This window comes from Arachis hypogaea, chromosome 3 (genome assembly GCF_003086295.3).
Source record: "Arachis hypogaea cultivar Tifrunner chromosome 3, arahy.Tifrunner.gnm2.J5K5, whole genome shotgun sequence".
Classification (NCBI taxonomy): Eukaryota; Viridiplantae; Streptophyta; class Magnoliopsida; order Fabales; family Fabaceae; genus Arachis; species Arachis hypogaea.
In genome coordinates, this window is record NC_092038.1 from 141,637,240 (window position 1) to 141,699,686 (window position 62,447).

The 62,447-nt window shown below is 33.3% G+C and overlaps 4 protein-coding genes and 1 non-coding gene across 11 annotated transcripts; 2 read left to right on the forward strand and 3 right to left on the reverse strand.

Moving 5' to 3' along the window:
• The first annotated feature begins 9,304 nt into the window (after positions 1–9,304).
• LOC112736107 (glutaredoxin-C9-like) lies at positions 9,305–9,655 on the forward strand. The gene has a single exon (XM_025785451.3). It carries the CDS (start codon positions 9,305–9,307, stop codon positions 9,653–9,655), a length of 351 nt encoding a protein of 116 aa, XP_025641236.2.
• An 11,935-nt stretch (positions 9,656–21,590) lies between these two features.
• LOC140183666 (uncharacterized) lies at positions 21,591–22,277 on the reverse strand. The gene has a single exon (XM_072232133.1). The coding sequence runs from the start codon at positions 22,275–22,277 to the stop codon at positions 21,591–21,593; it is 687 nt and encodes a 228-aa protein (XP_072088234.1).
• A 7,725-nt stretch (positions 22,278–30,002) lies between these two features.
• Positions 30,003–36,668, reverse strand: LOC112734780 (DEAD-box ATP-dependent RNA helicase 1). 7 transcript variants are annotated; one of them, XR_011880487.1, is made up of 10 exons: positions 36,301–36,624; positions 35,882–36,172; positions 35,294–35,795; positions 35,049–35,203; positions 34,637–34,814; positions 34,031–34,218; positions 33,191–33,395; positions 32,487–32,592; positions 31,910–32,057; positions 31,417–31,813 (listed from the first exon to the last, which is right to left on the reverse strand). XR_011880487.1 is itself a non-coding variant. In XM_025784234.3 (9 exons), the coding sequence occupies exons 2-9, from the start codon at positions 35,992–35,994 to the stop codon at positions 32,002–32,004; spliced, it is 1,503 nt and encodes a 500-aa protein (XP_025640019.1). In that variant the 5' UTR covers positions 35,995–36,172; positions 36,301–36,551; the 3' UTR covers positions 30,003–32,001. The 7 variants fall into 7 exon arrangements, 2 of the variants coding, with proteins under 2 accessions (XP_025640019.1, XP_025640018.1); XM_025784234.3 differs by having other exon boundaries at positions 30,003–32,057; positions 36,301–36,551; XR_003168435.3 differs by having other exon boundaries at positions 35,882–36,637.
• Positions 30,109–30,712, forward strand: LOC112734779 (uncharacterized). Its single transcript, XM_025784232.3, has one exon. It carries the CDS (start codon positions 30,109–30,111, stop codon positions 30,403–30,405), a length of 297 nt encoding a protein of 98 aa, XP_025640017.1. The 3' UTR covers positions 30,406–30,712.
• On the reverse strand, positions 30,717–30,797 carry TRNAL-AAG (transfer RNA leucine (anticodon AAG)). The gene has a single exon. It is a non-coding gene; the product is annotated as a tRNA-Leu (tRNA).
• Positions 36,669–62,447: the final 25,779 nt, after the last annotated feature.

Consider the following 62,447-nt stretch of genomic DNA (forward strand, 5'->3'; position numbering starts at 1 on the left):
GTACGCACTGCAGCTCTCTACCTTTCTGATAATGCTACTTTGTGGTGGAGGAGAAAGTGCGTAGATATGGAAAAGGGCACTTGCAACATAGCCACATGGGAAGATTTCAAAAGGGAATTGAAAAGACAATTCTTCCCTGAGAATGTGGTTTATGAAGCAAGGAAGAAGTTGAGGGAGTTGAAGCACAAGAGTACGATTAGCGACTACGTAAAGGAGTTTACTACTCTCACGCTTCAAATCCCCAACTTAGCATCAGAGGATGCATTGTTCTTCTTCATTGATGGACTTCAACCTTGGGCAAAGCAAGAACTACAAAGAAGGAATGTTAAGGATGTTGATGAGGCCATCGTGGTGGCCGAATCACTCACTGAGTATCATAGGGGAGACTCTAAACCTAAGTCTTCCTCCAAGCCTAGTTCTGCTAAAGGTGGGGGAGACAAGGGGAAGAGCTTCTCAACCAAGAAAGAAGGAAAATACTCTTCAAAGAAAGAGTACGAAGAAAAAAAGAAGGCTTTCGTGCCCAAAGGAGGATGCTTCGTGTGCAAGGGACCGCACCAAATGAAGGATTGTCCCAAGCTAGGGACTTTGGCATCTATTGCTGAGGAACGAGAAGCTCAAACTCAAGTAACTGAGTGTGTTGGATCTATCCAACACATAAATGCTGTGAAGACCAAAGAGGCAAGTACTGCAGAAAAGAAAGGCTTGATGTATGTCAAAGCCTTTATCAATGAAAAACCTGTCATGGCTATGATCGACACTGGTGCTACACACAACTTCATCACACCTGATGAAGCAAGGAGGCTTGGGTTGAAGATCACCGAAAAGAATGGTTGGTTCAAACCCGTGAATACCAAGGGTGAACCCCTTAAGGGAGTAGCAAAAGGGGTTGAGATGACTCTTGGTTCTTGGAAAGGCCTTGTGGATTTCTCAGTAGCACCCATGGACGATTTTAAAATAGTCATCGGGCTCGATTTACAAAGGAAGGCAAATATAATACCTATGCCATACTACGACGTAGTATGCGTCATGGAGAAAGGGTCTCCGTGCATGGTCCCTACAGTCTCTAAAGTTGGAGGACCACCGATACTCTCCGCTATGCAACTCAAGAAAGGGTTCAAGAAGGGAGAGATTACATATTTGGCCCTACTACAAGAGGAGTCAACACTTGAAAGAGAAGACGTTCCTCCCGAAATCAAGGAAGTCCTTGAAGAAAATAAGGATGTGATGCTTCCCGAGTTGCCAAAACAACTACCACCTAGGAGGAAGGTGGACCACAAGATTGAATTGGAGTTAGGAGCAAAGCCGCCCGCCTCAACACCGTATAGAATGGCACCGCCAGAACTCGAGGAGTTGAAGAAGCAACTCAAGGATTTGCTAGATGCTGGGTTCATCCGTCCATCGAAGGCACCTTATGGCGCACCAGTCTTATTCCAAAAGAAGCATGATGGTTCATTGAGGTTATGCATCGACTATCGAGCACTTAACAAGGTAACCATCAAGAACAAATACCCCATTCCTTTGATAGCCGATTTGTTTGACCAACTTGGTAGAGCCAAGTGGTTCTCAAAGCTAGATTTGAGGTCAGGATATCACCAAGTGAGAATCGCCGATGGCGATGAGCCTAAGACCACGTGTGTCACGAGGTATGGATCGTATGAGTGGTTGGTGATGCCTTTTGGCTTGACCAACGCTCCTGCGACCTTCTGTACCTTGATGAATGAGATCTTTCGACCTTACCTTGATCGGTTTGTAGTGGTCTACTTGGATGACATTGTTGTCTATAGCAATACTTTGGAGGAACATGTAGAACACTTACGAACCGTGTTCAAGATCTTGCGAGAGAATAACCTATATGTGAAGAAAGAAAAGTGTTCCTTTGCAAGGGACGAAGTCCACTTCTTGGGACACATCATTAAAGGTGGAACTCTCTGCATGGATCAAGGAAAGGTGAAGGCTATCAAAGAGTGGGAGCCGCCAAACAAGGTATCTGAATTGAGGTCATTCCTTGGGTTGGCTAATTACTATCGGAGGTTTATCAAGGGATACTCTGCTAAGGCTGCACCATTAACTGATCTTCTCAAGAAGAATCACTCTTGGGAATGGTCAAAGGAGTGTCAAAAGGCCTTTGATGAGTTGAAGGCTGCTATCACAGAAGGACCAGTACTAGCACTACCCGACTACTCAAAGGTATTTGAAGTCCACACTGATGCTTCTGACTACGCTATTGGAGGAGTTCTGATGCAAGAAGGACATCCTATTGCCTTTGAGAGTCGCAAGTTGAATGATACAGAGAGGCGATACACTGTCCAAGAGAAGGAGATGACTGCGGTGGTGCATTGTCTGAGAACTTGGCGTCACTACTTGCTTGGTTCACACTTCATCGTCAAGACAGACAATGTGGCTACAAGCTACTTCCAAACTCAAAAGAAGTTAAGCCCCAAACAAGCTAGGTGGCAAGACTTCTTGGCTGAGTTTGATTTCGAATTCGAATACAAGTCAGGCAAGACTAATGTGGTAGCAGATGCGTTGAGTCGCAAGGCTGAGTTGGCGGCCATTTCTATGGTGGAAGGAGATATTGTGCATACCATCAAGGAAGGGTTGCATCACGACCCATTAGCCAAGAAGTTGGTGGAGTTGGCTAGAGAAGGTAAGACCAAAAGATTTTGGTTAGAAAACGACCTTCTCTACACAAAAGGGAGAAGACTATACGTTCCTAAATGGGAAAATCTGAGAAGGAAGTTGGTAAGAGAATGCCACGACACCAAGTGGGCTGGTCACCAAGGTCAGCGAAGGACCTTAGCACTCATTGAATCTTCTTATTATTGGCCTCAAATGAGAGATGAAGTGGAGAGCTATGTGAAGACTTGTCTTGTGTGCCAACAAGATAAGATTGAAAACAAGACACCAAGTGGGTTGTTGGAACCTCTGCCGCCATCAGAGCGACCGTGGGAAAGTGTCTCTCTAGATTTCATCTCTGCCTTACCGAAGTCCGAGGAGTTTGGATCTATTCTCGTGGTAGTGGATCGATTTTCGAAATATGCTACCTTTATACCCACCCCTACTGACTGCACTGCAGAGGAAGCAGCACGACTATTCTTCAAGAATGTGGTGAAGTACTGGGGATTACCTAAGAGCATCATTAGTGATCGAGATCCACGCTTCACAGGACGACTATGGACAGAGCTGTTCAAACTCCTTGGGTCAGAGCTTCATTTTTCAACAAGCTTCCATCCTCAAACCGACGGGCAGACTGAGAGAGTGAATGCCTTACTCGAGTGTTACTTGAGGCATTTCGTAAGCGCTAATCAGAAAGATTGGACAAAACTCCTCGACATTGCTCAGTTTTCATACAATTTGCAAAGGAGTGAGTCTACAGGGAAGAGTCCATTCGAGATCGTGACTGGACAACAACCGCTTACACCTCACTCTCTTCCTTCCCCTTACTCAGGGAAGAGCCCTGGAGCTTATCATATGATTAAGTCTTGGGAAGAACAAGCAGATGTCACTCGTTCTTACCTCGACAAAGCTGCCAAGAGGATGAAGAAATGGGCAGATAAGAAGAGGAGGCATGCAAGCTATCAAGTGGGAGACAAGGTAATGATCAAACTTCTTCCACAACAATTCAAAGCCTTTCGCAAGGTTCATAAGGGTTTAATCCGCAAATACGAAGGACCATTTGAGATCATTGGACGTGTTGGGGAGGTTGCTTATAAAGTACAACTCCCTCCCTCTATGAAGATCCACCCGGTCTTCCATGTGAGTATGCTTAAACCATATCATGAGGACCAAGACGAACCGAGTAGAGGTAACTCGAGTCGTGCTCCGCCTGTGGTGATTAGATCTTTTGACAAAGAAATCGAAGAGACCCTAGCTAATCGCGTCGTGCGACGAAGAGGAGTACCACCAAGTATCCAATACTTGATCAAGTGGAAAGGGCTCCCGATAACTGAAGCTAGCTGGGAAACTCGCGAAGATCTGTGGCAATTCCAAGAACACCTAGAGCGCTATCATGAACAGAACGCGACGAGGACGTCTGCGCATTAGGTGGGGGAGAATGTCACGGAAAATTTTAGAAGGTTAGATTTAACAGTGTTTGTATAGTTTTCTGGAGTGTTTGAGAATACTCTAGATGGTTCCGGAACGTTCTAGAATGTCCTAGAAGGTCCCGGAATACCCTAGAAGGTTCTAGAAGACTCTGGAAGGTCATAGAGTATTCTAGAAGGGTGTAGATGTATATAGAAGTATAAAGAGTGGTATGGAATAATCTAGAAACATTTAGAAAGTTGTGGTAGGATAGATATTTTTAAAGAAGATTCTAGATGATTAATCTAGGCCATTGATTAGATTTAATCCTAACCATCCATTGAGGAGGTGGATGGCTATAAATAGGAGATGAGAGTTAGTGTGAGGGTGTGTGAATCATTTGTAACCACACTTGAGCAATAAAGTGTTCTTCCACCAAAGCTTCCTTTCTCTTGTGTTCTCTTGTATTCTTAGCTTTCTTGCTAAGTATTGAGGGTTAGGCTGACTTGGTCTTAGCTCAAGAGGTTGAGTAAGTCCGAGTGCCGGCACGGTAGCGTTGGAGTGTGTCCAAGGCCGTGACACTTAGCTTCTTCAAGAACATCATCCCCATTATATTGTTGCTCCAAAAAGGTAGTTATCACTGTCACAAGTGTATGTTTTGTTTAAATTAAGCCAAAGGAAACCATTTTTGAGACAATATATAAAGGTAAAAACAATCAAAGACTACTAGTGTTATGTAATTTTCACTGGTAAATTTCTAACCCAATTCATAACGGAAATACTATTTGGTTGGTTAACAATAAAGTTGGGAACAGTATATATATAATGATTACTCTCGTGCATATAGAGTTATCAGATTTGACTATAAGGATCAAAATTAAAATCTTTAAAGAAAAAAGAAATAAGTGATTGTATAATGGACCTAATTATTAGCAGCATGTGCATATTAGTGTTTTATAAGCATTGGTATTTTTCATACACAACGAGTTAGTGCTCATCTTTAGCTTGGGTTAGGTGGCGTTTGCATTTGCTCTGATATTGGCTTGTCATTTTCAGTTTTGAACGCAAAGTATACCTCATCCTAACTTTGACACAAAAGAGACTAAAACATAGAACAGTATGCATAGTGCATACACATTATACATTTCTTTCTCATTAAAATAAAAGTAAAATAGATCTCTATACCTGTTTTGTACATATACCGACAAACATACCCGACCCACTAAACTGTAGGCAAACTCTTTCTGGGATAAAGATAAAGATATAGAAATTGGTTGTTGTGTTGTGTAGCTCCACTTTAAATTTGTCTTTTACTTTTGTGCAAGCCTTTACTGCCCTACTACATTGCGCTCCTTCTTTGAGGAATACAATTTTAGATTTGATTTCTATCTAATTATCTATCTAGTCTATATAATAAGCTTCAATGATTGTAAAGTTGGCTGCCTTTTTTTATATAAAACTTATTGTTGTATTATTCTTGGTTATGAAAAAGTGGTATGTTTTAATTTAGTATGGAAATAATTTTAAATTGGAGGATCTTTGTGTTTTAAAAATTTTAAAAAATTAAAATGTACAAATCAAAGGATTAAATTTGTGTAAGTTCACAAATTAAATATTTGGTTTTGTATTTTAAAAATTTTAAAAAATTAAATTTTACATATGAGAGGATCAGATTTGTGTAAGTTCACAAATCGGAGAGTCGATTTTATATTTTAAAAAATTAAATTTTACAAATCGTAAAGTCAGATTTGTGATCTCTATATGAAAAAAATACACACCAAATTTCACACATTATTAAAAAAACATTACTATAAATTTAATATCAAAATTAAAAAACGTGTAAGGTTTGCCCTTTTCAAAATAAAATTAAAAAAATTCTAGGTGCCAATAATTTTTAATAATTTTAGTTATTATTTGTCAGTAAAAATATTAAATTATTTTTAAAAAATAAATTTTATTAATTTATGTATGTAAATTTTGAAAAATGTGGATGCAAGTTGTATTGATTTATAGCCAAGAAGCAATAGCTCAAATGACATAGTCTCCCCATACTCAATTAAGAGGTTGCGGGTTCGAGTCTCCATATCCTCAGTAAAAAAAAAGTTGTATTGATTTATATGTGCAAATTTTAATAAGTATAGGTATAAAGGAGTTATGTTATGTGTACACCAAAATCAGCCACTAAAGTCAACTATCAGTATAAAATACATGTTGGAATATAAATACATATTAAAAATAAATTAAACCAAACATGTATTTATACACAATACATTAGTGACTGATTTTAGTGTTTGATTTTAGTATACAAATAGTATTTTTGTAAATTATATATTTCTTTTGTACAAATATCGGGTACAAACTATTGCTGATTAAGTATTACTCCAAAATGATAATATTTATTAGTGATATAACATTATTGAAATAAAAAAAAAATTTAGAGTTAGCAATCTTTAATATTTTTTGCCATCATTTAATAAACATAAATGTTAAATTATCTTTAATAAATAAATTTTATTATTTTATATATACAAATTATAAAAAATATAAATACAAACTATATTATTTTATATATACAAAATTTTAATAAATATATGTATAAATTATATATTTTTTATATATAAAATATTTATAAATATAGATTCAAATTATATTATTGATCAAATACTAATTAAAATGAATAATATTTATTGACCAAACTAAAAATAACAATAATAATAAAATCATATGATATTTTGTAAGTCTTGTTTGACTGTGTGACGAAAGAACAACTTTTTTATATGTAATAACTAACAGTTTTCTCAAGTAAGAATGCTCAACACACAGTCACTAACTCACTATGAAAGAACAAATATTATTATACAGTTTCTTTATATATATCGGACCTTTTTCTTTGGTTTTCGTGCATTAACAAATTTATTAATATATTCTGTTAAATATATATATATAAATTATATATTTTTTATATATAAAATATCTATAAATATAAATACATATTATTACTGATTAAGTACTGACTAAAAATGATAATATTTATTGATCATATGTTAAAATAAAAATAATAGGATAAAGTATATTTTTTGTTCTTGAAATTTGACAAAAATTTCAAAAATACCCCTAAGTTTTATTTTGTTTCAATTTTGTCTTAAAAGTTTTCGATTTACATCAAATATACCTTTAACGGCTAATTTTTCAAAAAATTTAAGACCAATTCAACAATTTCATAAGAACAACCCTCAACATAAGCAAATCAAGCATAATTTTCATGCATTATTGTTAGATTGGTCTTAAATTTTTTAAAAATTTACCCGTCGAGGGTATATTTGATGCAAATTAAAAACTTTTGGAACAAAATTGAAATAAAATAAAACTTAAGAGTATTTTTAAAATTTTTACCAAATTTTAGGGACAAAAAGTATATTTTATCCAAAATAATAATAAAATTATATAATATTCTGTAAATTTTGTTTGACTCTGATCTGTGACGAAAGAATAACTTTTTATATGTAATGACTAACAATTTTTTCATATAAAAACGCTCAAACACTCTCTGTCACTGTAAAAGAATAAATATTATTATACAATTTTTTTAATAATATAGCGGACCTTTTTCGTTGGTCTCTATGCATTAACAAACTTTATTAATGCATAATGCCATAATCTTTGCTCTTTTGCTCACAAAAGTTCATTATCTTCGTTCTTTGTTTCCTTCTTTCTTTATTTGTTTTGGTGAACTTCTTTATTTTATTTTATTTGTTTGTTTCTCACGGTATCTTCCAACTCGATAGATTAAGGATTAATCTGGTGCAGAATTGAGTTTTATTTAAGAGTTTATCACTGACTAATGAGTTATTCCATGCACAAGACAAGATTCAAACTCCAACACTTATTTAAGCGAATTAGTAAACTAATTACTAGGCCAATCCAACTTTCTTTAGTGAACTTCTTTTTTATATTTTTTTTGGTAAAAGTGAACTTCTTTATTTTATTTGGACGGGTATAATCTTGGATCTTTTTCCTCTTCTTAACAAAACACTTATAGCCCAAACGAAGAGGCATACGAGCCCAAACCTACTTATATAGCCCACTACCTTAGTCCTAATAAATAGAATTTTTTTTTTTTTTTTCAGAACTAGAGTTTATATTTGTGGATTGGAAAAAGTCATGAAAGTAAAGCGTTACATATAGTAAAGGTGTCTATATTTTGGGGAAACAGTTGGCTAAAATTTTTCTGAGTAGTTCCGTTCCACCAAATACTCTCTATCGCTCTATTTATTTGTAACCCTATTTTCCAAGGCTGCCTAAAAATCACACAAGCCTCAAAACTATGAATTAATTTTTGTACATTCTGAAAATTACTCCTCCAAGCATATATAATATTCCAGTACGAGTCATGAAGTAGGTGAGAAGGACATATGGATTATTATTTTGTTAAGAAAAATGGAGGCAGAGACAGCAGAAGATCAGCATAATCGTCATGATGGTCATGGGCGTTCATCATTACCGAGATTTCCCAGTAGAATCCCTTCCATTGTTAGGGACACATCAGAAGAGAATATCCTAAAATACACAAGCTTGAAGGACGTTATGTGCAACTCACCGCCAACAAGGCATTATGCAACGTTGTTCTACGGAGGAAATGAAGCGTTATTTGATTCAAACATTGCCATTAGAAATGAGCTTGTGAAGCGTGCAGCCTCTGTTTATTTACACTCGGCAGCGATGCTGGCCACTAGAAACCACAACTGTTTCGAGGCTTTCTGGGAAAGGGTCAAGACCAAGGCTTCTTCGTTTTCATTCTGGATCATGACCTCCTGCATGTTTCCCGTTTTCGACTTCCTCAATCACATCATCATGACTAGCCTTCGTTCATTGCCATGATATATGTATATATAAGTTCATTTAATTTGCACTTCTTTAACGACAGATTTTAGCCCTATATGTATGTTGGTTAACAGAAATTTGAGTTTATGAATTAAAACATTGATTAATGCAGTAATAATGTATATATGTTTGATACGTGGTTCATAAGAAATAATAAAAGCTTGAATATGGGTAGCATGGTAATCAAGTCTGAAATTTGATGAGGTCATGATTCGGTTACGCAGTCTTGTACAAAAGACGCGTGACCCTCTTTATCTAACAAAATCAAATCAATCTCATTCCTTTATTCCATCTTCTCACATACATATATACAGCCCCTGAGCCCAGCCCCCTCACATTTCAATCTCAAAACCCTAGATTAAGCCCAGCAAGAATAAGTATGCAGGTAATGAAATCGGCAATGCAAGTGGAGGCTTCAGCTTCGGCTTCGGTGAAGGCCTTTGAGATGGTGCAACAGCTGGCATCCAGCAACGCCGTCGTGGTTTTCAGCTGCAGCGACTGCTGCATGTCCACGGTGGTGAAGCGCCTCCTCTTTAGCCTAGGAGTGGGCCCCACCATCGTGGAGCTGGACGAGCATGCCTCCGGTCAGGCCATGGAGGCCGCCCTCTACCAGCTCTCCGGCACGCTCCAGCCTGTCCCCGCCGTGTTCGTGGGCGGCAAGTTCCTTGGCGGTGTCCAGACTCTGATGGCGTCACACATCAATGGCAGCCTCATTCCTCTCCTCAAGGAAGCCGGAGCTCTCTGGCTTTAACTTTAATTATCACTGTATCAATGCAACCTAACTAGCTAGCTAGCTTCAGAGTGCGTATATCTAATATATCTGTGCTTATATGTAATTAGAGGGTTTTTCAATTTCAGGTTCCAACCCTATATATGAACACAGATGCATATCATCAATATTATTAATTAAATCAGTTCGTTTCTCTCGCCTAATTAAATGAGGATTACAAATACAAATAATAAAGACCCTTTATTCATTCTTGCATTGCTTCTTCTTCCATTGGTCTGTAGTCTCTTATCTTCTCAGGGAAAGGCTGCAGCGTGACCTCATGGCATGTGTCAAAACAATGTAGTGATGTACTATATATTATTCTAACTTGACCATTTGTGTGTCATTTTCCAATTAATAATATATAACTAATCACAAAAATTTACTAATTATTAGTTAAAACAAGTTAATTTTCAATTTTTTTTTTCCTAATCTAGAAACGAAAGGAAAATGTTGTGTATTTGCTTCATTCAAACTTAAAAGTTAAAATAAACAGCACAAGATTTGGTCACGCTAAAGGTAGTGCTTGAGCTGACAGGGACAGTCTTCCCAGAAATCTGAGGTAATGATTCGATTGGTCTTTATTATTGAGCAAATTTTGTTCTTTTGTTGTACGGAAGATGAAGGCATGGCATGAGCATGAGGCTACGTTGGTAGGGTTTTAGCTTTTGCAAGATCCCCCATCCTGGAATTCAGCACACAGACAGAGTAGTTACGTTCTTCAAGCCGACAACTCCACATCATATTCTCAAATCATCGCCGTAGTTATTTTTGGTAAGTTAACAACACTAGTAATATAGTAAATAAACTTGATGAATTATGTTAATCACTCTACACTCTTCAATAATCTCATGTTCGAATTTTACGTAAGAAAACAAACGAAATTTGTTAAAAAAACTTAAAAAGTAAAGAAATGTAAAGAGTAGTAAGATGCTACAAAGCAGGGTATAGTACTTATTTGATTTTTTGCAGAAAGCATTGGAGACAGAGTCTGGTGTGCAGTAGAGTTGGAGAAAATGATTACCGATTCTATATTGTGTTCCCTAATATTCCTTATCGGATCCTATTGTGAAATCATCACTAGTACAGTAGTAGTTATGATGGGAAGGCATGAGTCATGAGTGAGACTGAGAGATGTATGTGTAATTTGACCCAAAGGACATGATAACTGCATGTCTATGACTACGACCGTACCATCACCGTGCATCAATATCTTTATTTCACTCTAATCTCTTCTTTCCTCTCATTTTCCAAACTTATTATCTTTTAGTAATTATAAGGGAATAATAATCTAAAATTATTTTATTTTATTTAATAATATTTTTTATTACTTTTTTTACAGATTAATTAGCTACCTAATACATACACACACAAAAATAACTAACTATTTAACAGATAATAAAAAATTATTTAAAATAGTCTAAAACTATTTTATTTTATATTTTTAATTATTATAAATAAATAAATATTTTTAAATATAATAAATATATAATTATAAATATTACATATATATAAAATTATAAATTTAAAATAAAATAAAAAATAAAAAACTATCAGAATTTATTTATTTTTATTATTATTTTTAACTATCAATCAAATTCTTTTAATCTGGTAATCCAACAACATACTTTAGTCCATACTTTTAAATATTAATAACTAATTCATAATCAAAAAATAAATGATGATAACCCTAATATTTCTCATAAAATAATTTTAAATTATTATTTCCTTAATATATGGAAGGTTTAAATAGACATGACCAAATCAAACAAATTAAACATAGAGCCGAATTATAATTAGACCAGACAATTCTGATGAAAAAAGAAAAGCAAATGAAACCGCTTGCTATTTTTGTTGATGACGAAAATTGACCTTAACCTCTGGGTGTGCAAAGCACTAACACATTATATTATATTTTTCAGGCATTGATAGATCTATACAACAAAAAGTAAGATACAAAAGAAATTAATGCAGGGAAAAGAAAGAGCTTCCCCTTTGGCATAATCTGTTAATCTGTAGATCCCTCTTCAAAGATTGGTTCCAAGTTCCAACTACGGAAACCCTAAAGAGCATTTTTGAGGTGTTATGACCGCGTTGGATGCTTCTCACTTCCTTAACCATTTTCCTAAGCATTTTTTGCACTAATAATAAACATAAGAACCAAAGCCTTAGCTTTCCTTTATTCTCTTTATGTGATCAAAGAAACTCAACCTTATATCAAAATGAAAAGATGATAAATGAGTCGGATTTAAATAGACCGGATTAATCAGTTTAATAGTTCTATATATGAGATATTAACCAAAAATAAAATAAAATTATAAATTACTGCTAACTTAATTATTCAGACCACACTCAAAGTTTAATATACCAACCATGCATGGAAGTACAGATAAATCACTAAATATTTTTGTGACTAAATAAATTACTAAATGTTGAGACACGTGGATTACATTAATAAATATGCAGTTGTCATCGTGTATCGAAAATTTTTAGATTATTTAATATATTTGAGTAAAGATAATTCTACCTGAGTTTTTCCCTAATGATTTAGAATCCTAATTTCCAGCATGCCACTATATGCACACGGGTAGTTATTATACATTAGGCTAATTAAGGCCCTTAAATTTCTATTGAACATACATGCTGCCGCGGCTTACGCTGAGAATATTGGTAATAGGGGTGGTCAAAACACCGAATAACTTTTCTCTTTTTCATCGTCTTCGTCATCTTCTTCTTCATATGTTGTGTCCAATGTTATTTGGATTTGTATCTTGTGAATAGTTGAGAGCAAGAAAGGCGGGGCAAGTGCGCTAAAGGGTGATAAGGTGGAAGTTTTGTTGTTGAATGAAGATTTAGGGTTGTGAAAGGCATAACGATGATAGAATTGACCATACTTTAGAGTTTAGACATTAAAGAGAAGAACGATCTTCACACTACACACTTCACACCCTATCTATTAGGTGACATGGAATTATATATATATATATATATATATATATATATATTACAATTACTTGTATGCCGTACGTATATGTCAACAATCTCGGTACATTATCAATAGTATTTCTGTCAATATCTATCAATTCTTATTTATGACTGTGTTTAATGGAAATATCTTTGTGAATGTATCTAATAAAAATATCTTTTTTATGACTGTATCTAATAAAAATATTTTTATAGATGTATTTTCTAAATATATCTTCTTATATAAGTATTTAAAATATAATAATTAATTATTGTTGATAATAAATTGACAGATAATATATTAATACACTATACTTTTTCATATGTCAATTATCAAAATGTCCCCCCTTCTTCTCCATCTTCTTTTCATGATGACATTTATGCCAATTAAATAATTCACCGTGTGTATATGCAAAGGGTGCACAGGTCTAAAGTCTTCGAGTTTAAAAAGGGATTGCATTAAATGCAGGGACGGATTTAAAGGGGCAAGCATAGGCCGTGGCTCCCCAAATTTTTTAGAAAAAAATGTTAGTAATTTTAAGTGTATAAAATTATTATATATTGTATAATTTTATTTTTTATTAAAAAATATAGAAAATAATTATATATCTTATATAAATAATTGAATTATTAAATTCAAAAGTAAGTAATAATTCTTAATTGAGAAAATATTATTGCTAATTATTTTTTGATTAAATAAATTTTTAATGCTTTTAATATTTAATTTTTTTTCTCTTTTTAAATATATTTTTTAATTTTACACCTATTATCGTATAAAAATATTTTAATATTTATAATTACATCGATATCTAATTAGATGTTAATTTTTTTTTATATATTATAATACATGCATAAAAGTAAATTATTTTAAAATTTATCTTTTTATGATATTAAAATTATAACATATTAAATAAATTTATTAAAATAATTAATTTTATATATTTTATTTACAAATATATTTTAGATACATATAACAAAATTATTGAAATACTTTATTTATATTATTTTATAATATATTTTTTTATAATATAAAATATAAAAATATAATTTATTGTCATAATAATACTCAATAAACTAAACTAATTAAAAAATAGATAATATTTATATTTTATCAAATCTAAAATAAAAAAAATGATAAAAACTAAGATAACTTTTTATATAACAATCACTTATTAATATTTTTTAATTAAAATAAAATATATATTATTAAATATATAATATTATAATTAGTTATATAATATTTTAATTTTTGACTCCTCTTTTACAAATTTCCAAATTCGTCTCTGATTCAATGAATAATAATGTAGATGGTCTAATCTAATAATGATAATTGTATAATAAGTTAATAATAACAGATTCCAAAGTTAAACATGTGACTTTAAACTTACTAAAGAATTAAACAATTTATTAATTGTTATTTCAAGATTCTTCATTTGGATCTAATACTTATCACACCATGACAAAAATATAAAATTATACTAGAAATAAATTTCATCGTCAAATAAAAATGAAAGGGTATTTTAAGTGAAATTACGTTAGATGTATATAAAAAATTAATTATTTGTATAAAATAAATATTAAAATGTAAAATATGTAATAAAAATAAATTAAATAATATATATTTATATATAAATGGTAAAAAATCATATGCAGTTATTTTTATTTAAAAAAAATTTGATATGACAAATCAGTGATGGTGATAGCACTCAATTTTAGAAAGATTATTGAATCCCAAGCATGAATAAATTTAAAGATTTTGCTCAATCAGATATATTGGAGGATATGTTGAATGACATGGTCAGTGAATATGCAACAAAAGATAAATGAGATTTAGGTAAAATTGAGGAGGTTTTAGGAGAGGACTGGATCTCAGTTTTCTCATCCTTAAAAGTTCCAAAAGTAAATTTTGGGGATGATCAAGTAGTGTGGCTTCTTAATTCCAACAGTAAAATTAGCATTAAGTAAGCGTGTTCTATTTATTTGAACTACCCTGAAAATTTTAGGGTTGATTTATTTTTGAGAATTTGAAAAGTTGAAGTCCAGAAGAAGCGCACATTTCTTTGGCTAGTTGCTAATGAAGCCCTTTTGACAAATGAGGTTCAAGCTAGCAGGCAGATGACTCAAGAGGATATTTATCATATTTGTGGTTCTTGTTTAGAGCCTTTGCTGCATGTCCTTCGCAACTGCAGAGTCGCAAAGAATACGTGGAAGAGCATTGACGCTTCATTGAGTTCTGATACATTCTTTAGTCAACCACTCTTTTCCAGGTTGTTAAAGAATTTATCATCTTAATCCCATTACCAAGGCATTTCTTAGTTCTTGTTGTTTACTTGCATCCTATGTTCTCTTTGGTATCATTGCATCAAGCATATTTTTTAGAGGGACAATGCAGTAGATGAAAATAAGATCTATGATTTGGTTGTGCATTTAGCTAAAGAGTATAACTCAGTGCATGAGGAGATAGCTCAGGCAAAAAAAAAGTTAGGTGCTTTGCTAAAAACAAATCCATTGGATCCCTCCAAATCCTTCCTTCATTAAGCTCAATTTTGATAGCTCTGTTACAAAGGACGGTTAAATGGTTTGCTTGTTTTATTAAAAGACCATGAAAGTAAGTTTTTGGCTTGTCATAGTGTAAATTTAGGCAGCTGTACAATAACTTTAGCAGCACTCTATTATAACATGCAAATGCAGAGAGAAAATGAGTGATCTCATTGATTAATTCTGTTACAGATGGGATATATATTCATGTACATAACACAGGGGTCTAACTGCTTAATGAGGAAAGGGTACTCTAACTAACTAATCAATTATATTGCAGAGAAGCTAACTAACTAAGTTACATGAGTGACTGACTATTGGTTAGACTAGTGACTAATTAACTTAGATGGTCCATAATATCCCCCCTCAAGTTGGCAGATGAAGATTTATCATGCCAAACTTGGAAATGAGATTATTGAATTGAGTTGGGGCCACTGGCTTGGTGAACACATCGGCTAGTTGATGTTGCGTCCGAACATGAATGAGCTTAATAAACCCTACAACCACCTTTTCGCGCACAAAGTGGCAGTCCATTTCTATGTGCTTAGTTCTCTCATGAAAAGTGGGATTGGATGCTATGTGAATAGCAGATTGAGAGTCACAAAACAGCATAGAAGAGGGAATATCAACTTGAAAGTCAAACAAGAGGCCTTTCAACCATGTGAGTTCAACAGCAGTTGCTGCCATGGCCCGATACTCAAATTCTGCGGATGATTTGGAGACTGTGGTCTGCTTCTTCGATCACCATGCAATAAGAGAATCTCCAATGAACACACAGAACCCAGTGACACTTCGTCTAGTATCCAGGCAATCTGCCCAATCTACATCCACATAAGCCATTAGTCTCTTCTTGGAGTTTGCCAAAAAAAAGTAAGCCTTGCTCTACGGTGCCTCTGATGCACCGCAGCAAATGATGAAGGGCATGAAGATGTGCAGTGCGAAGTTGGGACAGAAATTGGCTAAGGGTGGAGACAGCGTAGGTGATGTCCAGGCGCGAGATGGTGAGGTACATCAATCTCCCTATAAGCCTTCTATAGCTCGCGGGATCCTTGAGCAACTCCCCATCTGAGCTACTAAGCCTTAGGCAAAGAGGTAGGCTTAGATTTAGCAAAATTGGTGTCTTCAAGGATGCTAAGGATGTACTTACATTGGCTAAGAACAATTCTCTCATCTGATCTTGCCAATTCCAAACCCAAAAAATACTTCAAATCACCAAGAATCTTCAATTTGAAGAGCGATTCCAATAACTTCTGCACCTTGTACAACATGTCCTTAGATGGATTGGCCAGGATAATATCGTCTACGTATACAAGGAGATAGACTGTTTGGTCGCCACTACCATAGGTGAAAAAGGAGTAATCATGCCTCGATTGTTTGAAGTGGTGGTTAAGCAAAGCTGAAGAGAATTTGCAAAACCATGGACGGGAAGCCTGCCTCAAACCATAAATGGACTTGTTTAACTTACATACAAGTGCAGAATTTTTGGAATTGTAGCCGAGAGGTAGTCCATATATACCTCTTCGAATAAATCCCCATTCAAGAAGGCATTGTTTACATCCATTTGAAGCAAAGACCATTTGTTTATGGCTGCCAACAACAGAAGCAATCGAACAGCGGTGAGTTTTGCCACGGGTGAAAATGTGTCCTTGAAGTCTATACCAACTTGTTGGGTGTATCCTTTTGCAACGAGTTTGGCTTTATATCTGTCCACAGAACTATCTGCTTTACATTTGACTTTGTAGACCCATCTGCATCCAATGGTGTGTTTGCCAGCAGGCAGGGGCACCAAAGACCAAGTATTTGTGTCTTCCATGGCCTAGAGCTAGGGGTGGCAGTGGGGCGGGTAGGGGCGGGTTTTTACCCTACCCGACCCCGCCCCGCCGTCCCGTCACTCAAGTACTACCCGCCCCGCCACAACCCGCGGGTAGTAAATTGCAGTACCCGAACCCGCCCCTGCGGGTACCCGCCCCACCCCTACCCGCCCCTATAAAAATTAAATATTTTAATTTTTACATATTCATATCTAAATTAAGACAAAAACTTAAAATTCATAGATAAATTAAAATACAAACATAAAAATTCATACAATGTCATTAGCTCAAATAACTTGAAATAAAAAAAAAGTGTTAGATCACTACAAATTTAACACCATAATAAAGAAATTATAATATTAGATATAAAAAAATCTTTAACCCTTATTCTTGATCACTTTCAACATCTTCATCATCATTAAAAGTTTGCAAATCAAGATTTAAACCTGAAAATCAAAAGATATAACAATTAACAAATTAAAATCATATCTTAATAAAGATCAGAATGCATAAATGAAAAATCAGAATACATAACAAGTTCTGCCACTTATTTTATGCAGATATTGGATGCTATTAAATCAACTGTTGGCTACTGATGAGGTTAATCACAATCTTTCAACCATCTATGTGATCTTGAATTCACGTGATCATCATAATGATCATGTTTGGGACAAAATGAATTTGTATAATGCATTGCAGACTATGAAAATCTGGAGATTAAGTTAATCATAGCTTCTCCAAATGTAAAACATTTTTAAAAAATAATAATAATAAGAAATAATGAATGAAACTTGAAAATCAATAACCATACATTCATATATTAGGCCCATCCTTGTAGTTCTATATATAATAGGATTGTAACACATGAAATATTTAGATGAGAATATGAGAATACATGCTAAGCCAATTGAATTAAATTAGATAACCATAAACAAACTTTTTCTATTTGTATATGTCTATAGCTTATTCCCTGTTTCTTGATTTCATCATAATTCAGAACACTGCTGCACATTATGGATTCCCCACAGAAACTGAAATTGCTTGATTGGAAACTGAAAACACAAGACATTGGGGGCGGAAAAACATCAAGCTAAGTTCAGATCTGAAGTGAAGTGAAGTTCATTTCATATACCAGATATAGTAAATAAGCAGAATGAAAACATTTGTCCTCTTCAAGTACAAAGTTGACTTTAAAATAGAACTAAAACTCTAGAAGATTAAATATTGAACTAACTTGTCAATTTCGGAGGAATTTAGAGAAAGTGAGAGAGATGGTAGGTAGTGTGAAACCTGTTCAGGAGCAGGGAATTTTAGAGTGGAGTCAAAAGGCTTCTCATCTTGAGAAACCTTAAAAGACATCAAGTGTGGAACAGCATAGACTTTGCTTGAGAAAAGCCACTGAGCAGTAGAGCCCTTGGTGAAGCCTACAATACAAATTAGAGACTCAATTTCCCACTCAACACTCAGATCATAGAGTTTCACAACTTGGAATCTATTAATTACCCTATGTCTACCTACTTGTTTATTAGAAATACCTAATCAACAAATTGGCATTACTAATTTTTGTAATAATAAAAAAATTCAGAACACTTCCGCACATTACTAATTCTGCTAATTTCAAATGCCCAATTCTCTCCATAATTAGAACACCTTGGGCATATTCCCTTTCATAAACCAAATCACTCTAATCTTGAGGGGTCCATTCAGTACTCAATGACAATTACAAAATCAGATTAAAATCAAAATTCAAAATGCATAAAAATGATAAATCAAAACTAAACATGCACTTCTTATCAGTCAAAAATATTGTTATCAAAACTAAATATGCACTTCTCATCAATCAAAACAACTTTAATTTTTCAAATCTAGTAGAGCATGCCTGTGGGATGGCAAATCTGCAAACACAGAGGGGCTCAAAGACTTACCGGTGGTTAGAGACAGAGAAAAAGGGCTTCGGTGACAGGCTCACATGCAACAGCGACGGACAAGCTCACAGCGACAGCGACCAAGCGATGAATCTGTGGAAGAACAAGAGAAGAACTTAGATCTCACAACGATGGAGAGATAGAGAGCACGAGAGAGAGAGAGAGAGAGAGAGAGAGAGGGGAACTTACGGAGCTGTGCGAGCTGAGCAGCGAGGGCGAGGAGTTGCGCGACTGAGCAGCGAGGGCGAGGAGTTGTGCGGCTGAGCAGCGACGGGCCGACGGCAGGCGGGAGGTGAGCAGCGACAGTAAGGAGCAGTGGGACTAAGTGGTGACGCCAAGGAATTGCAACGACGGCAAGGAGCTGCGAAGCGACGGCGCAATGGCGGAGAGGAGATGAGAGGCTGAGCTGAAGAGCAAAGGGACTTGGGGTCTCAGGTCTGATCTCTGATGGTTGGTGGATTGGAGGCAAACCCTAATATATATATATATATATTAAGTACTCCGGGATGGGTAGGGGCGGGTTTACCCTGACCCCGACCCCGCCCCGCCCCGCTACACTACCCGCCCCGATCAAAACCCGCCCCGCCCTCGGGTCAGGTTTAAACCCGCCCCGAGCGGGTCGGGTACCCGCGGGTTCGGGTACTCTTGCCACCCCTACCTGGAGCTCTTCATCCATTGCTCTTCGCCATTCTAGAAACTTGACTGCTTGATGGAAGAAGGCAGGTTCAGGGATTGCAGCAACATTGGCAATGAAAGCACAGTGAGGTTGAGAGAGATGTTTAAAATTCATGTGGTAAACATTGTGGCATTGATAATCCTTGAGGTACGGAGGTGGTCTTGATGGTCTAGATGTTCGGCGAGGCTCAGTGGTGGGAATCGCCTGAGATGAAGCTGAGACTTGTTGAAGTTGTGGCTCTACATTGGTGGCAGGTGAAGAGGAACTAGGTGTCACATCGGGAAGGAAAAGAGGCATGACCACATCAGGAAAGATATCAACAATGGTGCTGGAAGTCTTAGAGGATTGTTGAAATGAAAACTCAGACTCCACAAAGGTAACGTCCCTCGAGATAAAAATCTTCTTAGCGATTGGATCATAGAGCTTATATCCCTTGTAGCCAGAAGGATATCCAATGAAAACTGAGCGCACTGCACGTGGAGAGAATTTGTGTTATTTGGAAATGAGGGTGGAAGCATGAGCTAGACAACCAAAGACCCGTAAAGAATGGTAGTCTGACTGTTCGGAGAATAACTTCTCATATAGTGAGCTATATTGAAGGGCTGGACTTGGCAATCTATTGATTAGAAATGTGGCAGTCAGAACACATTCGCCCCAAAATTCAATTGGAGCATTGGATTGGAAGAATAGAGATTGAGCCACATTGAGCAAATGATGGTGTTTTCGTTCAACTACGAAGTTCTGCTCAGGCCTTTCGACACATAAGAATTGATGCACTATCCCTTTCGAATTGAGGTATTCGGTGAGGGAAAGTTCACCTGTATTGTCCGATCGCATTTGCTTCACCCTGGTCTTAAATTGAGTCTCAACCATATTGAAGAAATTGATAAGAGTATTAGCAGCATCAGATTTATGTTTCAACAAGAAGGTCCATGTGAATCTAGAGTGATCATCCACAACAGTAAGAAAAAATCTCATATTATTATATGTAGAGACACGATAAGGCCCCCAAATATCACAATGAACCAAATCAAAAATGGAAGAACAAAAGGTATTATTTGATTGAAAGGATAAACGCCTAAGTTTGGCTAATGGACACACATCACAATTGGAGTGATTGAATTTTAAGGGTGTTGAAGACAAAATAGAATTCAACCTATTGAAGACTTTTTCAGACGTATGACCTAATCTTGCATGTCAAGTAGAGCTACTAACAGAAAAAACTAAATGACAATTATCAACATCAAGAGAGGGAGCATGCATTAAGGGTGGTGATTGTAGAACAAACAGATCATCAACTTCATCACCTCTGCCAATCACTTGCTTGGAGTTCTTCTTCTATATCACAAATGATAGGTCAGAAAGATGGACACTACAATTTGACAATTTTAGAAGGGAACTAACCGAAATCAAATTGACTCTAAAGGATGGAATGAATATGACATTAACAAGTGTTAAAGAGGGTTGAGGACAACATTACTAATGGCTAATGCACGGATTTTGGTATGATCAGATAAAGCAACAAAGTGGTTAGATAATGATTTTGGCTCAATTAGAGAATTAAAGGAGTTGGTGATGTGGGTGGTAGCACCTGAATCAACAATCCAGACAATTGGAATTGCCTTTTGGTTCATGTAACAAGAAGAGAACACTTCACCTGCACATATCTCAGGTTCAATGTCTTGAACAGCTTGCTATGGTTGAAGAAGAGCCATCAATTGGTTGTATTGAGCTGCCATGAGAGAGAAGGGAGAGGTGACTGATGAATCTTGCACTTCTTGAGCATGATTCACTTGAGCCACATGATGCACCTAAGGCTTGGGAGTCTTGTTTTGCAGATAGCCTGGTGGATAGCCATGAAGGCGATAACACTTGTCTTCAGTGTGTCCCATGAGTCCACATTGAGAGCAAGTTAGACGATCTTTCTTACCCTTTGGCTTCGAATTTTGATGCAGAGAGAACTTCGGAGACTACTTGACTGCGAATACCATGTGCTGGCTAGGTTAAGGAGAAGTAAGTGCACATTGTTTCTCTTCTTGCAAGACCAGAGAGAAAACTTTGTCAATTGAAGGAAGGGGATCTGATAACAAGATTTGGCTTCTAACATTTGCCAAATTTTTATTGAGCCCCATGAGGAACAGCATGACATATTCTTGATCGAGGTAGGTTTGAATCGATTTAACACCACCGCAGGAGCACGAGACCAGAGGCTTGAAGGTATTGAGTTCTTCCCAAAGGATCTTCAACTTTGTGAAATATTGTGAAACAGAGAGAGAGCCTTGGGTCAGTGACATGAGAGATCGTTTCAGCTCAAAGATACGAGGTGCATTGCTTTGAGAGAAACGAGTCTCCAGGTCCTGCCAAAGGAGAGCAGTTGAACCCGCGTAGATCACGCTCGTGACAATGTCCTTGGAGATCGAGTTTAACAACCACGTCGTGACGATGTCGTTGGTGCATTCTGCAAGCACGAGATGAACAGTTGGATCTGGTTTCTGCAAAAAACCATCAATGAAGCCAATCTTGCGTTTGCCACTCAATGCAAGATGCATCGATCTGCACCACGAACCATAATTGTCTTTTTGGAGCGGCTGAGAAATCGGCAAAGACCGTGCCGGAGAGGTCAAGTTGCCTTGGGAGGGATTCGATTCAAAGATTGTGGACATCTTGATTGGAATCGGTGAAGCAAACATCTTGAAAAAGAAAGGAAGGAGAAGAAAAAAGAGGCAAGAAAATCAAAAAATTTTTCCGAAAAATCACCAGGAGAAGAAAAGTGTAGCAGAATCGTGAAGAGAATTCACTTCTGATACCATGTTATAACATGCAAATGCAGAGAGAAAATGAGTGATCTCATTGATTAATTCTGTTACAGATGGGATATATATTCATGTACATAACATATAAGGGTCTAACTGCTTAATGAGGGAAGGGTACTCTAACTAACTAATCAATTATATTGAAGAAAAGCTAACTAACTAAGTTACATGAGTGACTGACTATTGGTTAGACTAGTGACTAATTAACTTAGATGGTCCATAATACACTCTAAGCTATTCTGTTAGGGTTAGAGTTAACTCTAAACCTTGGATACATGAATGTTTGCATGTAGGTAGATTCTAAAGTAGTAGTAAGTCTCTGTCTTTAAGGAACCATCGAGTTGCACTCTACAAGAGCATTAGTTTTAGCTATTAAATATCGTTACAGTAGACTAAACAATTGAAACATTACTCATAAATTCTGAAAAATGAATGCTTATGCAGATAGATTGACATGGCAAGAGCATGCGTTTCAGTTGGGATGTCATTTTTTTCTCTATTCCCTCATGTATTTCTTTAAATTTTCATATAGATTTTATTGAAACTGCTTTTTTTAAGATAATATCTATCTAGTTTTTTTTAGAACTTTATGTCTCTATATCTATAAAAAAAAGTTAAAAATTATTAAATAATTTAATAAATTTAGCTAAATAAAAATAACTACACGTAGTTTTTATTTTTTATTATCATACATGAGGAAGAAGTGAAAGTAGCTAGAAAGCAATACAGCACTTATCATTATAATATAAGCATGACATGGTTGAGCGCCATCGATGACCACACCATGCATGTTTGAAGAAATAAAAAAGAACAAAAATACATAAATAAATAAAGATAGCCAGGTCCATGGCGGCATACACTTGCTTTACAGCATAAATGCTGAGTTTGGCATTATTCCTTTTTGTTCCTCTTTTATTAGTCGTTATTCATTATTTTCCACTACTGGCTGAATGCAACCGCTTCTATTTCTCTATTAATTGGTTTTAGGGCCTAATGAAGAAAATTACTTAAAGAAAAGAAAACATGAGTAGTCTTATTCCTCTCTTGTATGTATTATACGTACCCTCCCTAATACGGCATAAGTGATGTTTATATTATGGGGCTCATTTATTAATGATAGGTGAAGGGGGTCATCAAGTGCTAGCTTGCTACATGGCATATGGTGCAAATTGTTCAATTTTGTCTTCCATATATGGAATATGCTACTTACACTCTTTCTTAGAAGCTGCATGCATGCATGTGCTGTTGTTTCTTCTTTTAATATATAGACATGTGATCTAATATGATGTTGACAATGATGATAGATGATACAACATAACAAATTCAGCAATAAGATCTCATTCATAATAGAACCTCATAGCATTCAAGTGGTATGAACCACCATTGTTGAAAGTATTAGGAAATAGCTTGATCATCAGAATGGATTTGAAAGAAAATTCGACCGCCTAGCTAATAAGGAGTCAGAGCATTATCTTAATAATAGAATCGGTAGAGTCATTAGTGAGTGAGTGAGAGGAGCAAACAATATCAGGTGTTCATGGGTCCGATATCTGCGGTATTTATCCGAATCTGATTTGAGAATTGTGGATATCGATTTGATCCGTAAGGTTATAGGATCGGTTCCGATTCACAAGGTTATCGGATTGCGAATTTTATGTTTGTATTCGCATATTCGGGGATCTCCAAAAATAAATAAATAAATAAATAAATATTTTTTTATATTTTATTTCAATTGATATATTATATATATTGTATGATTTTATTTTTATTATTTAAGAAAAGTATGTTTAATAATATTTTAAGAGTAAACATGTTTAAAAGAGTAAAAAAATAATATTTTATTAATATTTTTAAATAAAAATAATTTTTTTAAATATTTATATATTTTGTGGATATATCCGATTAGATCTGATTCGATCTGCAAATGTACGAATCGGATCGGATCCAAACTTAAAAATCGTAAATATTGGATCTGATCCGATAATTTTAGTACAGATTGAATGAAAATTTTGACCATACTCGTCGCGTTCACTGCAAAACAATATAGAAGCTAAATTAGAAAATGAATCACCAAGTTTGTTGTTTTTTGGGGGCACGCACTAATTTTGACTAATTCAACTTCATTCCATGCCCTCTTATAACAAACAACGACTTGTAAAAGAATATTTTTCCATGGCAAAATCCTAACTGATTAAGGAAATAAATAAACCCATCGCCCCAGAGGCTCAGATTAGCTATTTTCTTTGATAATGGCTGATGACAAGCAAAATGGTTCATAGTCCAAACAAGGGTAATATTATGTTAGGTAAGTTTTTCATATTGTTTTGTTTGGCTAACTAAAAGATAATTTTTTATATTTTTTATATCTCAAAGTTATAATAAAAATATTACATACATACAAAAAATTTATTATTAAATTAGTTATTATATATTTATTTATAAATACTTATATTATTTAACTTATTTTTAATATATATTTTATATTTTAATATATATTTTATATAAGTGATTGATTTTTTTATTTATATCTAATATAATTAAACTTATAAATAAAAATATTATCCATACAATAAATAAATTATTATATATTTATATATAAATATATATTATTTAATTTATTTTTAATATATATTTTATATTTTAATATGTATTTATACTAACTAATTTTAATATTCAACTAATATGGTTAACTTATAATATATAAACGACTGTGGAATTTTTCTCTTTACCGTAAATTTTCTGCTATATATAGTTTAATTCTGTTACCTTGTTAATTAGTATTTATAGGAATGAATAATTCATAATATGTATTCAAAAAAAATTATTAATCAATTATTTATATAGAATATATATTAAAAATATATAAAATATTTACTTATACATAAATATAAAATAATTAATTTAATAATTATTTTATATATATATTACATTTTTATTTAGAATTACTGGAAATTAACACATTTAGTAAAAAAAGAAATTACTGGAAATTAACACATTTAGTTAAAAAGAAATAAGAAATTAACTAGTATTTACTCAAATATAAAGTAATAAAAAAAATGTCGACACTCTAAAATTTGTGTTAAATAAACTAAAGACAAATTAATGATAAAACAAATGCCAAAATTTTATATATAAAAAATAGAGTAAAGTGTTAAATAAATCTTTAATGATTTACATTTTATATATATAGACTTTCTATTCTAATAGGGACTAATTTAAAGGTATTGTGTTCACACTAATTATTTTAGAGAACTTCTTTGTTTTTAGGAACTAATATGTTTAAAGTGTATACTATAAAAAAAATGTTGAATATCGTTGAATTTAATGTCGGAGGTTAGCGGCGAATTTTCTGGCAGATTTGGCAATAAATTCGTCGTGTAAAAAAGTTATCGTCAAATTCGATTTCAAAATATAATTGGAGAAAAGAAAAGAAAAATTGGCACGATCATTAGCGTCAGATTTAGAGAAAAAAATCCGATAGTAAGGTAATTAAATGAAACACGCCGTTTTTGTCACAAGCTATGCGTTATCGGCGGATTTTTCTGACGGTAAGCCCGCCGATAAAATTGACCCTAAATTCAAATTTGTGAAGTCTTCCCTTCCATTTCTGTAACATCATTAACCTCACTTTTCTCCCTTTTCTCTCTCGCTGTCAGTCCCCATCACCACTATTCGCTGCCGTTTTGCCATCATTGACTGCTTCCCACGATGACTCCAGCCATCATCGCTGTTGAGTAGCGTCCACCTGGAGCTTGTTTTTGCCATGGAGGAGCTTGTTTCTTTCTTGCTGTCGCTTGCCTCCATCAATTGTGATATTACCCTTCTTTTTTTATCTAGTTGTGTCTTTTTCCTTCCCTACATTTCTCTGTTTTTTATTTTTATCATGTTAATTAGATTTTTTTTTTTTTGAAGAAAGAAGCTCAACACATCAAGTGGAGCGAACAATAACAAACGAACCAAATAAATCATAAACTAAACTATGCAACTCCAAGTAAGACTACTGTTTATCCCATTGTCATCTCCGGCATTGCCATCAACAACAAAAAGAATCTCCACCTAACCGCTCTTTATAGTTCATGAAGGACATATGGATGACCTCAACAACCCCTTTTCCTTTGTTCTGAAAAATTTTTCTATTCCTTTTTAGCTAGATGTTCCAGATAATCGCACAAAAGCCCATCAACCACCTCTTACGCTCTTCTTTGCTAGCTAATATCTCAGTCCAACTTATAAAATGTTCTTTCAGCGTCCCCTTATCATGTTAATTAGTTATTTGGTTTCTTTAGATTTTATTAAGAATCAATTTGTAAATTGATAATAAAATTAAGATAGGTCTTTTACTTAAAGATACAGATAATTAAATTGTTTATAGATGTGTAGCTCTGTGACTATTTTATAAAAATGACTAAAACTTTTTGAAAATTTTATTTTTTGAAATACCAAGTTCAAAAAAATAAAAATTAAAGACCGAAACTGTAAAGAACTTAATCCAAGTTACTGTAGTAAAAAATATATGATTTTTGTTACACTATTCTAGTATTCTCTAACTTCCTCAAAAATATTTAATCACTAGAGAATGCAACAACTAAAGGGCGGTTAACTCAATTTCAAGATCAACAACTTTTCAAAACTCAGTTGTTGTGATCATAAATATTTCAATGTTGATGTTTATTATCAGAATCAGTGATTTTTTATTACATTGATTTATTGATACCGAAAAACTCTATCTTAAATTTTTAATACTATTATAAAAAAGATTTGTAATTGATTGTTCTTAAAGAATTCATCAATTAGCACTAAATAGGTAAAATCAAGATTATTAATATTTACCTAATTGATAAAATAAAAATATTTATTCCCTTGTTCCTTAATGCATGTGGTTGACTCTTTTTTTTATTCATGGCATAAATAGTTAAAAATTTTGTACTAAACTATTCTTTGTTTATTTTATTTTTTCTGCAGAATGATCATCAAATGTATCTGATCTAGCTCATCAAAAGATCAGTCTAATTAGCAAATTTCAGGTGTGTTGGTCAATTCATAAGCACTTATGCTGTCTTTATTATTAAATATTTCATTTATAGAATCATCTTGTATGAAAGCTTCTTTGTATACATGACTTGCAATTAAATAAACAGTTAATATCATAAAATGGAATCATAACCCATAGTGTGAAATTAGTATTAAGCTTCTTTAACTTATCTATTGATAGATGTATGCTTTATACTTCGATTTAAAATAATCCAACATGTTGAGTACTTGTATTACTTTCTATGGATTAGTATTTTCCTCATACTTGTTTTGTGGCTTGATTTTGTTGTCTTTGTATTGTGCTCTCTATTGTTGTTCGATTTAAATTTCTCATTGTGATCTAATATCAATATCACTTTTAGTTTATGCAATTAAATTTGGTATCAGAAACACCAAATTGCATATGATTGAGTTTCATTACGGAATTAACTTATGTCTCTTATAGTTTATTTTACTTTAGTTCTGGTTTATTATTTTAATCTATGTTTATAATTTTAATTTAGATTGATTTTTCAGAATGTAAGTAACATCTTTAGTTTAATAGTCACTTATGCACTCTCTCATTGTTACAGCTCATTAAAAAATTTTGAAGAACAGATAAAAGAATCTTTTGAAGAAGAAAAATTACAAAATCCTTAGTAGAGGAGCTTGAGACTGAAGATGAAAGGTCAACAGATTTGTTCTCATTTGTTCATGCTCAAATAAGATTTCTGTTATTTTTTACTTGTATATTGATATTTGAACTTGTTTATGAATTTTTAACAAAAAATTATAGACAACTTATTAAAAGAAATTATAAAACTTTAAATTTTGATAGTTTAAAAATTACTAAATTTAAATATCTAAAATTATATATTAAATTTTTATACAAATTAAAAAAAAAGAGTTCAAGTTTAATGTCGGATTTAATGTTGATTATATTTGTCGGTAACTATCAATTTAATTATTAATAATAAATAATATATTATCGTCAAATTTATCGAAAAAAATTCGACGATAACAAAGTCCAAAATTTTGTCAATTAAAAATTTAAAATTTGCTGATAATTAGCAACGGATAAAAAAATTTGCCAATAAATAATTACCAACAAAATTTATACTATTAGATTTATTCCGCCACTAAATTTAATGATAAACAAGTTACCAACAAATCTTTTTAATAAATTTACTAATAAATCTAACGATATATTCGATAACTTTTTTATAGTGGTAAATCTTTAAGATTTATTTGTCACTTTACTACCTGACTTAAAAAATTAGTGGCATCAGACAATAATTAATGAAAATAAGACACCATGTTCACGTGAAGATCTCTCTAGCTACCAATACCACGAATGAAGAATGATGAAGAAGGAAGACAAATTAGCATGTTGGCCTATTTCTACAACCTTATCCAAAATAAACATATTGCTACAACTTCATATATAATTCATCCCCTCATACCTCGTTTATGGTCCACACCTGTTCATCATCATTCTCATCCTTTTCTTGGTATTATTCTTTCCAAGTTGTTGGAAGAAGGCATTTAAAAAAAAAAAAAAGAAATTACAATCCTCGTCATATACAGTATGTACATTAAACTAAAAATATTTACAAGTGTACGAAGATGGTGGATGTATAACTTTTATTTATTAAAAAAAAAAGGTATATAACTAAAATAAGAATAATATAAAACGAAATGTTTTGTGCAAAGGAAATTATATATATATTAGAAAATTTGAAGAGCTAGTATGAATGAACCACAATATGTGTTGCATACGACAGTTCAGGGGCCAATGCCCTCGAAGATGGGGAATGAGAATTGAATAAAAATAAAAAGGAAGCTGTGGACGGTAGCTATGATGGCGATGGTAGTGATTTAGATATATCTTGCTTTATCCTTGCATCTTCATGCATGAATAAAAATTAGTGACATAATAATGAAAAGGTTATTATTATTTACATTAGACCTATAACTTTATAAAATTTTGTTGACTATTCATAGGTGAAAATTGAGTTAGTAGAGATTCTAAATAAAGACGTATAGTTAAACATTTCTGATGGAGAATGGTCGGGTCAGTTCAACCTCAAAAGATTAATGCAGTGCCAAACCTCACCGCCAATTAACATTAATGAATGGTACACTTGGCACCAATTTGCAGCGTTAATTAGTTCATGATTCAAACATGCATAAGCATAACAAAAAAATCCAAGCAACGACCACCATAACTTAAACAATTGTACGGTTAAAATTCCTCCACTCCTTTTAGCCGCCAATAAATGTGAAAGAAAATGTTCATGTGAGGAAACGTGTCAATGCATTAAAAGCACCCAAAAAAGTACAAATTTGGAAGCTAGTGCATGCACAACAAAAACCATATCTTCTACGGATACGTGCAAGTGCAAGGGTTATCTACAGTATGAAAAAGTCTCCAGATAGCAACACAACACCAGCATTAAATATCAAAAGCTGTAGCCGGCACTAGAAAATAAAAACTTGAATTAACCATTTATGACTATGACCCTTCACTCCTTTCAAGCCTAGTGTAAAATTAACCCTTATAAATTGAACCTATGCCCACTTCTTCATTCCATCCTCAACCAAACAGAACTACTTCATCATTACTGCTTTCATTTCTTCTTTCTTTAATTTTCTTCTTCACAAAACAGTTTCAATTAAGTACTTGAAAAATATAATAATGGCGAATTCTAGGCTTGCAAGGTTGTTCATGGAGGTTGCACCACCACAGTATGTTACTGTGATGAGGCACAGAACAAGAAAGATGTTGGACACAATCACCGAAGAGGAGAGGGAAACTAGTAGCTCTAGTGATTCTTCATCTGCCGCTTCTTCCCCTAAAGGCTCTTCACCATTATCACCGTCATCACCTTCTTCTTCATCATCACCTGCTGCTGCAGCAATTGCGAGTGCTAACAACAATGGAAAGTATTTCCTGAAGGAAGTTCACAGATCCCTCTCAATTTTGAATCACTGATGATGGTGGCTGTTGGTTATCATTCATAATGACGAGTCACTGCAACAAATTGATGAAGCTGCTGCTAGTTATTTTTATTCTCTTGTGTTATGTTGTGTTGTGGTCCTGTTTAATTAGGTAGTTGAGTTGAGTTGTTAAAATGAAACTGTATCCTGTTCAATGGTTTATTTGGATGAACAAGAGATGCCGTGTGTGTAGAGAGCTTGCTGTTTCTGCGCTTATTGTTATTGTTTGCCACGCTGTACAGGATCTTAACTCATCATCATCTATATGTTTCTTGGCAATGAAGTTATAACAGTTTCAAAAATTAATGTTGAGAGTGGGATTTGAACCCACGCCCTTTCGGACCAGAACCTTAATCTGGCGCCTTAGACCAACTCGGCCATCTCAACTTATCGATGTATATTTCCAACACGTATATATTATTGTTTGAATTTTTAAATCTCAAACCCCAACCAATTGAAAATAGTGGCAACAAAATGCGAGACTCAACTTAGCTGGACAAAGGATGTGAAGTTGTTAGACGAGGTTGGAACACAATTAAAAGTTCTACTTGTTTGAATACTTTTTCTTATAAAAAAAAGTTGTTCGGGAAAATAACAAACTACAAATATAAAAATGGTGGGCTAGTATAATTTGATTGAGCAGATTTTTCCCCTCTTTTTTAATGTTGTGTTGGTTGGTCAATTTGTATTGAAGCAAACTACCAGCTGAAACATCAAAATTACTTGATAAAAATAACAAACGAGCACACTTCTGTTCATATAAAATAACTTTAATCCAGTCGCAGTTTATAAAATTGTTTAAAAATCTTATATACATACAAAAAATTAATTATATTTATATATTTAACTTATTTGTAGTATATATTTTATATTTTAATAACTGAATTTTTTTATGTAGACGTAGCAATTATTAATTGTTTAGCTATAAGTGTGAAAATCAGGCATTTGTTTATAACGTCAGACATTTTACACCCCTAATCAAACTGCTTTGGGAATGCTAAGAGGCTTTTCAGAAGTATACGATAAATTCTCACTTTCTTAAGAACTTCAAATATTTTCCTCGTCAGAGAAATGAATGTTTCAACTAGAAAAAATAAAAATAATATTACAAATCTATTCATTAATATTTGCAATTCTCATTGTCACGGAACTTCTGCATGATCTCATCCATTTGCCCCGTCCGTGAAGGAAGCATCCCGTTAGAAAAACTTCAAGGAATGCACAAAATCCACCACTACCGAGGGATCGCAAGAGCTCTGTTCATGCCCTCATAATATGCTTCAGACTGTTGTTATTCATTGAATGACTTCTTTCTCAGTCAAATCGAATCCTTTGCAGGATGATTCAGTCAGTGGGATTCGGATTCTCTAAAGTTGTATTGTTACTTTAGAGAAAAAAGTACTCTATTAATCACCATTAAATTAAGATAGTAAGGCTCACAAATAATAAATGTTACAAATTCAAAGGTGATTAAAGCATCACTTTACCGCTTTACTAACATTGTCACTTTAGAGGATTTTTTCCCGGTCTCTTTGATAAGCTATTCCTATGAATGATCATTTTTCAATGTATATGCTCCATCCACAAGATTCTAATCATTTGCCTTCTTTCGTGCCTTCGAAATCTTCTCCTTGAATTTTTTCAATGCTGCCAAAAAATTGGAACATCTAATGTAAACTCCAAAACAGCAAAAAAGTCAACAAAGGAAGCTTTGAATTCAAATTAGGTCCATGCACAATAGAAAGTAAATCTTATTTAAGACATTTTCTGAAGCAGATGAATATGATACTTCGATTCAACATGCTTATTAATGGGTGGGAAATTAATTAATTAATTAATTTAAATGCGGAAAATCAGTACACCTTAGTTGAAGAGATATAGCATGGAAGCAATGATCCATAAAAGGCATTTTTTTTTTCACTATAAGATTATGAAGATTAAGCAAAATCTTCTTGATGAAGCATGTAATAAAGTGGCCTATTAAACTGATGTTTGAGTCTTATTCTCTGTTTCCAACTAGGTTGGTTGAGAAACTTGTCCGTTGATATACACGAAAATTGGAATTAGCACATGTACCTGATTCATAGGTAGGGTGAAGTGCTTCAATCAAACTGGATTGAATGATGTGCTCGGGACAAGAACTAGCCTCAGCCTTTTGCATCAACTTCTTAAATTGTCGTACCTGAGAGGTATAAGATTTGAGAAGTGTTCAAGAATTATTCAGTTCCTAATGTCGCTAAGAAGAAATTAACAAAACAATACATTCTTGAGTAAACTACCAAATATGTCCCCGAATTCTTTATTTGCTGAAAAAATATCCTGATAAGATAACGACAAAAATACCCTCAAAATATTTAAAAAAATGCCGAAAGTACCAAGACATGAAGAAAGGTTGTCTCCGTTAACGAAAACTAATGAAGTGGCAAACGACAATGCTTATGTGGCTGTCTCCTACACTATTCATGGTCTCGTTACGGAGATGGTCTTTCTTCGTGTCTGGGTACTTGTAGTGCATTTTAAACTATGAGGGTATTTTTTGACAACGTATAAATTATTCGGGGACATCTTTTGTGATTTATTCTATATTCTTAATCTCCACCGGTAAATAATATAGCAGTGAACAAAATGGGAGAGAGAGCAACAACATAATAACGGTGATCAACTAACATTCAGAAATAAAGTGTGTACGTTACTTTTCTAATTTATTAAACACAAATACACTTTGATCTAGTCGCTAAAAATGACCATGTGATCATTAGTGAGAGAGGGTGACCTCAAACCTCATCATTGGACATCAATGTGAAACAGCGCCCAGTATGGCCAGCTCGAGCAGTCCTACCAGCCCGATGAACATAGGTCTTCACGTATTTGGGCATGTCATAGTTAATGACATTTCTTACCCCTTCCACATCCATTCCACGAGTCATTGCATCAGAAGATACAAGCACTTGAAACTCGCCTTTCCGAAAATTATTCAGGGTCTTACTGCAGGAAAGCAGGTTTTTTGGGTCAAGGATCAACTGATTCCAAATCTATAGTTCTTAGGCAAAAGGACATGAACAGATTGATATCTGTAAATAATTTCAAAACTATATATTCCAAAAACATAATATGACATGCTAAGAAACATAGAAGCAGAGTGCACCAACACTTAATGGTGAATCCATACACACCGCATCAGATTATAGTGTAAATCTACATATCTACATAATTAGTCTATATTTATCATGACCAATAGTGCTCCTCATTTAACAATTATAACCAGATTTGTTGATTACTTAATGGATTTTCTCTCATTGACCAATTTGTAGAGTACAACCATCAAGTTGATGGAATGCCTAGGGAGAAGGAAACTAAACTTTCTTAAACATGGTTGCTTGTCGTGCGACTTTGGCTAAGTGTAGGAGCTTTGCTTTAGGTGAATGAGATACCTTGAAAATTCCAAATTTCTTTCCTTGTTAAGATTTCAGTGGCAATAATACAACAAAAAAATTGGATTCAACACAGAGGAGAGTGGTGTCTTCTTTTGAAGCAAGTTTTGTATAATTGAAAGATCAAAGGAAGCATTCATCATACATGACTCTATATTTTCTTTGTTCAGTGAGAATGTAACAAAATACCTTCTTACACGTTGATGTTGAAGACCAGAGTACTCCTTGATATCAATTTGCAGATCTCCGAAACAATTAAGCAATTTGCAGAGACGATGTGTAGATTCCACAGATTTTGTAAAAATTATGCATTTTTCTCCTTCTAGTGATTTTAAAAGGGCAACCAAGTACAAGGGTTTGACCTTTCTTTCACAGATCTGCACAAAAATAAATAAATAGAATTACAAGGGAACTTCTAGTTGTCAGGTATCACTTGTCAACTTAAAAATTTACTAAAGTGAAAAGCCATTTGAACAAACAATAGAAATACTTTCATCCACCAACCAATCTCAGAACCTTGCAATCTTATCTGTGTGTGAGTGCTGTAACTAGCTATGCTTTGGATTCCAACAGAATAACACATCCAGGTTATTCAAAGCAAAAGATAATAACATATAGAAAAAAGGGAAAAGCTAAAAGTTGGGGGTTGGTACTAAAACAGGGATTGGAGGAAAGGTTGAGAGCAACACTACTAATAATGGTTCATGTCAGCAGAAAGTATCTTAGCTTTAAGTAATCTTTTCATACAACTCCGGCGTAATTTAAAAGAGACAAAATCACCATGCAGGTTCATACCAATTTGAAGGATTGCAGATTTTCTGGGAGTCGATAACGCATTGGCCCAGCTCTCAGGAATAAAGGGTGATGCAACTCAAGCTGAACAAGCCTGCCTGGGTCCTGAGTTATTGTCGCAGACAGGACAATCTTTGCCAGCCTAGGGTAGGGCTTATCCTTGAAACCCCTCTCAACTCCACTACAAAAAACATAATAGTAATGATAATAACAATTTAAATGTACACTTTTACAATAAACATTCATTTTTTGTATTAAATTTAAATAAAAAGGGGGAAAAAAGGTATGCAAAATGGATCCTTCCGATTTTCAAACATATAATCCAATTTGAAAAACCTAAGTCCTAACACAACCAAAAGTCTAAATCTAGTCATTAAAACCTCAAAAGCCAAGATAAAAGGTACTTTGAACTCACCATCTTCTTCTGGTTGTTAACACACCCATGGAACAAGGTAAAAACGAATCACTGGGTTCAAAAGTGTTATCCTCATTCAACTGCACCGATTCAAGCACAGCAGGTAGCCATGACTGGTAGGCCTCACGGAGTAGCCGGTCCGTTTCATCAACCACCTGAAACCATTTGATTTGTAAACAATTAACACACACTACGTTCAACATTATATTTGTGAGATTTGAGATATAGTGCAATCTACTACTTACAAGATATTGAAGATGCTCAAGAGTGAAGCCTTTGGTGGTATTGATATGATCCATCAATCTTCCGGGGGTTGCCACCAATATATCTACCTTACTCCTCAATCGTCTCCGAACACGAAATGCAACCTCTTCCGGATCGTAAGAAATCCCGAACTCACATTCCGGCGAGTACACCAGTTCTGAAATCTCGTCCGCAACGGAAGACTGACCGGCAGCGAGTCCCACGCGCAGGCCGAGGGGCGAGGCAATGGCGTCGAAGACACGCTTGACCTGGAAGGCGAGGTCGCGTGTAGGGACAACGACCAATGCGCGTAGGCACGTGACGACGCGTGTGGAGAGCAACTGTACGATGGGGAGCGCGTAGGCCAAGGTCTTGCCACTGCCAGTGGGGGAGTTAACGCAGAGGTCTCGGTGGAATTTCCCGGGCCCAACGGTTTCTTGCCATACCGCAACTTGCACCGGGAACAGGTTGGAAATCCCCATGTTTTCCAGTGATAATTTCAACCTAAAAAACAAAATTACAAAACATAATCATTATATTTTTTGAAAAAGAAAATGAAAAGGAATATGGATAGAATGAGTGAGAGTTACTTAGGGTGGAGGGAAGGGAGGGTATGGAGAGGAATCTGTTGGAAGAGAGTAAGGTCTAGAGGGTCTCGCATCCATGGCAGCACCGGAATGCTGCGTTTCTTTTGTTCCTCCATTTTCTTCTTCTTAAACCCTTCGTTTGACTCAAGATGCTGCAGCTCGCAGGGTTTAACTGAACAACAATGAGGATTCCACGATAGTGTTTGGAGAGTCACAGACAATAAGAACTTGGGCCCTCAGCCCTTTTATCATTCTGGACTTCCTCAATTTTAATTTGAATATGTCTAAGTGGGCCTTCAACATGAAGATAAAAACTAGTTAATCTCTTTTTGGAAGTAGAAACAAAACAGAATATAATGTTTGGATCGAAGAGGAGTAGAGGATGTTGACCCAAAAAAAAAAAAAAGAGAGGAGTAGAGGACCTATCCAAACTGAGTCGATGACGGCGACTGGAGGACACCGCAGGAAGTGACGCGACGATTACTGGAAGGCGAAGGCGACGGGGAGGAGAAGAGATCCAGAGAACTTCGCGCAGCTGGGAGAGTGAGAACAGAACTCACGGCGGCTGGCTGGATGAGAAAGATGGAACTCGCGGCTGGGATGGGAGAGGCGGAGGAGAGACAGAGATTTTGGAGTATTTAAAAAACGGTTCAGTTCGGAAACCAACTAGAGTGAAGTCAATTCTAACCAATTAGTTAAAAAATAGGCTTAGTTACAAAACAAAATAAAAAATAATTGTTTGTGATAAGGATCATTACGCAGATATTCATTTTTAAAAGAGAATGAATTTAATAAAGTCGAAAATGTTATACGCATATAAATAGGGTTAATACTTAAATTAGTTTTAAAAAGATCACGTAATTTTTATTTTCGTCTTCTAATAATTTTTTTAATCAAATTAGTCCCTGAAAAATAAAATGTGAGTTAAATTAGTTTTTTTATCATTTAGATAATGATGTGTCACGTGAAGTGCCATGTGACATGATGGCGTGACATGCTACGTGGCAAGTCAGTGACACTCACTTGACATGTAAAAAAAATTTTTATAGTCAAAATAGTCTTTGAAAGTTCGGACGTAAGTCATTTTCATCCCTCAAATTTTAAAAATTAGTCAAACTAGTCCTTATATAATTTTTTTATAATATTAAATTTTCAATATCTTTTGATACTACTAATTTTAATATTATCTTTTAAACTTTAATAAACAAAATTCTCTTTACATAAAATAATAAAAATAATTAAATTTTTATAAAATTATTTTGTCATTTGTATTTTAAAAATTTACATTTTCAAATTGTAATTTTTTATGTGAATTTTTTTTATTTAAATGAGTTTATCAAATTATTGTTGATTATATATTTAAAAATTTAATATTTTAAATTTTATTAAATAATATAGTAATTATTTTAAATTTTTTAAAATTATAATTTTTATTATTGTTTAATTTATATAGTAAAACTCAATAATTGAAAAACTGATTTATGGAATCACTTTTTTAATATTTTGTAAAGTTTAGAATTGAAGCAAAATTTGTGAATCTTCTTGAATTTTGACTCTAAGTATCACTATCATTACATCCTATATGTAAATAATATCGTAATGAAAAAAAAAAGATGTAGTAAAAAAATAGTGGTATAACTTTGTTTAGGTTAACATACATAAATTTTGATTTTGAGCATATAACTTTGTTTAGGTTAATAAATACATACATTTCAATTTTGAGTGTATATATATATATTCCAACAAAATGTAATAATGTAAGAAAAATGTTTTAGAATAGAAAAGAATAAGAGAGATTTTGAGAAGAATTAAAGGAGAGAGATAATTTTATTGAAAAAAATTTGAAGAAGAAAAGATACAATTACTAATGTTTTGTTTGTCAATTACATTTCTATTAAAATTAGTAGCATCAAAAAATATTTCAAATTTAATATTATGAAGAAAAAATAAAAAAAATTATATAAGGACTAGTTTGACTAATTTTTAAAATTTGAGGTATAAAAATGACTTACGCGTCTGGACTTTCAAGGATTATTTTGACTATAAAAAACTTTTTTACATGTCAAGTGACACGTGACGTACTACGTATCACTGACCTACCACGTGTCGTGTCACGTCATTATCTAACTGACGGAAAGACTAAATTAACTTACATTTTATCTTTTAGGGACTAATTTGATTAAAAAAATCATTCAAGGACGAAAATGAAGATCGCGTGATCTTTCAGGGACGAATTTGAATATTAACCACATATAAACAGGAGGTTAAGTCTTAGACAAGAACACACATAACAATAACATATAAAATTTTCTCTCTTTCTATATCTCTCTATAGGTCTTAAGTTGCAATATATATAATACTAGGAAATATATGAGTTACTTCTATTATTATATTAAGATAATTATATTAGTGAATATTAATACTAGAGTCTTTTATTTACACTTTTTTATTTTATATTTATTATATCTTCCTTATTTCTTTATTTTACAACACGTTATCAGCACGATACTCTGATCAAATTTAATGCTCTTGATATATTTGAAAACAACTAGTATCATGGATACTAGATGCTGAAATCCATCTTGATTTAATAGATCTTTAAGATACCATTAAAGTTGAAAATAATGCATTCCAAAATCAGGGGGGAGCTAGATGAAATATTAGAGGGGGGTCAAAAATATTTACATAATAAAATAATACTAAAATAAAATTTTAAAGGGGATAAACTGAAATTTACATATAATTTACATGTAAAAAATTAAAATTAGGGGGTCATTGCCCCCCTTTACCACTATGTGGCTCCGCCCCTGCCCAGAATTAAAGGATAAAGCCAAAGTCATGATCTTCTTTCGTCGTCATCTTGACGAAGGATTGAAAAATGAATATCTCACACTCAAAGATCCTGCAGATATGTGAAAAAACCTTGAAGAAAGGTATAATCATCAAAAGACAGTGATACTTCATCAAACCCAATATGAGTGGATGCACTTACGTCTACAGGATTTTAAATTCATAATGAATACAATTCAGCGAATGAAATTATGTGGGGAAAAGATAACTGATAATGACATGTTAGAGAAAACTTTCTCGACTTTCCATGCCTCGAATGTGCTCCTGCAGCAGCATTATCGAGAAAAAGAATTTTTAAAAAAAATTGAGCTAATTTCTTGGCTTCTTATTATTGAACGCAACAATGAGTTTCTTTTAAAAAATCATGAAGTGCGCCCAACTGGCGCCGCCCCATTTCTTGAAGCAAATGCGGCAAATTATTGCCTCAAAATAGGTAAATGGCAAGGTTTTGGAAAAAAAATTATGGAAGGAAGAAAAATTATAAGAAAGGATCTCATCAGAAGTGGGATAAAGAAAGAAACAATGGAAAAAATAAATCAACAGAGGATAAATGTTTCCGTTGTGGTGGAAAGGGACATTGGTCACATACCTGTCGTACCCCGAGGCACCTAGTTAATCTTTATCAAGCATCCTTGAAAAAGGATGACAAAGAAAATAAGACGAATTTTGTTTCGAATGATATTGGTGAAAATTACACCACTCATTATGAAGTATCTGATTTCTTTGAGGATTCTGAAAGAAATATTGGTCATTTAATCAATGATGAATAGTTTAATACGTGGGTTTGTTAAGTTACTCATGTAAATAAATAATGTAAAAAATTATCTGTTAAGTTTTATTTTCTATGCATTTGAATTTTAAGTATGATGTATATAAATAACGTTTAATAAAATATTTATGTTTATGAATTTCAAAATTGCTAATGTGCCAAGTTCTAAAATAATAATAATAAAACTTAGTATATAATACTATGTACAGTATTTTTTAAAAAAACAATCATGAAATTTACTGCACATATACTTCTACTCATTAAATTTTTTATTATTATTATTATTATTATTATTATTATTATTATTATTATTATTATTATTATTATTATTATTTATTTTTTAAAAAAATGACAAAGACATACAGTGAAGATGTTTGCCTTGCGAATAATGTAAGTTCGTATACCATTCTCAAAAGTAATATATATTTTACACATCTTGTACCAAAAGAATAATATGTTAATACTATTATTGGCTCAAGGCAATGTGATAGAATGTTTCGGAAGAACTATAATTTTGTTTCTTGGAAGAACAAAATTCATAATAAACAATGCACTATTGTCTACCAAGTCTCTAAGAAGCTTGTTAAGTTTTAAAGATATTCGCCGAAATGGATATCATATTGAAACAATAAATGAGGGAAATCATGAGTACTTATGTATCACAACTCATGATTTAAATAAAAAGGTATATTAGAAAAGTTACATTCATTTTCATCTGGGTTATATTACACTAAAATTAGTGCAATTGAATCACATGCCATTGTAAATTCGAAGTTTACTAGTCCAAATGAATTTATAATTTGGCATGACCGTTTAGGTCATCCTAGAACAACCATGATGCGGAGAATTATCGAAAACTCCCATGGACATTCACTAAAGAACCAGAAGATTCTTAAATCTAGTGAATTTTGTTGTACTGCATGTTCTCAAGAACAGCTGATTTTAAGGCTATCACCAGTAAATATTGGATTTGAGTCCCCTGAATTCCTAAAAAGGATTCAAGGCGATATATGTGGACCTATTCATCCACCATATGGATCATTTAGATATTTTATGGTCATAATAGACGCATCTTCGAGATGGTCACATGTGTGCTTATTGTCTTCTTGTAGCCTGGCGTTTGCGAGATTACTTGCTCAAATTATTTGATTAAAAGCACAGTTTCCAGAAAATTCAATTAAAGCAATTCATCTTGATAATGCTGGTGAATTTACTTCACAAGCCTTTGATGCTTATTGTATGGCTAACGGAATAAGTGTTGAACATCCAGTAGCTCATATTCACACATAAAATGGTTAGCAGAATCACTTATTAAACGCCTCTAATTAATTGCTAGACCCTTACTTATGAGAACAAATCTCCCAACCTCGGCTTAGGGCATGCTATTTTACATGCCGTAGCACTTATTCGTTTGAGGCCAGCAAGTTACCATCAGTTCTCTCCTATGCAATTAGCTTTTGGCCAGCAGCCAAATATTTTCCATTTAAGAGTATTCGAGTGTGTGATATATGTTCCCATTGCACCACCTTCTCGCATCAAAATGGGACTCCAATATATGTTGGATATGATTCTCCCTCTATAGTGAGGTATCTTGAGATACAAACAAGAGATGTATTTAAAATCCGATTTGCAGATTGTCATTTTGATGAATCAAAATTTCTAACATTAGGGGGAGAAAATAAGCTTCCTGAAAAGGAACTTAATTAGAATGCATCATCCTTGATGCATTTAGATCCTCGATCAGGTCAATGGGAACTAAAAGTTCACAAGATTATACATTTACAAAAAATAGTAAATGAATTGCCTGATGCATTTTCTAATACAAAGAGGATAACCAAATCTTATATACGAGTTGAAAATGCCCCAATTTGAATTGATGTCCCAATTGGACAAGTGGCCACTGAAACAAATTCACGCCAGAAGCGTGGTAGACCTGTTAGTTTCAAAGACAAAAAACCTCGCAAAAGAAAATAGGTAAATATTATTCTTGTTGAAAAATATAAAGACATGGTAAAGATACCTAAACTTGTCTAATATAGTTTTGACGCCAGAAGACGTTCAGGTACCTGAAAATTGTGAAAATGACAAGATCTCGATAAATTATGTCTTTACAGGAGAAAAATGGGACCGAAATAAGACAATTATCAATGAAATATTTGAATATAATGTGGCATTAAATATCATGCATGAAAGTAAGGATCTTGAGCCAAGAACAGTCGAAGAATGTCGACAAAGAAGTGATTGGCCAAAATGGGATGAAGCTATGAAGGCTGAGTTAGACCCACTTGCAAAACGTGAAATCTTTGGACCTGTAGTCTGTACACCAAAAGATGTAAAACCTGTTGGATACAGATGGGTATTTGTGAGAAAACGAAATGAGAAAAATGAAGTTGTACGCTACAAAGCTCGACTTGTGGCACAAGGTTTTTCACAAAGGCATGGTATAGATTATGAAGATACATATTCTCCTGTAGTGGAAGCAATAACATTGCGTTATTTGGTCAGTGTATCCGCATATCATAAACTACATATATATTTAATGGATGTGGTAACAGCCTACTTATACGAATCATTAGATCGTGATATCTATATGAAAGTTCCTAAATGACTAAAGATATCTAAACCATCCAATGAATATTCGCAGGGGTTATACTCTGTCAAATTGCAAAGATCTTTATATAGCCTAAAGCAATCTGGACGAATGTGGTATAATCGTCTTACTGAGTATCTAACCCAGAATGGATTCAAGAATGATGGTATCTTCCCATATGTTTTCATAAAGAAATCTGCATCTGGATTCATTATAATTGCTGTGTACGTTGATGATTTAAATATCATTGGAACCCGTGAAGAGATTCCAACAATTATAAAAGCTCTAAAAGAAGAATTTGAGATAAAAGATCTTGGAAAGACTAAATTTTGTCTTGGTCTGCAGATCGAGTATACAAAAAATTGGATCTTTATTCATCAAACAACATACACAGAAAAGATCTTGAAAAAATTTATATAGATAAGTCACATCTCTTAAGTACCCTAATGATTGTAAGGTCTTTGGATGTGGAAAAGGATCAATTCCGTTCTAAAGAAGAAAATGCAGATATCCTTGATCCTGAAGTACCATATTTTAGTGCCATTGGAGCGCTAATGTATCTTGCTAATAATACACGACCTGATATATCATTTGCTGTGAACTTACTAGCAAGGTATAGTTCCTCTCCAACCAGAAGACATTGGAATGGAATTAAACAAATCTCTTGATATCTTCATAGAATGGTTGATATGAGATTGTTTTATCCATATGGATCCAGGTCACAATTAGTTGGCTATGAAAATGCAGGATACTTGTCTGCTCCACACAAAGGGAGATCTCAAACAGAATACATGTTCACATATGGTGGTATAACAATATCATGGAGGTCTACGAAACAAACGATTGCAGCAACATCCTCTAATAATGCTGAAATACTAGCAATACATGAAACTAGTCGCGAGTTTTTTGGCTAAAGAGTTTGATCCAATATATTCTGTCATCATGTGGACTAATTGATCATAAAATAGTTTCAACTGTCCTGTTAGAAGATAATATAGCATGCATTACTCAACTTAAAGGTGGATACATCAAAGGTGATAGAACAAAGTAAATTTTTCCCAAATTCTTCTTCACTCATGACCTTCAAAATTAAGGAACAATTGATATCCAATAGATCCACTCAAGCGATAATCTGGCAGATTTTTTTATAAAGTTACTTCCAAAATCATCCTTTGAAAGATTGGTACATCAGATTGAGATGCGCCAATTTCGAGGTATTAAATAACGGTAACAAGAGGGGGAGGCTGTACTCTTTTTTCCTTGATCAGGTTTTTTTCCATTGGGTTTTTCTTGACAAGGGTTTTAATTTGGCAATCCCATTGCAAAGGATTTTGTACTCTTTTTCTTTCACTAAAATTTTTTCCCATTAGATTTTTCTTTAGTAAGGTTTTAACGAGGCAGAATTCTAAATAGACATCCAAAGGGGAGTGTTATGAGAAGAATCATTACGTGGATGTCGTCTATTCTCAAGAGAGAATGAATTTAATAAAGTTAAAAATATTACCTTCTGTATGCATATAAATAGGAGGCTAAGTCTCATGCAAAAACACACACTACAATAACATATAAAATTTCCTCTCTTTCTATATCTCTCTATGGGTCTTAAGTTACAATATATATAATACTAGTAAACATACGAGTTACTTCTATTATTATATTGAGATAATTATATTGATGAATATTAATACTAGAGTCTTCTATTTACACTTCATTATTTTATATTTATTATATCTTTCTTATTTATTTATTTTATAACATAATTCTCTATTATCCGAGTTTTTTAAATTTAAAAATAAAAAATAAAAAAGAGTTGGCTTAATTGACTTATACTATAGTTAATTCTCTATACTTTTTTTTTATCTTTTAAAATTGATTTTGGTTAACGAGTTAAAAATTGATTTTTACTATTTTGGTTTATGAATCAAAATCTAATTAAATATGATTGAAATTTTTTACATTGATTTAAAAAATTAGTTAATTAAAATTAGGGGTGAACGCGAATTGGATCGGATTGGATATAGCCAAAATTTTGATCCGATCTGTACTAAAATTATCGGATCGGATCCAATATCCACAGTTTTTAAACTTCGATCTGATCCGCACATTTGTGGATCGGATATCGGATATATCCACAAAACACAAAAATATTTTTAAAAGCTTATTTTATTAAAAAATATTAATAATATTCATTTTTTCTAGTCTTTTAAATATGTTTACTCTTATAATAATATTAAACATATTTTTCTTAAATAATAAATTAAAATAATACAACATATATGATAATTATTAGTTGAAATAAAATATAAAAAGAATATTTACTTATTTATTTCTTTATTTTTGCAGATACGCGAATATGCGGACACCTACACAAAATTCGCAATCTGATCCTATTAGTGTGCGGATCAGATATATATCCGCAATTTTCAGATTGAATTCGAATAAATCCCACTTTTATGCGCATCGGTTCCGATCCATGAACACCCCTAATTAAGATCTGGTGGTTAAGGGTTTTTATTTTTCACCTTGTTTGATAGCTAAGGAGGAGAAAAAAATTTATTTAAAATGAATATAATTACTTAATTAGTGAGAAAATTCCTGTTCAATTTGCAAAGAATTTAGAGGTAAAGGTGGGGTTACACCATACAAGAGAGATATTCTAATATGAGAATTAGTTAGAGTCGCAAAAGTATTTTCCATTACTGTGATGTAGAATATATATACAAGGTGCTCAATCATCAGCCACAAGTTACAATCTAACTAACTAACTCAAGTTAACTAACTACTCTCTAACTCTCTTAACTAATGTAATTATTTAACTTACTAATACTAAATACAGTTACTACAAGTAACTAAAAGATTAAATTCTGGCTACACCCCCTTAAATTAGGAGTGTGAAAATTGATCAATCCAACTTGATCTCACATAATGAAAATGAATTTGGAAATAAGGGCTTGGCCATAATATCAGTCACTTGGTTAGCTGATGAAACAGGCGGTACCTTTAAGGATTTATTTTGCACTCTTTCTAGCACGGTGTGGCAGTCAATCTCGATGTGTTTCGCCTGTTCATGAAACACGGAGTTGGCCGTAATGTGGAGAGCATACTGGTTGTCACAATATAGGGTCATTGGTTTGCTCAAGGGTGCCTGAAAGTCACGCAAAATAAAAGACAGCCAAACACCTTCGTACGTCGCAAGCGCCATGGCTTGATACTCTACCTCAGCAGATGAGCGCGCTACTATTTGTTGTTTCTTGAATCTCCACGAAATCAAGGACTTGCCTAAAAAGTAGCAAAAACCAGAAAATGGATCGATGAGTATCTGGACAAGCTTCCCAATTCGAGTCTGAAAAAACTATCAGGTTGAGGTCTGCAGAGGTAGGAAAGAGAAACCCCTTTGCTGCTGCACCTTTGAGGTACCTCAACACATATAGCACAACCTTAAAATGAGTGTCTGTGGCACAGTCTAAGTATTGGCTAAGCTTACTGATAGCGAAGCAAATATCTGGATGTGTGTTTGTCAAGTAAATCAATCAGCCAATTAATCTTCTGTAGCTAGAGACATCTCCCAAATGAGTACCTGAGGTTTTTTAGAGCTTTACCGTGTAATCCATATGCGTAGAGACCGGATTCACATCAGTCAATACAAACTTAGCTAACAAATCCAATGTATACTTACGTTGGTACATGGCAATAGCTCTGTGACTGCATGCTATTTCGAGTCCAAGAAAAAACTTCAAGTCACCCAAGTCCTTAATCTTGAATTTTTCATCAAGCATCTTCTTCACTCTTTGAATTTCATGCAAATCATTGCCCCCTAGCACTAAGTCATCCACGTAAACCAAGATACAAGTAAAAGAGTCACTAGCTCTCTTAGTGAACAAGCATCTATCAGCCTTAGATTGAGAGAAACTAGATTGGAGAAGAACACAACATAACTTCTAGTGCCATTGGCGACTAGCTTGCTTCAGTCCATAAAGGGAGCGCTGCAACTTGCACACAAAACCAGCAGGAACTCGAAAGCCTAAAGGAGGTTTCATGTAAACTTCCTCAGACAAATTACCATTGAGAAATGCAGTGTTGACATTCAGCTGGTGCAACAACCAATTTTGAGATGTAGCAATGGTCAATAAGACTCTTAATGTGGTGAGTTTGATCACGGGACTGGACGTGTCGAAGTAATCAAAGCAAGTTGTCTGAGTGAAGCCCTTTGCCACCAATCGGGCTTTTTGTCTTTTCAATCTCACCATTGGATTTGAATTCGATTTTAAAAATCTATTTACAACCGATTGCCTTCTTTCCTTGAGGAAGAGAGGTCAATGTCCATGTCTTATTATCTTCAAGAGCTTTCAGTTCATCACTTACTGCTTGCCTCCAACAACTTTCAGTGATTGCCTCCTTATAACTTCTAGGTTCAGTGTTTTATGTGATCGCAACTGAAAGAGCCATGTGGCTTGAAGTTAAGGAATCCAAAACACACATAATTGGAAAGGATATTTTTTATTGATGATGGTTAAGCACTGTTGATCTTATGTCTTGAATTGCATACTTTGAAAGGTATCGAGATAGGATGGTCGAGATCTTTGTCTTGTTGATCTTCTTAATTTAGGTTGTGTAGTTGGCAAGGCTGAATTGGCTGCAGAATGGGTTGATGCATGTTGTGTGGTTGTGTGCAGTGGTGATGGTTGATGCAAATGTGAGCAATGTGTGGTCAAACTCGAATCAAAATTTAGTGAGGAAAAAAGGTTGTTGTGTGATGAATGATCAGGATACAAATCATGAGTGTTACTTAATTGAGAAAGTGCAGCAGGCAAAGCCATATTGTCCAAAACATTTGTATGAGTATTAGCAGAACCATTGGAAGTAATGTCATGATCAAATATGTATGGACATGAGTTAGAGGGCGAGGTTAGAGTTTCGTTGAAAAATATAAGCCCTATAGAATTTTTGAAAGGGAAGTTGTGCTCATAAAACACCACATTTCTAGAAATGAAAATTTCTCTACTCTTAGTATCTAATAAAATGTATCCTTTAGTTCCTTGTTTAAAGCCTAAGAAGACATATTTTCAAGCTCAAGGGTCAAGCTTCTTCCTATGAGTCACTAAAGTAGATGTATAAACCAGACTGCCAAAGATTTTAAAATTGTTAATTTCAGGCAATTTTTGATAAAGCATTTCATAAAGGCTAGAGGCTTTCACTTTGATGTGAGGTACCCGATTTAGAATATGAGTGTCATGGGCTACAGCAAAATGCCGAAAACAAGTAGGTATATTAGAATTAAAGATGAGAGCTCTTGCCATGTTTAAGATTTCTTGATGTCTTTTCTCCACCACTCCATTCTGCTGTGGTGTTTTCACACAGCTAGTTTGGTATAAAATCCCTTTCTGATTGTAAAAAGAAGGCATCAAGAATTCTTTACCATTATCTGAGCAAATGCTCTTAGTTGTTTTATGATGTTGCGTTTCAATCAATTGAACAAAATCCTCTATTAATTTCCTAACTTCAGTTTTGTGTTGCATGAAAAATAACCATGTGAATTTGCTTTTGTCCTCAATAATTGTTAGAAAATACCTATGTCCAGAGATAAAAGGCATAGCAATTGGGCCTAAATATCCATATGTATAAGATCGAACAAATTCAGAGATTCAGTAGTGCTATCATTAAATGGCAATCATTTTTGTTTAGCATAATGACATGGAAAATAAGGTACATTGGTGGTGTGATATGTAATGAATGGATATGATTTTTGCATTTGTTTTATCTTATTACATGAGATATGTCCTAATCTATGATGCCATAAAATTGCATCTAATGAATGAGTAATGCTGTTTGTGTGTGCTTGATGCATGAGTTGTGATGCATCAACCTCTATTGCAGCTGGAAGACTTGTTTGTATGGCTGCTACCCTCGTTGTATACAATCCTCTTTTTTTATCAGCAGCTCCAATCATCTTCGAGGTAAGTAACTCCTGAATCTCACAATCATATACATTGAATGAAAAAGAATAAGAAAGTGCTTTAATTGCTTTAAAAACAGAAATTAGATTGTATTTAAAAGATGGAACATAGAGTAAATCAGTCAAGTAAAAGATTGCTGAAAAGAAAACCGTCCCACTTATTATTGTGACAGTTTGAGAACCATTTGGCATGATTATTTGAACAGGCTTGATGTGTTTTATAGATTGAAAAAAATTGAGTGAGAATGATACATGACCACTAGCTCATGTATCCAAAATCCAGTCATGACTAGTTAAAAAATGGCTGGAAATTGATAAGAGATAGAAGGTACTTGCAGATAGTACATGTATAGATGCCAATTTTTCATTACTCAGAGGGTCACTACATTGTTGTTGAATTAAGGCAATAAGTGCTTCCTTCTGCTTGTTTGAAAAATAAGCCATCGAGACTTATCTTTTCTTCCTTTTGAATCAAAGGTTCAATGCTACATTCATCATTACTCGCAGCTGTAATGGAGTTAATTGAGTTCAATGAATCACTGTTTATCTAGAATTGATTTCTTTGCATATGTGGTGGGAAGCCATGTTTGCGATAACATGTGTCAACCAAGTGCCAACTCTTTCCACAATGGGAGCACAACTTAGAAGTTCCTCTACTATTTTCTCTGCCTCTACCACCACGTCCCCTACCTCTATCTTTATGGTAATTGCTTCCTCCTTAATAAGTCCCAAAGGCATTCGCATTAGCTACACTGTTACTAAGTGCATTTGCATTCATAGCTTCAATAGCTTTTATCATCAATCTGGATCCTGGGTCTATCAAGTGCATCATTTGCCTTTCTTGTTGGAGTAGTGAAGAAAACACTATGCTAACATCTAGTAAGGGTTTTACAAGCATGATTTGTGAACGAACATTTGCATATTAATCATTTAATCTTCTAAGGAAGCGTATTATATGAGACTGTTCTCTATGCTCTCTAATCATATCAAGATTCTGACCACATTTACATTTAGTCAAGCAAGAACATAAAGGTATAGATCTAAATTCTTCTAAATCTTCCCAAACTCTTCAATTTCGTGTAATAGGAAGTGATCGTAAGCTCACTTTATTTCATAGCAAACATTTCTTCTTCAAGATTTGCAATTCAGAAGAGGTCTCACTGGTAGAAACGGTGCTTTAAATCCTTCCATAGTTCATGAGCATTGTCGCGCCAGAGCACAACACTTTGCAAAATCTCACAGCTGAGTGATCTACGTAAGCAAGACAAAACAAAATTGTTGCATCGATCCTAAGCTTCGAACAAAGGATTGTCCTCCTCTGGTTTCATTAGGGTTCCATCGATGAACTTGAGTTTGTTCTTCGATTTTGGAGAGATCTTCACTGATCTGGACCACGAATGATAGTTCGAATTGATTAATAGAAGATCTGTAAGCGAAATTCCAGGAGCTTCACTTGGATGAAGGTAGAATGGATCTTGCAATAGACTAACACCGGAGAAAGATTGAGCTTGCATCGCTTGCATTACGTTGAATTGCGCCATCATTCTTGCGAAATTTTGGAATTCAATTCCTGAGAAAGATTGAGTTTTTGAATTTATCCTTCTTTCTTGCATGTTTGTTTCCATTGATGAATAAACTCATGCAAACACTAATTTACACGAACCTCTCTGTGATCGAGTTCTTACACGGAGTGATTATACTCTTTTTTGCAACCTCCACACTCACCCCACTATGAGAAAATCTTTGTTCTAGTTGCAAAAAAATTAGAGATGAGAGTGGAATTACACTATACAAGAGAGAGATTCTAAAATAAAAATTAGCTAGAGTGACAAAAGTACTTTCTAATACAAGGTGCTCAATCATTAGCCACAAGTTATAATTTTAACTAACTAACTCAAATTAACTACCTATTCTCTAACTCTCTTAACTAATACACTTATTCTAACTTACTAATACTAAATACAGTAATTACAAGTAACTAAAAGACTCAAGTTTGGCTACGATAATGAGATCGAAGGTTCCTAAAGATATTAAAGTATTAGAAAGTAAGTTTTTTTAATATATATTGTGATAAATTTGTAGATTTTTAAAATTAAAGAAAAACAAGTAAATTCATTGTTGTAGTGGATTTTTAAATTGTGTCAAATATTACCATTTTTAAAAAACTTATAAATCTAATATTTTAAATTTTTAGATATTTATTTAATTTTTTAGACTTATAAATCTCACAAATTTTTTTGTGAGCATATAAATTTATTGTAAACAATTTTAAAGAACTTTTTGTCCTATTAATATTATCGTTATCTATGGATAAGTAGTCCACCGAAGTAGTCCGACCGCGGGTGATGATATTTCAACTTTCAATGGTATGGTTTAATAGAAGGAAAAGTATAGGTAATTAATAAGATTTTTGAATAATGTGTGAACAATGTGAATTAATAAGGTTAAAAGAATAAATTTAATTAGTAGCATTAAATTAGAATGTAGTGTATTTTTATTTGATTGATGGTTGTTCATGTTATTCAAAATTTTTATTGTTCTCTAGCACTCCCCTTAACAAAATCCAACAACATCTGAAGTGATAGTTCAACAAAAACAATAAGTAAATTCTTTTTGAGCAATTCTACAGTGAAAAGAAATTTGTGTTGAGAGAGTAAAAAGAATGTAAAATTTCTTTTAAAAAATTAACAAAAATAAAATGACATGTTTTTTTAAATAATATATACTTATTTATTAAAGAAAAATTTTTTAATTATTTTTTTCTTTATTATAATATACATTATTCTCTCTTTTTTTTTTAATTTTAAACTTGTTCATGTCCTCATTTAATAAGTAAAGCCATGTTCAATAAATAAAAAGGTCCACCAATAAAGGAACTTTTATAAACATATTTGACCTTCTTATAGAAGTTGGACACTTACAAAAGAGGTCAGTTCTACCTGTCCAAAAAAGATAGATCTTAACAAATTTTTAAGATAAAGAGAATAAATTATTCATCAACAAAAGTAAAACTACTCCAATAAAAATAGTTAATAATTCTACTATAAATATATTAAAAATTCTTAAGTATATTCACATTCTAATCTACAAAAAATTCTGTTTAAAATCTTTATTAATTTAAACATCATAGTCTCTTGCAGATATCATCTCTCACTTCTTCACAAAAAATTCAAACAGGTGATACCTCAATATTAATAAATTAGACGCTGTCACATAAAAAAAATCTAAATCTCAGGTTCAGACTCAAATCAACATTTTATGTAGCTCTCGCAACAAAACTTATGTCCTACATTTTTTCTCTAAAATACTAGAACATGAATTAAATTAAAGTATCATCATGCTGATCAATTAAATTAAAGGCAGTCATCATATCCGACGCACTCAAGCACATGCAGTTGAGTCAATGCATAACATAAATTTGTTGAATAATCTATCAATCGAAGTATAAAACCAGGTATCTAAAGTTAGTGATCTAAGAACGTTTTGTCTTTTGTGTTGTCTTATCTAGGCAAATAATTTTCATTTCGAGAGATGTTAGGGCGCCAGTAATTTTTGTGTTTTATAATCATCAATTAATTATTAATATTATTTTTAATAATGTAAAATTAAATTTAATAATATAAAATTATTCAATTTTCTTTTGATAATTAAATATTAGCTAACATTTTAAAAAATTACTGACCCTAAAACTTTCCCATTTTCCAATATTTTAACATTGGATCTAAAGGCCAGCAGTTATAAATTTATAATGCAACTCTAGAACATACTACATTAACAATATCCTAAGTCTTAAAATACTAATTTCAAGTGAGAACAAATATAATGTTTATGACATCCTTGCATTATTGGGACAAACAGCTCAACACGCACGGTTTTTTTTATTATTTTTAAAAAATATTATTTTATACTGTTTAATTTATAAATTTGATTTTAATGAATAAAATATAAAAAATTAAAAAATACTAAAAAATCATTAGAATTTATTATTATTTTTATCATCAATTAGTTATTAATATTTAATTAAAAATATGAATAAAATATATTATTGGATTACTAAACTAAATAAATTAGACTAAAAAAATTAAGTTAACGACTAAGTGATAGCTAAAAACAATAAATTCTGAGAATCTCCTAATATTTCTCATAAAAATTTTATAAGTTATTTAATATTTAGAATGTATAAAATAAATAAATTTATATTAAATAAAGTATGATTAAATTTTTTTTATTATGTTGTTAGAATGTGCAACAAAAATACAAAATTACGATAAAAATTTATAAAGTAGTTATTTATGAATAAATTTTTTTAAGATAAATTCGACGGTAATCATACCCTAAATTCGAACCGTAAACCCTCTTCCCTCTTATTTCGAATTGCTCTCTCTCTCTCTCTCTCTCTCTCTCTCTCTCTCTCTCTCTCTCTCTCTCTCTCTCTCTCTCTCTCTCTCTACCCTCTCGCCACCCACTCTTTCTACACCATCTCGTCTCTCCTTTCACTTTCTCTCCAGCAGCCCCCTCTGACGGCCCCTTCTCGTCGTCCGACGATCATTCTCCGTCTCTCTACCAAACTGCCACTTCTGCCGCTGTGCTGTTGTTGCTTCTACCACTATGCTGCTGAAGTGCCGCTGTTCCCTCCAGGTAGCACCCCCTTTCCAACTCTCATTATTCAAATTCTATTATTTTCTGTGTTGATTAGATTAGAATATAGGATGTTAGGTAGATTAGTTGTTGATTGCGTCCATTAGTTTGAAGTTGTGATTAATAATTTGTTGATTGTTGCTGATTTTTATGATTAAAATGTACATATTGCTGATTTTTATAAAAATGGCTCAAAGAGCTCTTAATAAAAGTTTGATTCAATTATTAAAATCAATACTTACTTTTGAAATAGTATATTTGAATTCTATGTTGGAATTCTTAAAATTTGATGTGTTGTGACTGTTTTTGAGTTTCAATGTATGATTGATTCTCCATAGAGTTTGTTTTGATTGTGGAGCTTATCTTAAAATTTAGGGGAGGTTATGTCAAAATTTTTTTGCAAATGATATAACTGTGGGAGGATTTGTGTTATTGGGAAAATAATATAAATGTACACATGATTTGTGTTGTATTTGCTATTTTATGTGATTTAAAATGTCTATGAATTTCATCTTTGCTATTACATTGTATTCGTGACTAGTGTTTAGTTATATGCTCTTTGCAGATATGACGAAAGGTAGAGGTGTCACGAATCGACCTCGTGGTCGTGGTAGAGGAAGAGGTTCTACTGGTACCTCTGGGACTTCTCAGTCGTCCCCTCTACTCCGACTACCTCTGTGACATCACAGGAAACGGGTGCACAGGATCAGCCGTTCATCATGGTTCCTAACCCCAAGTACGTGGCTCCTACTGCTGCGCCACCCCCGCAACCAGGAAGTCGTCTGTTTGCTTCATTAGAATGGACTCTTCCACCACCTCCATCCACTCAGCAACGCACTATCTCGGCGACACTGCCTCCAGCGACAAACACCACGGAGCCGGAATTCTCTCACGGATCCCCGCCAGATGCCTCTCCACCACCTCCCATCGTACGGATGACGATTTGGCCTGATGGGACTTCGCGTGACTACTATTTTAAGTCTTTTATATGCAAACCATTTTAGTTAGTCAGATTAATTTAGTTACACTCAATTTTCTAATTTTAGTGGATTTAGGTTGTTAAGATAGGTTTGATTTAGTTTAGTAAGTTTGAACTGCTTATTCTGTTTGATAATTCTTGATTGTTGATAGATGTTGCTGCTTAAGTCATATAATACCATATAGATGAAACTACTAACCTTAATTAATTGATAATTCTTGATTGTTGATGGATGTTGTTGTTTGATTCTTGATTATTATTTGTTGATTGTTGGTAGATGTTGTTGTTTACATGAATTGTTGATGGATGTAGTTTTTGGCGCATTCTAGTTATAGATGAAACTCTACCGAAATTTATAAAAAAATCTAAATATAATTGAAATTTATAGAAAACTTCAAATAACTTTTTAGTAAACTACTAATCCTAAGTTTTTCATTGATAGGTTTGCACCAAACAATAATGCATGTACACAGGAGTGTACTAATGTCATCAAGCTAATGTACGACCATCCATGGCCGAGCTACAAGAAGATCAGATCCCAGCTGAGACTAGAGAGTGATGGTTTCAGAAGTGGGCGGCAAGAACTTAACATATTCAAACTTTAGTGTTAGTTTATATCTTCTATTTTGTATAATTATGTATTTAATTTTGATTTACTCGTGCTAAATATTCTTTCTGTAGGAGAAATTTATATAGGACAAGACTCACGATTGATCAGGAAGATTTTCGACCATTCGATGGCTAGGCGGCTTCAACAGATGTTGGAGGATGTACGTGAGCACAGCAACCACCTCACCATTTGGCTCTGCCTGTACATTAAGAAGTTACTGTACGTCCATTGGGAGATTGATGAGGGATTCAAGCGTCGTCGTCTCACCAACAGAGCTAATAGGACATCGGCAAGGTCGTCGAAGTATACCGGCGACTTTCATGAAGACTAAGCCCAGGTTGGTAAGTAACCTGTTTCATTTTGTTATTAAGTTTGTTTAGTCTTAATATAATGTCATTATTACTTGACTTAACATGTGGTTTCAAAATATGTAGTCTAAGTCGTTGGATCGAGAGGTGACAATGGCAGAGACCTTCAAGTATACTCGTACGTTGAAGGAGAACAAGGAGAGATTTGCCGATCAGCGTGCCGCGGATCATTACGTGAGTAAACATCATATGATATACCAGTTTTAAATTAACTGCAACCCTAATCATAAATGTGTTATATAGGAGTCCTACAAATAGAGATTGGAAGCCGGAACCCAACAATCTCAGTGTACTGGAGACGACGGCAATAACTCTGCTGCATTAGTCGTCGATCCTGATCAGGTTTGGCGCGAGGCTGCATCTGATCCGTACAAGAATCGCGTGTATGGGTTCGGATCATTCTTCGCCGACAACCTCCGCACGTTCACATTGATACATTCATTTGCCTCTACCACCAATCGACCCATCGATCCTGAGAACGGCATGGATTTGAGGGAGTAGGTGCTGCTTCTCACCCGGAGCCTTCACCGACAGGCTCAGCAGTTGCGGGAGTCTGAGGAGAGGTATCAGGCGATCCTCTCATGCATGGCAGATACAAATGACCTCAGGGTGGAATGGAGGTGGGAGTTGGAGCAGCTTCAGCGGATAGAGCGACACATGGTGCCATACGAAGATCAGATGCGCGCTGGTGGCAGTAGTGCTAATGGAGGCGCACAGATATCATTGCCTAGGCCGCCGCCTTAGCAGCAGGACTAGTGGGATAATGACGACGACGACTTTTAGCGAATAGGATTTTTTTATACATTGATTGATTGTATTATATCCTCTGTTATTTGACTTTTCATTTTGTTTGTACACTTCATAATTTAACATATTTGTCTTCTATTATTTAGAATTTGACTACTAATTGTGTAAAAAATAAATTTAAATAAAAAATTTAGAATTTGACCACTAATTTCATCAAAAAAATATTTAAAAAATTGAAATTACCGTCGGATTCTCCGAAGAAAATATCCGATGGTAAAAATGCAGGAACAAAACAGTTTGGCGCCAAAGTTACCGTCGAAAAAAATCTGTCAGTAACTGACACCAGATATTCGTAGCTTGAAAAACAATTTCGTCGCTAAATTCGCCGCAAGTTACTAGCAGACAACAAAATCCGATGGTAAATTTATTACCAGCAGATTAATTTTGTTTTTTGGCTAATAAATATGACGGTATTCAGCATTTTTCTTGTAACAATTTTTCATAGTTTCAAATAAATAAAAGAAACCCCTACATTTCTATGGCTGGTTACGTTGAATGTACAAATAATAACAATAACATCCTAATTTTTATAGAGCAAAAATAATTAATCAAATCATATTAATTTCGATTACACTTAAAAGTGAATACTATTTAAAAATGAGTAATGCTAGAGACAAACTTTTTTCAACTAACATTAGTCGATTTTTTTAAACTATTATATTTATTTGAAATTCTAAATTCTAAATTCTAAATCATAAACCCTTAACTTCAAATCCTAAATTATAAACGATAAAGACATAGTTTTGAAAACTGAATCGGACCGGCCGATTCAATCGGGTTAACCGAAAATCGATCACTAGGCCGGTTCGATTAGTTTCATAAACCATCTGACAAAAAACTGGTCAAAGAACTAGTTGAACCGATGGTTAACCGGTGAACTATCATAACCGACCAATTTTTCAAAGGGTTTTTAGTTTAGGAACCCCCTCCAAATGGCGCCATTTTAGATTCCTAAAAAAAAATTTGAAAAACCCTTAAAATCATAAATACCCAGCACCGAAGCCCCATTCCTCTCTTCTCTAAAACTGAAGTGAAAATTGAAATTGAGAGAAAGGAAGTATGGAAATGATTGTAGTACATTGCGGCTAAGAAATCTGCAACTCTGGAAATGATTTTCAATTCGAGTGATAGTGTGTGTGGTCAGAAAGGAAGTATAGAGTGTGGAAGTAATCGTGGCCGTCAAAATGTTTGTTGTAAGTTTTTAAGTTTTATGGGATATTTTTTTGAATTTATTAAAAGTTCGCCGTGATATTGTTTGCATTGTTAAAACAAGGTTGCTAGTCATTCCCCAAGAGGAGCTGAATGGTGAATTTGCTATAGTGAATAACATGGAGGAGTGGTTGGTGAAGTTTTGCTACGATTCTGAAATTCCTACCCCTTGTTTCTTCAAGAAAGAGAGATATTTAAGAGAGCAAGGTCCTCTCTATGGGTTTACTGTGGTGGTTCTCGACGAACCGTATGAGGTCGAGTTAAGTGTGAAGGAGCAATTTTCTATGGTGAAAAAGGCTACTGGCAAGGATGCAGCGATGGAGATGCTTGGTCAAGTGCTTGATATCACCGGTAAGGAGATTAAGGACTACAACTACTCGAAAGTTAAGCTTCTTCATGATAGTAACAATGCACTTCGGGCTAAGGTTGGTCAATTAGAGGATGCTTATGAGAAGCTTATGGTTAGGTATGATGCAACATCTCAGTTTTTTTTTTTAATTATGCTTATTATTAAATTTATAATTATTTGAATTTTAAACTTCATAATAAAATATTAGAAGATAATGCACTTAAAAAACTAACATATCTAATTTAAAATTTGAAAATATGAAAATACTAATTTTAATGAATTTCTAACCGACAATAAACAACATTTTAAGATATAATCATAATTAATTCTATATTTATTAGATTTGAATAATCTTTAGTTACATGAAAAGATAAGAAAACTAGCTTTATTCTTTAAATTCAATGCAAAATCAAATTCAAATTAAATTAGGTAGATAAATCTGTTATAAGTTCATAGTAGAAAATCGCACTCTAACCAACCAGCCTGATATACCAATAGTATTTCATAAATATCTCGAGTTACAAGTATCTGATTGACTTTGTTCAAAGCTTATTTTAAAGTAACTCAATTATCTATAAATTTGTCTCTAATAGCTATTTCCAAATTCCAAACATACAAAACGTTATAGGGCTTGCAAAGTGACAATTCAGATTGAAGATTTCACCTAAACGCGAGTTAGATTCTCCTAACACAATGTGTACATATCTAAGAGCTATTTGAATCCTTTCTTTCTCATTCTATTCCATTTTTTTATACAAAACATTCTAGGGAACCTATTTTCTCTATCTTCTATTATCTCTATAAATTGTCATTCATATACCTTCTCCACTTTATTATAAAAAATAAAATATTATTTCTTCTCACTTTCTTACTCGCACTCTAAATATTTTACCAAACTATTCACAAATTTTACTCATATATTGTTCGAGAAGATATCTCCTCTGAATTATACAAATTACGGAATATGGAGATTTCCTTTCTATCCAATCAAATATTTATACCTACATCAAAACATATACAAAGTCTAGCCATGGAACAAGTCTCTCTTCGCTAACAAATCGTGTTTAATTATTTGCATTGAAATATATATAGGAACTTCACTAGAGGTAGGGTTTTGTACTACTTTTTTTATATGTCATATCTTAAATATTTTTTAATATAAATGTTAGCATTGCATGTCATTATATAATATCTCTCTATTTTATACACATTATGCATTATAATAACCATCTTATGTGCATTAAAGAATTGAAGGAATGATCCTTCGGTAAGGAAATGTAACCCCCAAAGACAAGATAATTAAAATGATCTTTCGGTAAGAAAAGGTGATCAAATCAAGATGATCCTTCGGTAAGAGAAGGCGATCGGCAAACTTTTGGGATAAGAACATGAGACTCCCATCAATTTTATATAATAATATCTTTTTGTTGCATACACATTAAGCATTATAATAACCATCTTACGTGCATTAAAGAACTGAGAGAATGATCCTTTGGTAAGGGAAGGTGACCCCAAAGACAAAATATTGAAATGATCCTTCAGTAAGGGAAGGTGATCGACAAACTTATGTATCTTTTTTTGGCATGACTCCCTTCTTGTATATGTCTAAATAACCTTGATTGTAAATTGAACCGAGTGTATGATCCTTCGGTAAGGGAAGGTGACCTCGAAAGACAAGATATCGATATGATTCTTCGGTAAAGGAAGGTGATCGCCAAAACTTTTGGGATAAGAACCTTTGGTAAGGGAAATGAACTCCCACCTTTTTATACCGGTTTGAGTTCAATACTTTCCAAAAAAACTACGAGAAAAAGTAATAAAAAGGACAAAGAAAAACGTGATTATGTTATTGTTCTCCTTTCGTTCAAAAATTCTTTCTGTTTGATTTATGATTATGTTTATTATCCTTATTTTATTCAAAGGTCCTTTTTTGTTTGATTTATCTATGCCAATGTTACTATTCTTCTCTCATTTATTTTGCATTGCTTTATGACCTACGAGAAAACTAAGTCAAGGTTCATGAGTTTGCATTTTATATGTTACTTTATAGGCATTACATTATGAGTCACATGTGTCATAATATAAGTAAATGAGAAGCATCTAAAAGTCACACCACTCTGACTAACAAAGACTTTTAAAAATAATAATTGAACAACATTGCATTGTCGTTGTTTTTATTTTAAAACTCGGAGTGATTGGGGATAGATACGATGACACCATATAGATAAACTATTGAGAAACTTTTGTTTCTCATCCCTTTCTCTGTACCATCTTCAGGAACAACACGGTGCAAAGCAATATGCTACTTGATTGAGTTAAAAAGACCGGTACACTATAAGATGGTTAGGAGCAGGAGATCAAGGACATAGATATAGAACGTTAAGTACTTATCCAAATTCATATTAAGGATGGAGGATAGGCGATTGTTTTAACTATAGTTATGCAAAGTGAGAGAACTAAAATTTTCTGTGTGTCTTATTTAATCTTTATTGAGTGAGTACAATTGTGGTTATAATGTTTGTTTTTATTTATTATATGATTGTTTGATATGGGTAAAATTTGTTATTGTTTTTGCCTTTATAATTTAGTACATGCATTTTCCGTCTTAATATCACTAGATCCACTTATATTTCCCAACTAGTAACGATTTTTGTGATCAAGGTTCTCACTATTTTCAAATGGTTTCAAAAATAAAAACTAGTTATCCACCATTTTTTTAATAAAATATTTTATATAAAAATTTTATTTTAAAATTTCATAAAATTTGAGTATCAACAACTAATATAATTCAAATAAGGTTTAAGGCTAGTCTGAAAATATTAGGGTGTTACATATAACACTGTAGTGAATGCTTACATTGAAGGTCAATGACCGTAATTTAAAGTTAGTTGAATAAATTATGTTGTAGTTCGTAGGATGAGTGTCACTTTAATTGTTTATTTTGGGTACATTTATTATGATTAGAGCGGTCAATCGAGGAACTGAGGAAGTTGTATGAAGTAGGTGTAAGATTTCATTATGTTATGTATGGATTGTTGACTAGTTAATAAAGTTGTTATTTTTGTGTTGATGTTGAATTAATTAATTAAAGCGGTTAAGGGATAGTGCACTGAAAAAGGCCTATTAGGGTCTAAATGAATTAGAGTTTGGTAGCATCATTGTATATGTGGTGGGAGGCAAACTCATTAAATGTATTTGTTGTTTTGTGTGAAATTTAAATCAGACCCTGTCTATTGTCGTTGTATCAGAGATTTCATTGTAAATTGAATTATTTGTTATACTGTTTTTGGATTCTAGCGATGAAAGCAATTTTAGCATAACATATGGATGTTATGTTTTATTAGTATGATAGCTTTATGTGAGACTTGAGAATTGATAGTGAAAAAATTAATGACATATGTCGTTATTCCGCGTCTCTGATTCATGACGAGGAACTCAGCTTTAAAATAAGGAGTCATTTAAGACTGGCTTCAATCCAACTTCATGTCATTAATGTTTACTAATTTGAGAACATTTAAAAGAGTATTAATAAAGGGTGGGATATCTCTATTTTGCATAGCTATGCAAACATTGATACGATTACATTGCAAAAGACGCTTAAAGACTATTAAATGATATTAGTCAGTGAATTGTAAGGATGTAGACTTAAATAAGACAATTAACAATAATGACTTGATACTGATAAAATTCTAAATGGATTTTCAACTGGTGGTTTTACCTATTAAGGATGGCCAGGTAAAGCACCAACAAAGTGATAGTCAATAAGAAAATAACAGCTGGATTGACAGATATGCGTGGAGGCTTATATCCCTATAATGGTAGAGGAGCTTTAGGTAGAAAAAGCCTGCTGTATTGGCGGTGATTTGTTGTGAGTAAGGGTTAGCATTTCGTTGTGAATAAGTGATGGAATTCCTATAAGTTGCGTTTGTTTACAAGCACGGGACGCTGAGACAGGGACACAGAAACACAAAATTCTATTTGGCAGATGAGACATAAATAAAGACATTGTATGCCAGCCTCAATTTAAATATTTAAAGTTTCAATTGCCTCTATTTAGTCCTCAAACATTGCGAACGTGACTCATATTAATCATTAGGACAATTTTCAACGTATATGCGTTAATAGAATGCTACCATGGCCAATCAGATGCCACGTTGTACTTTGTAAAACTACGTTATTTTAGTTTTGACACTAAAATAGTCCAACATCGTATTTATTGAAACTTTTCTTCCAAAGCAAATGATTTGACATTCTATTTGGACTATTTGAACACCAAAACAAAATTATTTCGTTTTACAAGTTTTAGTATGACATTTGACTATCTATATCAGTATTCATTAACGTCTGTATAGTAAACATGATTTCAAAGATTAATGGGTCACGTTTACAAAGATTAAGGATTAAATAGAAGTAATTGGAATTCTAAAACTTAAATTAAAACTCGTATATAACTATGCAAGTTTAGGGTTTAAGTCGAATGTTAACTCTATAAAGTTCATCTTCCTATAATCGGTTTAACTAAAACTGAATTAGAGAGTAGTACTACTTATGCTACTAAATCATTTTTACCAAGGATGATTTACATAGTGATATCCTCATATAGTAAATCAGCTTAATTTAAAACGATTTACTAAACTATAATACTAAATCGGTTTAAGTTGGTTGAATTTTATAAAGACATTCCTGCAACAAAAGTCAAAAAATAATTGAATAATATAACAATTGAATAATATTATAGATGAAATCATTTAATGCGGTAATTTACCCAATTAATAATATTATTCTTTATCAAACAATGTTAATACTCATATAAAAATACAAGTATTATTAACTAATTGTATATTTAAATTATTCCTAATTAACAAAACCAAAAATACATATTAATTTTAAAAAAGTATTAATATAATATTAAAAAAATATTTACTAATTTATATGCATAATCAGATTGTATCAGAAGTTCAATTCAAAATTTAAAGATAAATAGAATTCCAACCCAATTAATAGTACCTATAAGTAGGGATGTTTGCGGTGCGATTTGGATCGATTTTGAGTAAAAAATTCATCTAATCTGAACACTAATTTTACTTGCGGTGCGGTTTGGATTGGATGCTTTTTTTAAAAAAAAATTCGATCCGAAAATCGGATTGGATTGAATTGGATTTGCGATTTTGTAAATTAAAAAAATTAAATACATATAACAAGTTTTAACATCAAATTTTAAATAATCAACAATGACATAACAAATCTCAATAATATCTTAAAAAACTAACGATAACATAATAATGAAAATAGAATTCTAGGTTAGTTAAAATAAATAAATAAATAAATAACATTATGAACATAAAATATTTATTAAATAATAATAATATATAAATACTATAAAAATGTATAACAAATTAAACATGTTATAAGTATAATTATAAATATAATAATAAAATAATAATATT

Bases quoted from the DNA above. Each gene is read 5' to 3' on its own strand.
- LOC112736107 (XM_025785451.3), top strand. From the start codon at position 9,305: ATGCAAGTGGAGGCTTCAGCTTCGGCTTCGGTGAAGGCCTTTGAGATG.
- LOC112734780 (XM_025784233.3), bottom strand. From the start codon at position 35,994: ATGGAGGAACAAAAGAAACGCAGCATTCCGGTGCTGCCATGGATGCGA. The intron at 35,796-35,881 runs GTAACTCTCACT...TTTGTTTTTTAG, and splicing joins CTCCCTTCCCTCCACCCTAA to GTTGAAATTATCACTGGAAA. The intron at 32,058-32,486 runs GTACATGTGCTA...ATTTTTTGGCAG, and splicing joins TCACCCTACCTATGAATCAG to CATTGAAAAAATTCAAGGAG.
- LOC140183666 (XM_072232133.1), bottom strand. From the start codon at position 22,277: ATGTTTGCTTCACCGATTCCAATCAAGATGTCCACAATCTTTGAATCG.
- LOC112734779 (XM_025784232.3), top strand. From the start codon at position 30,109: ATGGCGAATTCTAGGCTTGCAAGGTTGTTCATGGAGGTTGCACCACCA.